We start from the raw sequence: 72,089 nt of genomic DNA on the forward strand, positions 1-72,089 counted from the left end.
ACATTTTAAAGTTAATGATTTATCAAGATGACATAAAGAGGCAATCAGGCTGAGCTGTGGAGAATAATTCATGTCACTGAATTTGCAACTCAATAACAGGATTAAAATTAGAACTGAATTGAATTAAATTTTCTGGTTATATATACCATACATATTGGATTATAAAGATGGAAGAATAATATTCCTTTTCTTGAAGGACTCAGAGTCAAGTGGGTTAAGAATGTGATCTATTAATAGGGAAAATTTAAACAAAAATAAAATCTGACTAAATACAGAGCAATTTAATTTAGGAATATTGTTAATTCCTAAAAATAAGTAGGACAGTTTATCATGGCAGTACATTTTAACAGTGAAGAAATTCTGGTTTTCCAATTTTTTAGCATTGACAAAAACATTTAGTTTGTGAACATCTTTTCAAACAAACAAACCAATATGTGTCACATGTCTAGCCAAATATGCTTTTCACATAGATTTTTTTTTAATTCACAACTTCATAATATGATTTATAAACTATACTGTTTCTTCATGATGGAAACAAAGAGTTTCAAAGAGTTCTTAAAGACAGAGGACATAATCATGATATTTTATGAATGGATAGGGTATAAAATTATAGATGCATTGTGATTTCAGATTTATAAATATAACATAAAATATGCTCCAGTTTACATGTTGAATTGTTACTAAGAATCTCTTGGTCATTTGTTTCTATTACTTACCATGTTTTTCACTACTTTATTATAATAGAGTAATTTTTATACCATAAAAATATAATGATGTTTATTTCATCTTAAAAAGACAAATAAACTGTTGGTTTTAAATTCATAAAATTTAAAATTTCTCAATTTTTAAGTGTCCAAAAATAACACTAAAATACTTTGCTATAATCAAAGGATGGAAATTTTAACTGTATTTTCAAATATTAGTTTAGTAAATTTTTTTAAATAACAAATATGTTTCTTGAGGAAACACTCCATTTTATTCACTACTGGTGTGAATACGATTTGAAATATACTTCCTGATATATAATTTTATAATACTTCCATAAGTCTCCTGAAATCTTGCCTTTATTCTAAAGAAAGAATAAACCTTAGTACTAAAATTTAAGGCACTTATTTTCATCTTAATATGTTTCTTTTTTATTAAAAACAAAATATTTAAACATTAAAAAATCATAAAAATGAATATATATCTGGTCATTAAAAAATGATGTTTTTAAAAGATTTTTGTAAGAATTTGTTACACTTAGCAAGACCTCAATAAACTGCTATTTATTAAAAATTAATATAGCAGCAATAATGTTTTTAAAGTAAATTTTAAAAATCATAAATTAGTGACGACCAGATCAATTGTCTTTTCAAGCATCCTAAAAATGAAACCTCTGACATTTTTTCATTAATGTTCTATTAATTTGAGATTTAACCCAGTACATTATAATTGACATTGAAGCTAAATACATTTCTAAAAGCTTTTTTGAGGATTTCATGAATGAGCTAAAAGCTACATACCATGAAAGGAAATACTCATTCATCTATGACTAAAATAAGGTTCAGAAAATAATATGGCAACAACTGAAATTAATTTCATAAATAATGTTAAAAGATATAGAAGCATCATTACTGAAGATAGAAGGAAACCAATCTTAGAACCAAGTGTTTAGTGTGAGTGCTTGCTACACAGCAGCATAAAACAAAAGAAGCTCCTCTATGTCTTGCCAGACTTCCTGTTTCCTTTCAGTTGTAAACTACATGAACTAAACTTTGTGAGTATAGAAAGATTGACACTATTTTCACTGGGAAATAACATATTTAATGAAAACCAGTTATAGTAAAACTGTGAAGAAGCAACTTCTAAATGACCATAAAACAACTGTTTCAAATTTAGCAGTTCAGTTGAATTCATTCACTGTGTTATTCCTAGGCAAATTTTGCAGCACAACAGTTAAAGCCAGAAATACAAAGTGGCTCAAAATGTCATAAATGTGAGTAATCTGATCAAAACAAGGTATTTTAAAAGCAGTTAACTTTTAAAATAAAAATGCCTGCTGTGCCACACAGATAAATGTTTGAGGTTATCCCAGAGCAAAGATCTTTAAAAAGTTCCTCAGATAAAAGATGAAATTTATATTCTTTTACTTTTAAAAACGTGTTTCAAATTTTCTTAACTTTTCTGCGATAACTTATGGTAATATACTAATATTAAAATATTTTTAAAAACAGTGAAACAAACTGATCTGCCCATTTAAGATTATAGCAATATTTTACTAATAGTAAGTACTTAATTTCTTTTTGAAAAAAAAAAATCACATTGCAAATAGAGATTTTTTAAAATAAACATTTTGAGATGTTTCTACCATTGTATGATCTGTTCTCTGAAATATTGTATTAGCCCTATGTACATATATTGTCAGTTTTAAAATTGGAAATCTGTTTTCTGAAAATTTGGTATTTAAAATAAATGATTTTAGTGAGTCATGAATGTATTAACTGCATATGTATGTAAAGAACAACACCTTCAGGATTGTTTAAAAAGCAAAGCTAATTAATATTTTTAAATGGAAATTTGTGGTTTTCCTGAATTATTTTGTAATTAGAAAACAGTTTTAAATAGTGAGTTTTAGGAATTGTAAATTATGCCAGTGATTCAAATCTTCTATCTGAATTGATATTTCTCAAACATCACTTTCTTATGGGCTTCCTGCAGAGATTCTGACCTTGTTACACTTTGGCTTGGCTTCCTAGACCTTCCTTTGAAATCTCATTAGAGACCTCCATGATACCTTAACTCCAGCATCCTCATTCCTGCAGAAACAACACCACTTGAATGATGCCAAGGTCTATTGCAAGCTTGAGCAATAACCAGAAGTCTAGAACCATAACTGTAGTGGTATTTGAGTAGGTTGGTAGCAGAGCATTATGGGACAAAACCTGGGAAAACATCTAGGTAGGCACCCCTGTTCAAGGGTATCCACCCAAGATCTATTATCAAATAAGCTTTTATTTTCACACCCTTTGACCTGCTATAGGCATGACCTTATTGATTGTCAAGAAACCCTCAAGATGTGTCTTCTCTTTTCTCTGTACAAAGTACTTAGCTCTTCTTTATTGGCAATAATCTCTTCAGCAACTACCAACCTTGGCTCCAATTTTACATGTATTTTCTGACCAAGCTGCAAGATTTTCAAATTTATTCTGGCAACTTTCTGCTCCTAATTCTCATCGTAAACCTGACTAAAAGCTGCCATCAATGCCCATGTCACTGCCTTAATGTTGTTCTGTTTTGAAATGTCTTCCACCAAATGTGTTAGTCAATCGCTTTTTTCATTCCCATTTGAAATCTCATGAGCACAGTCTTTTTGCCCACATTCCCTATAGCATTATGTTTGGTTTTTTTTTTTTTTTGAGCTCTCATTAAAATCACCCATTCTAACAACATTCTAATGTTCCTCTCAACTGCATCTTTCGACTTTTGCAAATCCTTTCCAAAACCATTTTCAAAGTTTCTGGACCACAACAAGTTTCAGTTGAGTCACAGCAATAACTCTACTTCTGTGTTAGTCAACTTTCTGTTGCTAAGATAAAAATATCTGACAAGAGCAACTTCAAGTATGAAGAGTTTATTTTGGGTTCATGATTTCAGAGGTTCAGTCCATCTTCACTATTCTGGGTGAATAATATCATGGCGGAAGGGTGGGATGTAGCAAATGTGCTTAGTTCATGGGAGCCAGGAAGCAGAAAGAGGAAAAGGACAATCCAGAGACAACATATAATCTCTAAAGGCAAACCTATAGTGACCCACTTTCTCTAGCCACACCCACATGCTCACAGTTACCACCCAGTAATCCACAGAAATTATAAATCTATCAAAAGGTTTCACCTACTGATTAGGTTACAGCTGTCATAATCTAATGATTTCACCACTGAACTTTCCTGCATTACCCCATGAGCTTTTCAGAAGGCATCTTATGCCAAACTATAATAGAGTTAATATAAAAAATAGGAGGAAATATATGACAATGGTAATTAATGTAGAATTAATGGCAACTTGGCTGTCAATTATTTCCATGGCCATATTTTTAAGTTCTCCATAATAATAAAAGAAACTAGATATTAGTAAATGGTTAACTCAATTGTTTCCAATTTTCATTGTCTTATAATAGCATATACATTACCAAGGTCTTTATGTAAAGGCAAGGAGTATGCAGAGTATCACACAGATAACATGGTGACTGAGTATTCACTGGGAAAAGGTACTCCCCATGTAAGAAAACATGTATTCTTTAATTCTTCCAAATATTCAGTGATACAAGTGGTTCAGACATTATGGAATAATGTTTGGATCACTGTACTGGACAATAAACTATAGCCAGCTGAGATATTTGCTGAGGGAAAAGGGAATATAAAATGGAATGGAAGAATGTGATTATTTAATCTAATGAAATTGTCTTATCAGCTTCAGGAAATAGTGCTACAATAATTCTGCTATTTCTTATTTATTTTGATAAGAATGTTTTAATATATATTAAACAAATATTTTCTTCCTTTTCTTAGTCTGTCACCATTTATCTCAGTATCTAATTTATAAGATATATAAGGAGAAGGATGATAACCTGAAGCCTTAATTTACTTTCCTGGAAATAGGTCAGTCTGTCTTTGAGCAGGGAGTAGTTAAAGAGTATTAGTGGAATTATGACTCTTATTGTCTTTATTTGTAGATTCAGTATGGTTTTAAGAGATTTGTATAGGGTGTCAAGTTGACAGTGGCACACTGTGATGGCTTTCCATGTGTCAAATTCGCTAGTCTATAATAAAATTCTCAGAATTCCCTTACTGGTATGTTCAAAGTTTGATTAAGATGCAAGGAATGATTTCTTGAAAGAGTCAGAAATTGAAACAATCTGTCATTTTGAAGCATGTATATACTTTTTCCTACTTATTCAATCAAACTATATTTACTTGTTGCTTTGCAAGGATTTTCAGATGAGATTTAGTCTAATGAATTATATTTAGTCTAATGAATTATATTTAGGTTAATCAAAAGGTTTATTCTAGGTGGGTCTGATTTAATCAGATGCAGGTTCTTTCCAAATAGTTTTAGGATTTCCTTAACTTGAGAGAATATTAACTGTAAGTAATAGATTTTTGTCTCATTTGTAGATTTCTCTACTGATTATGTACCCTAAAGATTCATTTATGCAGGGATATATATATATATATATATATATATATATATATATATATATATATATATATCCATCCTACTGATGATTCTGCTTTCTAGTTGAATCCTGACAGATATAATTGACATTAGGAAAAGATTTTTAATCAACAAGTATCTTTGTTCTAATTAAGATAACAAAGTCAATAGCACTAAGTGGCAACTTAAGGCCTATTAACTGGTTTGCATCTTTAAGTATCATAGTTTCAAATCCCATAAGTTCTAGATGAAATATGTCTAAGCTTCAACACAGCCTTTATCCACTGCTCATGTTACAAAATAATATTTGGCAAACTAATACTTATCATTAATCAGAAACATAATGATATGCAGTTATTATTTATATGCAGTTATTATTTACAGTCAATAGTGCAGTTTTGTGTTTTATTTTGTAATTTAGGAGGAAGTTTGTCAATTTGTATATGAGTATAGAAATCAAATCTTACATATTATAATAATAATTTGATTATACACTTATTCCACCATTTTCTGTAGGCAACACATAAACTATGGTTTCTAGGTCCTTGTGACATTATCAATGTATTAATCACATTATTAATAATAATATTCTAATAATATAATATCATTTCATTGTAGTTATTTTTTTGCATTCGTGTTGTTTGTATTTTGTATTTGTATTTGATGCAAATGGCTAAGATGGGAACTAGGGAAAAATAATAAGTTTAATACTAAGAGGGTAGATTAACCTTACTGTGTTTACATCAAGATTCTGGTTTTTTTTAGTTGTTTCATAATGTAAGGAACAAATAAAATATGGAGACAAGATGAAATTGTTGACCCACTCTGAAATAAGACCTTTTGTTTTAAGCACCTTTGGTAAAAGCAGTGTATGGCTTCTTTCATTAACACTTTATAAAGGAACATGCTTTAAAAAAAATAACATAAAATAATCTTTAAAACTAACATTTAATCTAAAAACTTAAAGATTTTTCTCAGGTTTTTTTTTTTTTTTTGAGGGTTGTATCAGGGATAGAACTCACCTCAGAGGCACTCAATCACTGAGCCACATCCTCAGTCCTATTTTGTATTTTTATTCAGAGCCAGGATCTCACTGAGTTTCTTAGTGCCTCACTTTTGCTGAGGCTGGCTTTGCACTTGCCATCCTCCTGTCTCAGCCTCCCGATTCAATGGGATTACAGACATGCAACCACTATGCCTGCCCAATTTTTCTCAAGTTTAACCAATCAAATATTTTCAGAATTGGAAGCAGTACCCAGGGACCAAATGGCTAACGTTCAGCACACTATTCAGCTTTGGGTTTCCATGTACTCGGAGACACAGCTGATGTGCCTCTAATCCCAAATGCAGTGCTTGATTATGAACTGCCTGGTCCATATCCTGCATAAGCATTACCTCTATTTGGCAGTCTAAGACCTATCTTTTAGAGTTGTGTGGCTGAGTACAATGAGTGAAGATCTCCACAGGATAGCTTGCAGCAGAGCTCTAAAATCTCAAGATACAAAGGACGTTTCCGCAACTACCCTCATTTCTTGGAACAGATAAGAGAGCCTCTGTAATTCTTTCTCTTTCCTCTCTCTGATATATGGCACTTTCATATGATCCCAAGATTCTTCTTGCCTTTTAATTGAACTTCAGTTCCACTATGGAGCCATACCAAAAGAAGACTCAGGCTTCCTTCTTCCTATTTATAGGGAAAATATAGGAAAAATTTATAGAAAAACAATGTAAAAACAATGCTTGAACTTTGGAAGCAGAGAGAAAAATCCAACTTTGTCAACTAAACTACTAAATAATTATAATATTTCCAAAAGGATAAAATTTCTGCTTCCCCAGCTGATTTTAAAAGTCCAATACTAATGTTTTATCATAAAAGTCCAATTATTTCTGTATATGGGTACTCACCACTATTAAGATTGACAAAGAACTTGAAAACCCAAATAAACAGCTATCTAGAGTAGAATTCTAAATTTTAAAAATCTTATATGTGCACAGAATAATATTAAAAGCAACCTTACAAATATTTTGAAATAAAATTATCAACATGTGAAGATATCCATGCTCGAAACAAAAACCTACATTCATTTTGTTCTCTATGTTATAGCATGCATATATATTCATAATCATAGCTATAAGGAAACGCATAGATAGTTGATTCTCATTATTCATGATATTCATGTTAAATAAAGTCACTGCAAACATGGAACTACCGAGTACCAAACAATTGTTCCCAGGGGAATATCCCACTCTCATCTCACATGGATCATAATCTTAAATCCTAAAAGTCACCCATTCATGAAGATTCTATATTCTTTATTTTACAGATGAGTTCAGACATGTGGAGCGACTTTTGTGAAGATTTTCCTTTAATATATTCCAGAGCTGGAATTCAAACCCTGCTGGAGATCCTTGTCCTTTACTATATTGTTCCCAAATTTCTTCAACTTTTTCTATATCTTCATATGAGAACTGGGACAATAGACTTTTTCCACCTCAGCTGAAAACACACATGATGGCTGACTTAAATGTTCTCATGTTCTACACATGTCTTCAACTGGCTACAGTAGAACTGCCAGTATTGATTTTGAGGTTCTAAGTAAATTTTAGTCAGATAATAAATTTATAGAAAATGGAATCCACAAATAATGAGGATTGGTAATATATGTGGTCTGTAAACCCAACTCAATAAAATGTGCTTTGAAATACACAAAAATAATTTTAAAATATTAGTTATGATTATGGATAAATAAAAATATATGATTATGGATAAATTTGTTAACTACCTTTCATTTTCTAAAATGAATATATGCTAATTGTAAAATCATGTTTTAATAGAATAGCTAGCTATTACTGTGTTCTTGCCTATAGGGAAAAATTGCAACATCATTAGAGGCATGTAGATTTTTTATATGCATTTTTTAAAAACTTAAATAAAAACTGATACTGAATTATCCATATTGGAGTATTCACATTAAATTATATACAGTGGATAATCAAAGCTTTTAACTTCATGTTATACGAAGTAATTCAAAAAGTAAAAAAAACAAAAGATATTGTAATTGTTTTAACAAAAACATTTTAATTTTCAAATGCATATATTCCTTTGTACAGTTCTGTCCCAATTTATTTTTGCATCCATGTGTGAGTTTGTGTGTGTGCATGAACGCATGTGTGCATGTGTGTGTGTCTGTGTGTTTCTCTCACTACCAAGAAAAGTCAGCATTTAGACAGGAAAGAGAAAATGAAGAAGAAATAAGGCAAAAATAAAAATTCACAAGTAGCATTCCAACAATTCATTTAATTTTTATTCTAATGTTCTAAGCAATATATGGAAATGACTGCATTTTGCAAAAGCAATTTCCTTTCTGGCCTGATGAAAGTAAAAAAATCCCTGTATGTTCAAATTCATTTCAAACTTCAAAGGACAGAACAGCCTTGGCATTGGCGTGGTTCTTGCAAGCAGTTGGGTAAATTGACTACATAATGAGTCCTTGGCTGTCCCTAACCAAAACTTTGTTGGACAGGTTCATTTACAATCCTCAAACAGAATGACCTTCCATCTGGCTTAATGGCCCCTGGATTGTTGCAAATGCGACCTGACATTTCCTTATGGGTGAGTTATTAAATTATATCACAGAACACAATAACATAATTTGGTTTCAGAGCCTAAGTGAAAGTGATAGTCCAGCAGATTAAGATGTAAAATTCCTTTGTAAAATTAAGTTATTTATAATCTGATGCATATCCCCTTGTTTTATCTGCCATATAATAGAATTACTTTCCACAGTACGGTAGCCGCATATACTGACAATGCTGACAGAACAGAAAGAGCATTTGAAGAGGGGAAAAGAACTTCAGAGAGCAAGTAACTGACTTTTATAGTTATCTTTCTGAAGTGAAGTCACTTGGAAATTTTTTTTTTTGCCTTTTCTTTCCCTAATAGAATTGATCCATTAAAACAAAGGAGCTTCTCTCTTATACCTAATAATATTAGACATGCTTAACACTATAAGTAACAATTCCTTGATTGAACCTGAAATATATGCCTTGAGATAACTAACAGTAATATATTTCACATTTTGGCATTTCATCTATTTAGCTTCTTGTAGCAGTTGTGATTTAGTGAAAGGTAAACCAATGTCTCCATTTGTTACTATACCAAACTTTACCTGTGCCTCTTTAATAGTCTGTACACATTTCAAGAACCAATAAAGCACAAAGAACCACACATTTTTACAACTATTTATGTATGTTGTGGGACTTCCCTTAGTCAGACTTTTAGCTATTAGAAAAATAAAGATTGAAAGTAGGATTTCTTGTGGAGACAAATAGAATTTCTGATAAAGAGATGCTTCTGGCACAATAAAGAAGAGCTTTGTTCTGCATTGTTTAGACTTTCTTCTATAATATCCTAGCTTTCCAAAGTGTTACCCTTTATTCTGTTTACTAATGAGTGATATTTATTTGCTCTAATTAAGGCATTAGTTGACCATTCAAGCTGCAATTTTAAACACCTACTAAAAATAGACTTGATAAAAATATAAATCTATTTATAAAATATAAATATTTACTTATAAAAATAAAGATTGCAATAGGAATAACTGTAATGTTAACTAATGTTTTATATAATAATAGAAGCTTCACTAGGTAGAGATCTATTTAAATTCATATCTGTGTCAATGCCTAAAACACACATGAAACATACTAGAATTAGAATATTGATAAATATTTGTGATTTTTAGCATGTTCTCTGTGCTCCATATATATATATATATATATATTTTTTTTTTTTTTTCAAACTGTTAAGATGTCCCTACTTGGTAGATACTATTATTTTCTCCTTCTTCCAACCATTTTAAATTACTTTTCCAAGGTCATGGGACTAATAAATGGTCAGTCACGTATTGAAGCCAGAGAGTCTCCTTCCAGAGCCTGCTGTTTTTTGAGCAACTGTCCTATTGCCTGCCTCTGCCCTTCGCAACTCATCCATATGTGCAAACTTAGCTGCAATGAAGACGTCCCAAATGAAGCTTTTGGATGGATAAATAAAGATTTTTTAGTGGATAATCTTTGCACACTTAGAAGGGCATTTTTGACACTATAAATTACACTGTTTCAACTTCTTTCAAGAAAATGAAAAAAACTTCAAGTCAATGAGAACTAGCAACTTTACTTCAATGAATATCATTCCCACATCACTAATTTTATCAGCATTTAATTCCTTTCACATTCTATCTTCCAAATTACATCACTTATAGCTTTAAGTCCAAGATTAAAGCTAATTCCCTACATTAAACCTTCCCTCATTTAATAATATTTATCAGCTCATGCATCTCTTAATTGGGCCATGTCGCTACAAATCCAGATAATGTTACTTCAGGAGGAAAACATCAAACTTGTGTGAAGTCCTGGAGACTCTACCAGATAAATATTTTTATTTTTGCTCCACCAGTTCTAAGTTGTTAAGTAGTGCCATTTCTACTGATTATCTATCCTTCCCCAAAATTCTCTCTCTCTCTCTCTCTCTCTCTCTCTCTCTCTCTCTCTCTCTCTTTTTCCTAGTTTCCTTAATATTGGTGTTTTGTTGTTTTATTTTAGTGGCGTTGGAGATCTAAACTGGCTGTAAACTTTTTGAGGTGATGACACATCTTAAATAAGTATGGGCACCAGGTCGTCTTGACACTGTTAACATTTTCACATGGTTCTTTCCTGAGAGTTAGAGGAACTCACAGAGTGCTCAATAAATGTCACATTTATTTTTACATCATAGCTTTTAAAGCTTGCAACTCATTTCCCAAATTAAAGCTCAGATGTTCTTTGTAATGCTTTAGAGTATTACAAAACAGGTAATATAATCAGTGTTTTATAGTGAGGAACAAAATCCCAAGTTCAAAAACTCATGACCAGCATTCGCCACATAGCAGAGTTATGGATTTCCATCTTTGCCTCATTTAAGATGAATGAGGTGGCCAAAACTATAAAAGGTCATCGCTTGTTACATAGATATTATTAGCTAAGTCTCTCCACCTACTTATCCAACTTCCCATAAACTCCCTCTATACCACCCATGTGCCTGCCAAACACGTTGTCATTGTAATGCTTCTTTTCCTGCCTCAGGGATTCTATTTGTTTGTTCTTCCTCTCATAGACCATGACTAGTCCCATATCCCCATCCTTTCTAAAATTCCATGGACCAAAATCATACTAGCTTTTAAGGGTCAAGTTCAAATATTAATGACACTCTAATAACTTATTTACCACCTAAAGGAGAATTTCCCCATGTGGTGCACACCCATGACTGACGCTTATCTATAAAGGAAGTTGCCTTATGTTGTAGTTTTCTTTTTTTCTCAATTTAGTTCACCTCCTAGGTTGTGAGTCCTCATGGGCACGGGAAATATGTATGTCCTGACTGCCTTCATCACACACTCTCACTAGCAGTTATGCTAGTAAACGGGCTCTCTAAAAAGGAAACATGGAGAAGCAATGATGTACTGTATTTGCCTATTCAGGTGGTATAAATACTTCTGCCTGACAAACTCAAAGCTGCCAACAATTTAAAAAAAAATCGTATTGTTTACCAATGGATTCTTGCTAGTTTTAAGAGGTGGCTCATATATATACATCCACACCCTAGCATAGTTTTATGCACACAATCAGCAATCAGTGTCAAGTAATGAATGAGGTCAGCATGAAGGAATGTGGAACAGATTGGTAAAAGGGAAGAAAACTAAGTAGGAAAAACTCTGCTTTTCAGATTTTCTCTAGTGCTGATAAAGCAAGACAGCATATTGTGACAGTCCTGTTTCCCATTATTCTTGATGAAGTTTCTCCTAGTCTGCTGCCCCCTGACATACACACACACACACACACACACACACACACACACACACACACACCATTCTTTGCCACTACTTTTACTCTTCCGTTGATGCTTCTCTTTCAAAAAAATAAAAAAAAAAAATTTAACTAAGCAGGAGGAGAAAACCCACAGTAGTAGAATTGGAAAAACAAGAGCATTATTATCCTCCACAATTCACAATGCCCCCTTCTAGAGTGCTTTTGTTCATCCAGGCTAGGTAGATAGGTCTTGTGAATTCAAGCATTTTACTTCTCCAGGAGTCTACCCCACCTTGTCACCCTCCCCTGGCAGACTCCCTGCCTTCCATATCTTTGTAGCTAATGGCTCCTCAGGGAATTCTTGAAATGGAATTGCTAAAATCTCAGTTTGGCTTTACTTAGATTTTTTTTTTTTTTTTTTTTTTGCCATTGGGCACAAAAAACTTACTAAGGAACATGATATTCAATTCTACCTGAACCAGCCTGATAGCTAGAAGGCAGCTGTAACATTTATTTAGTTATTCAGGAGCCTTATAAATTTGTACCCATCATGAAAATGCCCAGGGAATAAACCAAAGAATTAGCACATTAATTATAAGTAAAACATTAGAGAACAACAGTGATTAGGCTTAAATTAGTTTTTAGAGCTATCATTCACTCTAGGACACAAATAAAAAATATATAAGAATGGGAGAAGCCAATGCAACTACTAAATGCCAACTTATCTATATCATCCATCTACCTACCTGATTAGGAATATGTAGTTAGATTACCTGGCATTCTCTGTCCTTATTCTACCAATTTTTACCTCTGAAATCCCACAAAATTCAGTGAAACTCTCTAATTTTCATATTCTTGTCTAGAAGGATGTTGGTAGTGTTGCTAATGTCTGGCATCATATTATTTCCAATATTCTTTGAGTTTTCATTTCCTCTGACTTGTAAAAAAAATTGCATACCTTAGAGTTACATATTTCCATTGAGATGGAAAGAGCCTAAACAAGCAGCATAAGACATTTAAGGTAGGTAAAAAAGTGAATTTGATATTAGTGAAATTTTCAAAATGAAGTAAAGGTTATTTAGTTTTTGTAGATGATGCATTTTTTATTGCATACCAACTTTACAGCAAATTTCATTTCCTTTCTCCAAAACAATCGATAAAGTTATTTCCTCTGGGACTATGTCAAGTCAGCTCTTCAGAATGAACTACCCTGACCAGCCTCCTAGAATCAGCGTCAATGTTTTCATTATTTTACCTTTTAGCACTTAAAAGATATGTCATAAGTCTATTTTTTGTTTTGCTTTTCATCACTCTTGGTAGTTCTTGCCCACTAGCATACAGGTCCTTCATAGGAAATTTAAATGTGTAATGATCACCTTATATCTCTAGAACCTAATGTCATGCCTGATACAAAAAATATTTGTATACTGAAAGAACAAAGAGTAGAAAATAACAAATGATGAATCCACAATGAAAACAAAAATTTTACTTATTCTTATGGAAGCAGAGTACACACATCATTGTGCATACAGTTCGTAATAGGATACCCAAATCAATTAGAATACCAGATAAGACGAGTCCCAACCCTCCTGTGTCTCACATTTTTAAGTTTTCAAATAAATATCAGCTTTGAATCACTGTTTCAATTTCACTCCGCCACTTAATTTAGAAAAATTCATAGTTCCTGTTGAAATCCTAAAATTAATATTTCCTTGGTGGACAAAAGGATTTTCTAAAGCTCTAACATAATGTGCAACACCTACACACATCTTCAAACCTTGAATAACAGTAAAAATAACTTCTTTATAGTTAATTGCACACCAAATTTAGCAGAGGTTAATTTTATATGTTTGTAATTGTATGTGTATATTCCATATGCAATTATATATTTATATATAGGTGTATCAATATATACATATATATACATGTGTGTATGTGTATATGTATATTCATTTTTCTTCCCATATTTCACTAAAGTCAAGTATTATTTTTCATAGGATTAAATGGCCTCCTTAGATTGATGGTGGGGAAAGATACAACAACAAATGCTGACTTCCACTTTTGCATTTTCAAATGAGAAGGATATCTCAGTCACTTGTAACACATCTTAATGGCTTCATTATTTTTTTATGGAGCACCTGAATTGCTTGGAAGCAGCTTAATTAAAATGGTGCTTGTTTTATGGTTAACGGAAATGCAAAAAGCACATATTATGCAGCACAATCAATCATATTTTTTTTTTTTGCTGCAGACTCAAAGACAGTGGAGACTGAGCAGATTAATAAGCCATTGAAACATTTGAGCACCATCAGAATTAAGATGTCTGCATCTTCTTGGACCTGAGATTCTTGTAAACTTTAACATGATCTTTCCTTGAATCTACTACATTATTTAATGAATTGCTGACCATTATGTATTCTGTGGTTTGACTGTACATTTGCCAATTCTGTATATTAGGGAAGAAAAGGAATTTTCAGTAAAGCAGCAGTTGTCAGTAGGCACAATTTTACATTACATTTATAGTTGGCTTCACTATTATTTTCAATAGAAATCATTGGGAAGCAAAAAGGCATAGTTTTGAATCCTAATTAAGTAAAGCCATGCTGTGTGGCCTTAATTTACTTATCTATCTATGCTTATTTCCTTTTCTAAAGTAAATAAATTTTTTATTGGAAATAGGTGATATGATAAATTTTTGTGTGTTCATGACTACAGACTGTTGAGGATAGGACAAAGGTAGAGAATTTCAGAAGGGTTGTATGGACAAAACTATTCCTATAGTACCTGAGCATACCATCTGCAGAGAAGTTCCTAGAAGTTTCTCAAATAACTAAGTAGCTCACTATAGACTCTTGCAACATTGTTGGTTGACTCCTCACAGACATTATTCATTTTTCTGATCAAGATAACTTTAGAATGTTCAAGCTCTTAAATTTCTATGCCAGAACTGCTCCCCTTCTCCTTTGGGAGTAGAAAACTGTTTAAAAATACTGCTTAACTTGAACATTTTTATTATTTACCTAAACCTATAATAAAACATTCAGCCAATCATTTGCCATATAGTCAAGAAATGCTGAACATTTACAATGTTTCTGGCACAGTTGAGGTCAGATATTATCGCTTTTGTTATAAAGCCCCAATTATTAGGTAGAGATCTAAGATATAGGAGAGGTTATAGATAATGTGATCCTCAGAGGAAGAATGAGATTTTAAACTTTAAAATATGTGTATTTTTGTGGGTGCATTCATAAAGAAATTTTCTGACCACTGCATTGTTTTAAATTTTCTACTATGAATAAAAGAATTGCTCTGATTTATTAAAAATGTCAGCACACAAGGCAACTCCTGAAGTTTTATAAATGTCAGAGGCAAATAGTAAACATTTTCCTTTTCCTGGAACTAGTTTTGAATTATAAATTACAATGGTTATAGCTGATATTACTTACCCACCCTTCTTCAAGCATACATGCACACACGTGCACACACACACACACACATCATATTCTGGGTAAATTAAGTTACATAGAAAAGAAAGAAAAGAAGTAGAGTACTCTATGTTTAGAATCCAAAACCATATATTTCCTTTACTGGAGTAACATACCATAATGGAAAATCACCTCTAGTTGACAAAATAATAATTTGGGATGAAATATTTTCCCTAGTGTTTGGGCAAGTGAAGTCTGGTACAGTGCATTAAGTGGAAGCCAAGAAGATATGTCCATGCAGAGGAAAAGGCCGTGCCAAGATAGAGGAGTAAGAGATCAGAAATACAGTCACAAGTTAGGGAATGGCTGGAACCACCAGAAGCTGGAAAATTTAAAGAAGAATTTTATTTGAGGCTTTTGTAAGCAGTGTGGTATGGCTGGCATCTTCATTTCAGACTTCTGGCCTCCAGAATTATGAGAGAATAAATTTCTTTTATTGATAAGCTAGCAAGGTTGTGGTAATTTGTTACAGGAGTACTAGAAAACAAAGAATTGGCAAATATTTTAACTTTTCGTAGGACCCACTATACACTGGAATGAATCTGTATAAACAAATAATGTAAGTGATGGCAAATATGCTTAGCAATTCTTAGAAGTATACGAGAAACTCAGTATCACACAAATCAAGATCATTGGCTGCAACTTTTCTCCTTTTCCTTTTCTTTTATTATACACCCTTTTGATATTATCCAGCTAAAAGTATCATTGTCTTTTTGAAGTTATCACTTTTGCCCTGGATCTTAGAAGTCCCAAAAATTACTAGTTAACTGCATTTTCTCCTAATTTTTATAGATTCTCTTTTAAGTTTTCAAGTTCGGACTGCATACTACTCCTTATTCATAGAAGTTGCTTTATTACAGCTTTATTGTTGTCTATAGAAAGTCAAAGGAGGCTTTGAATTTCTTTATTACATATGATAGATTACTTGTCATATCAATCTATTTTATTATCACTTATTTTCTTTTTTTAAATTTATCTCAAAAAACTAAGAATAATGTCCAAAGTTTATTTCCATTTTCGGTAGTAAAGTTTTTCATTTAGATATGTTCTTCATCTGCCTCTTGCATTACTGTGATCATACTCTTATTTCAATAGTTTATTAATTCTCATTTTAATTTTTTTACTGTTAACTATCCTATCTTTAAATGAGGTAAAATAGTCTATTTATGTTTTCTCTTTTTCTCTAAATAGGCGGGGTGGATTTTGAAATGTGTTCTTGTATTTTGTTTCCAAAAGCAATAGTCAACTTTCTAAATACACTACATGTGTATTATTTAATCTTTTCAATAACTCTATACACTGGGCACTGCCATTGTTATCCTCCTTTTTTATTAAATGAGGAAACGGAGATACAGCACATCTCATAATTCATTTAATGACCAGAACATGGAAACCACATCAAAAGTGTGATTTGATCTCCAGCAATGGGCCTTCATCTGGGTACCTTGGTGTTTCACTGATATACTGGCATTTCCTTGGAAAACTTGGTAGTGAAGGGACACATGCCCAATTTCATTCTGTACAACCCTGAGCAGTTCCATGGCTCCCAAAACTGTGAGCAGTCCCAGAAGATACATGTGTCTCTTCCTGTTCCAAAATTTTCATCAATAAAATTCTTTCTGGAAACTACCTTTAGGATACCAAATTCCATCTCACGTCACCACCATCTAGCTATACCGTTCTTCAAAATGCTCTTGTTGTCTAAACTTCCTCTTTTTAGAACCAGACCTAGCATACTTTTTATAATCAAAAGGGCTCATCAAATGAGTTTTCTAGAAAGAGGAGAACTTTCCCGACCTCCATTGCCATAGGATTCTCTCTTGTCTGGCTCCAGAGAATTCACCACCACCTGCAGCCATCAGGGGTGGAAGAAAGGATTGCATTTGCTTTTACATTGGCCTTTTTCTTCCTCTTCGGTCTAGAGCTATCTCCGTGATCCCATAGTCGTTTCTGTGGAGTTTCCAGCAGGAATAGTGAGATGAGTATGTTTGAAAAGTCATCATATCCAGCATTCTACTTTTTTGAACTGCCTTCTCAATAGTTCTGGCAGCTTTTCTTTGAAATCTGACACTCCACAAGATATACATTGCTTTTTAAGTCCATGAATAAAACTTTCAATCACTTAAGTCTTTCATTCTCCAAAGCTAGGAAATCAGTTCTTTCATAGATGTCTATAAATTTGAATGAATATTTGCATAATGATTCATGTGTATATTTTTCGTCCTTTCCAGAGGATTCTTAGAGGGCAGTTTCTGTGTCTTGTTGATATTTGTATTCTTCTGTCCTGGATGATTGAAACTGAGTAGATAGATGAATGAATGAATATTACCTAAAGGCATCCTGCCACTTTTGCCCTGTTCAAGAGGTTTTGTGCTAGAAATGGTTTTGCTATCAATAATCACCTTGAATAACTGCCCATTTATAAAGTTAAGGCAAAAGATTTTCTTCCATATTAACAATTTCCTAACTGGGCATAAGAGCTACTAGTGTTTCTTGGAAAAAAATAAAAAATCCTCAAGTCCTCCTAGAGGCACCCAATCAGAACTTGGAAGAAAAGGCAGGGATGTTGTATTTTAATAAGAACTCTACATGAGTCTTGTGATCAGACACTTTTGGAAAAAGTTGAATACATTTATATAAACATTCTTTCCAATAGCATTTATTTTCTTCTGAATGCTTTTAATGCCCTACTCTAAGATTCATTTCTGTATACAAAATCTAACTCCAATGTCATACTTTTTTCCCTGGAGACTTAGAAACTTAATGCCATTTTTTTTTATTCACAAGAGTAAAGCACAGTGGTGTTTTGCAAATAATAAATATCTGAGATGAGTCATTGCATGTACTCTGCACAGTTGTATCCCCCCATGCAAATAGATGAAAAAAGTTGTGACTTGCTTAAAAGACAAGTTATAAATAAGTGTTGAATTTATTATTTCTATTTTTAAAATGTATAAAAGTAATGTTTAATACAAAATGGATTCCAATGACATTTTGTTATAAAAATCAAAAAGTCTGGTATATTTAGTAACAATGTTAAATAATTATTTACAGTAATTTTCTTGACTGCTATTAGTTTTCCATTAATAGTCAAGAGACAACCAATTATAAGTTTCTATTTTTCATAAGACATTAACTAAATAACTAATGCCTGTGAATAGATTTTAAAAGACAAAATGAAGGAATAATTGAAGAGATTGAAAAGCATGTGCAAATTGAGAAAAAAAATGGATTTTCTAAGGGACTGAATTTGACAGCTAGCAAATGAAACATACTGTTGACTAAATGCAAAACACAACACATCAGTCAAGATGGTCAGACAAGCAGAACTATATGAACCCACTAAAAATGCAAAGGAATGGTATTCTCAAACAAGAACTCTTTTCAAATTCTTTGACAATTTAGAGGAATCTATTTTGACAATACAGAAACAAAGGGCATCACAGTGTGCAACATAATCTCCTGTGATGATCAGATCAGACCAAACTGAAAATTTGGATAAGAGAAATTTATATCAATGAGCTTGTACTTGTTTAAAGATTAATTTTAGATTTTTTTAGAACTTCATTTTTATTACTTTGCTCTTTATACAAATTTTAAACAGAGAAGACCAGCGTGGCACATAATAGTTAAAAATCTAAATTCTGGGGGCCTTTAACAAATTGCTTACTCCAGATTTTCCTGTGGAAAAGGATAATGTTAATAATGCCTAATTTATAGGGCTATTGTTTGATATAAAAGGATTACATGGTATGATGGTTAATTTCAGATTTCAACTAGTCTAGACTAGATTATGAAATATTTAAAAGATTGGCAAAGCATTAATTTCGTGTACACATGAGACTGAGTCCAGATAGGATTAGTTTGTGACTCTGAATGGACCAGGTGGGGAAGGTCTGTCCTTAATGTGAGCAGGCACCATCAAATCAATCTACTGGGAGAGAAAGATCAGAAGGCAAATTGGAGTCTTCTCTGATACTTATGATAGACTCTATTTCTTCTGCCTTGGACATCAGAACTCCAGACTCCTGGCCTTTGGAGTCCAGGACTTACACTAGAAGACCCCTGGTTTTCGGGACTTCATTCAAAGACTGAGAGTTTCACCATCAGTTTCCTGATTTTGAAGTCTTTGTCCTTGAGCTGAGCCATTCTACCATCTTCCCAGTGTCTATATCTTACAGACAGCTTATCTTTGGACTTGTCCATCTCCATAATTATGTGAGCCATTTACTCTAGTAAATCCCTTCTCATGTGTCTGTATACCTTCCCTATTGGTTTGGTCTTTTTGGAAAACACAAACTGAAACAAATGAGTGAAAATGATTACTTCAACAAAGTAAGGAATCACTAGCTAGTAGCAATTAATAGTAACAGCTACAACCAACTAAGCAGTAAAGTGTCAAGATAACTCAAGAGCATATGGAAGAAAATTTTATCTCTCTGACAATAGGGAAATTTGAATCACTTCTACTAGAAAGCATAATGGCCTTCAAAGATGTCTGCCATGTAATCCTAAGAACTGTAGATATTCGATTTACATGACAAAGGAGAATTAAGGCTATTTATCAGCGTAATTTGAAATGGGGATATTATCTGGATTATCCACATAGGATACATATATTTATAAGCATTATTAAAAGGAAGGAAAGCACTAGTCAAGTAGAAGTAAAAATGGAAGTAGAGGTCAAAGTGATTATTATAAAAAATGTCATTTAAAATCTAGACTCTCCTCACCCCTTCTCCTTCCAAGGAGAGTAGTGACTCTTACTCATGTAGTAGACAAAAAGTAATAATTTTTTCTTACCCATCACCATATTTATGGCTGACATTCTATAATAAAAGAAAGACTAACAAGAGAAAAGCATAACCAATTTATTTAACAAAAGATTCACATGATAGGAGATTTCAGAAATGGATACACAAAGATCCAGGGAATATTGAACATTTTTTCATATACTTGTTGATTGATTGTACTTCTTCTTCTGTGAAGTCTCTGTTCAGTTCCTTAGCCCATTTATTAATTGGGTTATTTGTTTTTTGTTTTAATTTTTTTGAGTTCTTTATATATCCTGAAAATGAATCCTTTATCTGAGGTGCATGTGGTAAAGATTTTCTCCTATTCTGTAGGCTTTCTCTTCACATTATTGACTGTTTCCTTTGCTGGAAATAAGCTTTTTAGTTTGAATGAGTCCCATTTATTGATCTTTGATTTTACCTCTTGTGCTTTCGGAGTATTTTTAAGGAAATCATATCCTAAGCTGACATTTTGAAAATTTGGGCCTACTTTTACATCAGGTACAACCAGAAGAATGAGAAAGTATATTCCATGATATATGATGTATCAAAGTGCATTCTACTGTCATGTGTAACTAATTATAACAAATTGAAAATTGTTTAAAAAAAAAAAGAAAAAAAAAATATCCAGGGGAAACTGTATACCATGTTTGTATGCTTACTTAGGTTCACTTAAGACCAGATAGTCATAAAGGATTAGGATTAGACAAAAAGGGTATGAGCCAATGGTAATAAACTGGAGGGAGTTGTTGTTCAGATTCTTCTTTGTGTCCTCATTTCCTTCCTGTGGTATAGAGCATGTCACATGTTGGTCTCCAGGGGAGCAGGGAGAGAGAACTCTTTTTATAGCCTCAGGGAAGGAAGGCAGAAAAGATCTGAAAGTAAGCTATCTGCTATGCCAAGAGAATTTATTTTGAAGTAGAATTTTCTGAGTCCCTATAGATGTTTCAAGAAATTTTTTTTATTTGAGCACAAAGAAATTGTTATCTTTTTAAAAACTTTATAAGAAAAGTTGCTTTGCTTAGAAAGGGATGCATGGATGCCTAATGTGATAGAAAAGGGAGAGAAGAGAAAACTGATGAACGAGAGTCTTTGGAGAAGATTGGCTAAATTGAGTATTTTGCAGTAATATACAAAATGTACATTTTTTATATACTTCACTTATTTCTTCTGCTTACAACTGTCTCACACAAAACATAATCTTTCACAATTTTTAACATATTAGTTTGTTTATTTATTTTATTAGCCTCTTTTTGGCCTGAGAAAACTAGGTCTTTGGACCCATCAAACCAGTTATGTAGTTTAAGCATTAAATGTGATCACACCTGAACATCTAAAATGTATTTTGGAACCACAGGTCTGTCAACAAGCAATTTGAAGACAGAGATTCTTATTTTACTCATCAATGTATTCTCTTTAACATCTACCATGGCATTTTGAAGAAAAGGGTTTATGTGATATAGATCAGGAGTAGATGTTCCCAAAATCCTTTTATAGATAATGTGGCAATATTATTGACACGATTTCCAAGACTGCGTAAGTTTTAGCCACTCTGATATTGTTTTTATGTATTTATTTATTTATTTTGCAATTTTTGATCAATATTAAGTAGAAAGTAGAGAACATCTTACCATTTTCTGTAAAGTTTTGGCTTGGGCACATATGAGTTAAGATGTGGTAGACTTGGAATGATGAGGTCCGAGTTCAAAGACAATGTAGACTATTTACTAGCTTTCTGACTTTGAGCCACTAGTCTAACTTATCTCATCCTTTATTTTCCTATCTAATTACTGAGAAAAACAATGTCTAACTCAAATAATTGTTTTGAAGTTTCATGTATGTACTATGTATATTTAAGCTTCTTACTTCTTATATTCACCATATAGAAATTTTCTATATCCGTATCTCTTCTTGATTAGATACTTGAAAGTAATGGTAACATTCTAAATAAAAACTCTGTATATTACTAATCAGAAGAATTTCAGTTATTAGTTCCTTTATTTAAATTTTGAGCATTGTTTTATCCCAGAAATTTTTCCGTGATTAATGATATAAAGTAAATGTTTATCTCTTAATTCAGTAGATCATTCATTGCTTGATTAATCCACACAGTGTTGAATGGTTTGGTGGTTCTGTCCAGATAGAAGAAACAAGAAATTGGGGAGTCTTTCAAAGAAGTTTAGGTAGTGCAATGTCTAATTATATAGAATTTGAAATGTGAGTGTGTATTTACCCAGAACTTGAAATTTCAGGGAGATAAACTACCAGAGATCAATTCTGCTTCTTTGTCTTTAGAACACATTTCTGTCCTCCTTAGTTGGATGAGACTAACACAATTCACACTAATTTCCCCAAAGTTGAAATATAACAAAACTGTTTTTAAGTATTAGATGCTATTGTCTTTCTCTATCATTTCATTTACTGAGGGGGCCTTTGGGAAGCAAGCAGAGCAGTTGCAAGAAAACTGGGAGTATATCTCAGAAGGAATCAGATCTCTAGATTACCTTGATCTAGATCAGATTCTCTCTATAATCTCTAACATTACTGGAAAGATCTCAGCAGCCACCAAGTGCTCCTCTTACAGTATCTGTTTTCAAAGGAACAATATGTGACAGAGATGAAAGTAATCACAGCAGAAAGCATGGGTTCCTCTTTTGAACTATTCAAATGATTCTAGTTTTTCAACAAGGAGTATAATCCTAAGTATCCAAGATTTCTGGACAATTTTTTTATGGAAAATAAGACTATGAGAAATTTGGGGGACAATAAGATGTTTAAACAACTGACTCCAAATTAAGTAAGACTTAACTTACAGGCTAAGCAGATGAAATGTGTTATACTGGTTAGAAATGTATAGTCTTATGGATAAATCAGGTACGAAAGTAAAGAATCCTTTTTTTTAACATGTGAGGAAATGATGAATATGATAACCACTAGTGAAATAGGAACAATTAGAATCATAAAGTCTTGGGTTTGCAAAGCACTATTTGAAAGATTAAAATTCACAAACTTTCATAATTTAAGCTATGAAGTTATTATGAACAAGTACGATTGCATTGAATTAGCAAATGTATCTTACACAAGGTCACATGTTTCCAAACTTCTGCCAAATAAGCAATTCTGGTTTTAGACAGTAATGGGTCCTAGGGAAAATCACTTTGAAGTAATCCGAATTAAGAAGAAGAAAATTTTATTTCTAATTCACCACAAAAACAACAAGGAAAAATGTCTCCTACAAAATTTGGAAGGAACTAAAACTTTAAAGAGTAACCAAATAGAAGAAAATAATAAACCAGAAAAACATTATCTATAGATAAAATGCTTGGCTCTTTAATATTTTTACAGAACAAGTAAGCTCTTGTGAAAATATTCCAATGAGGTTTTTAATGCTTATTTCCTTTGAAACATTCCCTAGCTTGATCATGTCTAGTAAGCATTCTATGGACAATTAAAATATATAAAATTGTAATATAAAACACAAAAGATATAGTCTCTATAAACAATTATTTTGTTTTATGGTATATTACATACTTATATGTACTTAATCTTATATTCAAATTTTAAAATTTAATATCTGCATGTCATATATTATCCAACAATAGGTACAAATCAAACTATATCATATTCAAATTTTAAGCCCTTAATTACATTTGATCTCCTTAAGCTTTAATAGGTATATACTTCTGTTTAATTTTTTTCTCACAGATCTGCTTATTACTGAAATATATATATTTTACTCAGTACAAAATTTTTCACAATTGTTATACTTTGGAGGAAATTTCTAAATACAAACTGACCCTCTATTTTTTATTGTTTTGTATGAAATTTTATTTATCTCTTAGCCTTATTCTTTTTGCTTAGGTTTACCTCTGGGAATATCTGGCTTTCTTATTCATTTTGTTTTATATCCAAATATTGCAACTGGAGGCAGCTTGAACATCAAACTAATAAAATATCTATCTCAGGAATCTTCCAAAGCTGTGAGGCAGATTGTATTCATAATGATGTACTCATTTTCTTAAATAGAGTTACAAACTTTTATAAGCTTCAGATGCTATGAAACCTGGATTTTATCATTTGCTAGAAACATACAGGAAAGGAAAGGAATGAATACCTTATCTTGCAAAAGGAGACACAGAGAATGTGAACAGCCTTTCCAAGTGGGGTTGCTTACAATTAGATCACCCCATACTTTGTTCAATCATGCCTCCCCGACTGTCTACTCTTCAGCAAACTAGATGTCAAATAGGCAGATTTCTCTGTTTCTTTGGGTCTTCATTTCTAAAGTCATCTCTGTCACAGAAGATTATATTAAATGATTATATTTATAATATAAAAGATTATATTAAATAAGGTATATATTAAGTTCTGCTTTTCTCTTGTTAGTCTGTTTTATAGCCCCCCCAACCCACCCATGAAATTCCTCATGGAAAATAAAAATATTACTTCTTACCCTTTTGCTGTGGTCTGTACTTTACTGGATGCGTTTCATTTCAGGTTACTTTTTGTCTCACAAATTTTAATGAAATACATCTTCACACAAAATGATTTTAATTAAGGTTTGTCTTTCTTTACATAGGATTAATTTAGAAGATAGTAAACAATATTTCAGTTTTTAATACATTTACATTGTAAAGTGAGCAAATAAATAAAAATAAACTTGCCCTGTGTTGGGTGTGTGGGAGACTCCCCGCTGAAGTTAAGTTTCCATCTTGCAAGAACATCACGGAATCCCAACACTCCACCTCCTCTCCGAAGGGCGCCAAGCCAAAGAGCACCAAATTCAAAGTTTTCTTGACCAATCCCGCTGGCCTTCCTGAGTCACCCTGCCAATCAGCGCCCGCCCCATCACCATGCAACCTTTAAGCCAAAGCTTGGAAACTCAGGCTCTCTGCCTCCTCTTCTCTTCCCTCTTCTTCTTCTTTCTCTCTTCTCTGCTCTCTTTCTCTCTGCCCTCCTCCTCTCCTCTCTGCCTCTCCTTTTCTTCCCCTTTGGGCACCCCCCAATAAATCTCTTGGTTGACTTTCCACCTAGGGTGAGTCACTCGCCTTTCACCTTGTATATCTACATTCTGTGCATGTGTGTAACTAACATAAATTAATCTTTGCATTCCAGGCACACATGAAAAGTTCTGTTTATTGTGAATATTGATAGTTGCTGCGTCACTTAATCTATTTATTTATTCAAGTTATTTACCTTTCTGTTGCTTTTTTTTTCTGTCAGGAGTGTAAACTACATTCATCTTTAACATGGATTTTACTTTTATGTCTAATTATTGTCCTGGTGTTTGTAATCATTTCCCCTTAAGTATTTGGCTCTAATAATACTTGGAATGAAAATTCATGGCTATCATATATTTATTTTAAATCATGCCTCATTTATGATAAATCTCATTCTCTTAGCCTTGAATTTCACTTTGCTTAACATCATCACTTTATCTTTGTTAATATGTATTGAAGGAACAATGCTAATATTCTTCTTGTAATATCTCTGCTTCTTACATTCTTTGACATTCCTTTTGCTATATCAATGATGGTTAGTTGTTTTCACCAATCTCCCTATTTATAAGATAGGATTGCATGTATAGATTTTATCATTGTTTTTCTCAAGCAGATCTTTAAACCATCACATCAGTCAAGAATGGAAAAATCCCAAAATAAATACTATAAATTTTAGCATACTCTTACTGCCTCCTCATCTTCCCCTTAAAAAAATTTTAGTAATTATATACAATATGACATTTGGGATCTGCTTCCTGTATGTATCATCTAGAACCATTCTTAAAGGAAGAGAGATCTTTTTCTCATGTTTATTTATTTGATAATTTTATGCCAGGATGAATATTTGTTTCATAATTTGAGTTGATATTCAGTGCTAATTAACTTATGACAGCAGTCAACTTTTTACACTTTTGACTAATGTGAACTCTTTCAGTTTGGCTCCTATGTCCTTATAATTTACCCACATTATTTGTTTTCAAGTACTTGCATATTTTTTGGTTTATCTCATTTTAAAATCATCATGTGTTGTCTTATGTTGTAAAGAGTCTTTAAATAGAAGTTCTGTTTTAGATACATGTTTACCAATATTTTCATCTCATCTGTCTTGATTTTTAATTTTATTAATAGTAGTTTATGAAGCACAAATATTTTAAATGTAAATCAAACTTAACAATTCTTTTATGTTCATGCTTTTCTTTGTGTCTTATTTAAGAAATCTCTACCAAATATAAGGTCAAAAATATTTTCTCTTGTGTTTTTTTTTTTCCATAGGAGCCATTGTAGTCAGCTTTTTTATATCTGTGACCAAAACACTTGACAAGAAGAATTTTAGAGAAGGAGTTTATTTGGCTCATAGTTTCAGAGGTCTCAGGTCATGGACAGTCAACTCAATAGCTCTGGACCCAAAAGAGGCAGAACATCACATTGGAAGAGTGTAACAGAGGAACGTATCTCAGGACATGGCAATCAGGAAGGAGAGAGAAAGAGAGATAGAGAGACAGAGGTGGGGGAGGGAGGGCACACAGGCTCTGCTTATTAGGGACAAAATATAAATCCCAAAGGCATGCCCTACAGGGACTCACCTCTCTCAACCACACCCTACCTGCCTAGAGCTACCACCCAATTACCACCTATCAGTGATTTAATGCACTTATTACATTAAAGCCTTTATCACCCATCATTTCACCTCTAAACTTTCTTACATTGTCTCACAAATGAGCTTTTGGGATACCTCACATCTAAACCATAAGAGTAACTATAGTTTTAGCCCTTATACTCAAATTAATGATCCATTTCACATCAATTTTTATATACGTTGTAAGACAAGAGTTCATTTATTTTTTTCAGTCATTATTCTAGCAAGTAGAAAGAGCTCATGATACAGGCTTCAGGTAGATTCTTCAGAAGATGACACCTTCATAGTAGGACTAAAATACTGCTTCTGAAGTCTGTTCTAAGCCTGATCTTAAAAAATAAAAATGCCTTAAAACAAACCTCAAAATATCAAAGTGATTCCAAGTCACTGCCAGACAGGGACACAACTTCCAAATCCTCTCTGAACTGGGGGAATGTTCTGCCCTTCAACTTTCCACAATTTCTTTCCATGCCCTCAAGAAGTTCTGGATCATACATTAATTCATTTGTCTTAAACAAAGACTTGAAGAGACCCCCCTTTCAACCCTAGAATCTGAGGGTCATACTCCCTGTGAAATAAGCTTCATAGGACCTAACGACAAAGATAGGGCTCTTCCTCTGAATGTTCCTTTTTTTCAGGGATAAAACACCTTGTTCTGTTTGTTTTCCAATATCTAGAAATTAATATTCCTTACATATTACTTGCCTTTTCTTTTATAATGTGGAAAGTAAATTTTTTTTACAATTTTTGTCTGTTGTTCCATAGTGGCTGGAACTGAAATATATTTTAAGTAATGTACTAGGGTGACAACTTTTAGTAGTTAAACTTTTATATGTTTATACTATAAGAGTACCAGGGATTAAATTTCTCTTTTTTTAAAAAAAAAAAAGTCATACTTTTACATAGATCTCATTCCTTTTGGAATGTCTTACCATTCTCCCTGTTACCAAATTATTATTTAATTGGATTGATTAACTTTCAATTTAGGAAGTCTGAGATGCTTGACTCTAAAAGAGAAATTCACACTTGATGTCATTAAAAGTATAAGAATGTCACCTATCTGGCCTATAACCAATTGCTGAAAGAGTAAAGACATGTAGAAAATAAAAGTAATGAGGGGAAATTTAGGAAGAATAGTGGATAAGAGAATTGGAGGCTCGGTTTTATGATATTAAATGAAAAAAGTAGTTCATGAAGTTATCTTGTTGATTCTCAGTCTGGGCCACCCTTCCTTTATACCACACAGGTCTCTTAATGAAGTCTCATTCATGATCCATTTACATAAAATTTTTCTATAATGAATTGACCATGAATTTCCACCACCCTAACTAGAGTCAAATACTTAAACACAAACAAAGAAATCCATGTTAGGAATAAATATCAGAATAAAAAGACAAAAATTTTAAACTGTTATCTTGATTGTAACTTACATATTTAAGGGACTAATTTTTTTGTCAAGGGGTACTTAGAGAAATTTAGGAAGATTGCAATAAACATCATGTATAAAGAAAGCTATCAAATGAATCTATATCAAAGATCAGTAGTTAAGAATGCACACTAAATTTAAATGTCGGCACTATGGACATGTTTATCTGGTCAGTATGAGAGAGAATACTTATAAATAGCTACCTTTTTCAAAGCATACTCTGAGAATTCACATGGATGTTGAAAAAAATCTTTGAAATATAAGATTGAACTTCCTCCAAATATTTAAAATGGTTTATGAAGGCAGATAGTTAATATTACTATTTAAATAGATATTTTGTGTTATGGTTTCCATAGTAGGTATTCTCCAAAAGTTTATGTGTGAGAAAATTCAAGAAAGTTTAGAGGTGAAATGACTGGGTTATTAGTTGTCTTAATCTAATTAATGAAATTATCCCCAGATAGTGATTAACTGGATGGCAACTCTAGGCAAGTACAGTGTGGCTGGAGAAGGTGATTCCTGTGGGTCCTGCTTTTGGAGTATATATTTTGTCTTTGGTAAGGGGAGATGTCTCATCTGCTTTCTTCTGCCACACACTTTTGCCATGATGTTCTGCCATTCCTCAGATCCCAAGGAATGGAGTTAGCTGTCAATGACCTGAGACCTCGGAAACCATGAGCCTCCAAATAAACTTTTCCTCCTCTAAAATTATTCTTGTCAGGTCTTTTGGTCACAGCAATAAAAAAGCTGACTAAAATATTTTATACTCTAATTAATTGTGAGAAATTTAAGTATTTCAAATACTCATAGAAATATGATTGAAATTTACTAAAGAACATACTTCCAAATTGACAATATAGTTTCAAAATAAAATCACCCATTGTTCATGTAAATATCTGCTAGATTGTGGCCACAATGTGAAACATACTATAGGGTGGTTTTAATGCCCTTCCTTCTAAGAAACTCATGTGTTTGTTGTGTGTGTGTGCGTGTGTGTGTGTGTGTGTGTCTGTCTGTCTGTCTGTCTATTGTCTGTCTGTATAACATTTTATAGGACTACTGACAACAGATAAAGGAGAACTTGAGTAACATCCAAAAAAAACTGTATTTTTTGTGGAAATTTAAGAATTATGAAAAGGAAATAACTTGAGACCATGTCTCTAGTGGAATATGTTCCATTAAACTCTTCATATTTTCCCATTTAGTTCAGGTGCTCATTTGAGTTTGTGAGATACAAACCAGAGATATAGTAGAAGTCAGTTTTATGTAACTTTGTCTTCTTTGTATAATATCTTTAGTTCATAACAACTTCTTCCAACATTATGTATTTTGTTTATAAAATTTTGATAACTCATAAAGATGGATAGGTACAATATTATAAAAAAATATTATAAACAATTAGGAAGAAATAAACCTATAGAATGTGGACATAGGATAAAACCAGAGGGAAAAATAGCATTGACAACTACATATTACATGGTCACCGTACACTTTGGAGATTATCAGAGAAAGAAACAAAACTAATTTTGACTTAGTAAGATTTTTGGTGGTGGGGTGAGATGGGGTAGCAGGAATTGAACTCAGGGGTCCTTGACCACTGAGCCACATCCCCATCCCCATTTTGTATTTTATTTAGAGACAGGGTCTCACTGAATTGCTTAGCACCTCTCTTTTGCTTAGACTCCTGATCCTCCTGCCTCAGCCTCCCAAGCTACTGGGATTATAGTTGTGAGCCACTGCACACAGCAAGATTTTTATTCTTATTAATATTACTTTTTATTATTCAGATATAGAAGTCAGTTTTATGTAACTTTGTCTTCTTTGTATAAAATCATTTTGTTCATAACATCTTCCAACATTATGTATTCTGTTTATAAAATTTTGATAAACTAACAATTTTACTCATTAAAATAGTCCTCACATAGATAAAATTTCATAACATACTATATATATATACATATATATGTATGTATATATATATATATATATATATATATTGCTATATAACATCACTCTCTTTTTAATTGACATCTTTACTGTTTTCCCATGAACAGTATGGTCTGATGACCCAGAATATCTTTCCATTTCCCTCTGTGTCATGTTTTTGTATCTCTGCATCTCATAGCCTTCATGTGTAGAAAGCCAACTTCAATCTCTTTCTTTTGGCGAAAATTACATACAACCTTTAACATCAATGCAGTACTTTCTTTCTGAAGACTTTTGTGACCCCCAAACAAGCGAGGCACCCTAATTTCTGTGTGCCATTAGTATTTAACCAAGTCCTATTATAGCAAGTTTGCATCTCTACAAACTGTTGTTATAATTTTTCATGTGTCTATGAACTCCAATGCTTTAAAAGAATGGAGATTGTATCTTGTTCAATTCTTTATTCTCAGTTTCTACCCCATTATAAATATTCTGTGCTTATCAAATACACGTGAGCTTTGGCTTCTCTTATATTAGCTTAATGAAGAAGGTAACATTAGAAGTGGATAAAATTCAATGAAGAGAATATCAGGTAAAGTGGGAACTAAGATGAGGACTAAATATTTAAAGGCCTTAAAGGGAATCAATCCTATGGATTTAGGAGCAATTTTATAAAAATATTTATTAATTGATTTGAATTAACCTCATATAGATCTCAGGAATAAGGTCCAATCCTGCCCACTTCATACTTTACTTAGAACATACATATATTTCTTTGAGCTTTATTAATTGACCTAACAATGGCTTGCCATTTTGTTATAAACAAACAGGAAAAAAGAAAGAGACCTCAGTGTGACATGCTAGAGTCATGGAAGAGAGAAGATCATGTGATTTGTGGCTTAACAATATTTGCCCTCTTGAATTCTCTTCTTGTTTCATCTTTGGAATGGTTCAAGAGAGATTGTGGTACCAGTTCAGGACTCCAGAGTAAAAGTAATATAACATAGAGCTAGAAGGAAGTCATGAGCACTTTGAAAACATTTTTATATTCATGTTTACAATAAATATTGAACATTCAACATTTTTAGTTTTCACAAGGCATATATCATGGGACTTCTCAGTCTCCATAATCACATGAATCAATTCTCATTTATATATATATATATATATATATATATATAGAGAGAGAGAGAGAGAGAGAGAGAGAGATAAAGAAAGATATAGATATAGATATATCTCATATTGGTTTTTTTTAAGTCCCAAATATATTGTCATTTTCTGGGTTAGGGCACATTTTTTTCTAGTTTATGTGTCACTTGAAAGTAAAAACTAAATATGAGCCTTGTATGAATTTTATATCATACAGGCTCAAGACATTGTCAACTTTACAAGTAGATTTTAAAACCTGAAACACTTGTTTTCTTGCTATTAGAAAATATCAACAGTAAGCCTAGAACTAGTTCTTATTTATTACTCAGGTTTTATTTCTTTATTTTTGTTCCCAAAGAATTCTGTAAGAGTTTCTATATATGTGTGAATGTGTGTGTGTGCAACTGCTTTTATTTATTAAGGCACATATCTCTGCTCATCAACTTTCTTCACTGATTCATATGAAGAAATACTATTTTAGAGTTCCTAGTTCCTGGTCTTTTTGTTTCCTTGGCCCATCTCTCTTCTGAAGTGGTCGGACCTTTCCTCTTCATTAGATCTCATCTTCAATGCTAGTTTCTTTAGTAAAACTTCACCAACCATACCTCTTCATCATAGATTCAGGTCGATATTCATGCGTGCCAGTTATCAACTTACTGCTTCTCAGTTCACAATTTATTCTTGTTGCTTGCTGTATAAAAATAGATCTGAGTTCTCTAAATATTTTAATTTTTCTGGCACAACTTTAAACTTGGAACGTGCTGGAGAGATATGGCAGGTGAGAGGATTTTTACTTCTTGTTTTCTGTATGCTTTCTTCAGTCAAACCTTTCATTCTATTTTGTTTTTCCAGTGTCTGACACCTATCCAGTGCTTTTCTCCATGGGCACTTAGGTAGCAGAGAGTTTCTGATGAAAATTTTTCCTGTGAGTAGTTTTCCCCAAAACCCTAGAAGACATATTTCTGCAAATTTTTAGAGGATAGATTTTAAGCAAGTTCTTCTGATGCAGTTCCAAAGCAACTTCACCACCATCCATGGTTAACCTCTCTCAAACAAGATCTGGATTTCAGCCCTTGGGAGAGGAATGTGGATTCTTTCTTGGATGCCCTACCTCAGGTTAAGAGGTAGCAGGTCATCCTTGATTTGCTCTTCCAGTGTTCTTTAGTGCTCTCTTACTTCTCATTAACTAACTGCTCATTATAGTACAGTTCATTTTTTAAATTGAATCTTTCTCGTTCAAACTACTGTACATTCTCTGCTGATTGGAACTAGACTGATTCATCTTTGAATGCCTTCCCATAAGATATGTTTTTTTTCCCTATCAATTCATTTGTCACTACATTGTAAGTTCATATCAAGGTCTCTCCTCCACATATTACTCGAGCTGGTTGATAAGTGCTTAATAAATATGTATTGAACAAAAAGAAACTGATAAAACATTGTCCAACATTTGCCTACATTATGCATAATTGAAAAGTTTAGCCAACTTAAGTATCAAAGACGTTTGTAAAATATTCTTTTTCAAATATAAATATATGCTTTCCCATGTTTCAAATAACCTAAATTAACAAATTTTTATAAAAGACAAATATAATAGTAAAATGATTGAATATAGAGGTATAGGGGATTTTGGCACATATATGCTATCAATGGAGCTAATCACACATAACCAAGTTAGAATTTCAGAAGAACATCAAATAGATAAAAATTCAAACTTTAATGTTTTATAAATATCCTCTTGCTACCCACTGAAACAAACTTTTAATATTTAGGTCTTTCATAAAAATCCTTTGTTGATAATGTCATAGTACATTTAACTTTACGTAAATGGCTTCTGATCTCAACTCTCTGGCAAAGAAAATTGCCAATAGTAAAAAGAAAGGAAAGAAATTTAATAAGAGCATCTGCCGGAAAATAATATTTAGAATTCCTATATTTGTTTTTAGTTCCTTGTGCCAATTTTCGTCTTCCTGTCTTATTTGGACAGATAGGAAATTTACCACATTTCTCTCAAGAGGGAGATAGTAGAGAACACACAAAGAAAAATGCATTTTTAACTTCCTTTTCAAGCACAAAATAATAAATCTGGAAGAATGTGCAATTTTTCAGAATTAATGTTCCTCATTGACTTTACTCCAAACTTGTAAAAAGCTTTTCTATACTGATGGAGGGAAGAAAGAAACTTATACAGCATGTGGTTTATTTTGAGATAAAGAGACAAATAGCCTGATATCTTATTTGATACACCTGGAACTAGGGGTGGGTGTAAAGATTGAATTAGTCACTGTATGAAATTAAAAAACAAAAGCTGTTTTCCTTACTCTCACACACTGAGTGAAGTATGGCACACTTCTGACAGCACATGTGAGGGTTCTTCCCCACGTAACAAGTTCTCCAGTAGATACCAGCTGAACATCTTATACTGTAACTCAGTTCTGATGCTCTTACCTGGAGTTAACATCAGGTCCCACAGGTTAAGGGCTCAGTTCCACAAGACTGCTGCACTATAGATGCTGATCACATGTCCCAGTTTGTTTTGCCTGTGCTCCTGACAGATTAACTATTACCTAAGGATTTCCATGACTCCCTACTGGTTCAATTAGTTTTCTATAGTATCTCACAAATAAGTCATGTGAAGTGAGATAAATATTTTATTCATAACTTTTAAATTAATTAATTTAAATTCTAATTAATTATATACATTATTTTTAATGTATTTATATTTTATTAGTTCTAATAAGTTTTACATGACAACAGAAAGCTTTTCTATTCATTGTACACAAATGGAGAAGAATTTTTCACTTCTCTGGTTGTACTTCAAGTAGAGTCAGATCATTCCTGCAATCATTACCTAGGGTAATGATGTCCACTATATTCCACCATCTTTCTTACCCTCATTTCCCCCTTCCCTTTCCCCCATCCAAAACTCATCCACTCATCTCATGCCCCCCCCATTATGGATACACTTATCAGGGAAAACATTTGGCCTCTGGTTTGGGGGAATGGGTTTATTTCACTTAGTATGTTATTCTCCAATTCTATCCATTTACAGGCAAATGCCATAATTTTATTCTCTTTTAATGCTGAGTAATGATCCATTATGTATATATACCACAGTTTCTTTATTCATTCATCTATTGAAGGGCATCTAGGTTGGTTCCACAGTTTATCTATTGTGAATTGTGCAGCTATAAACATTGAAGTGGCTGTGTCACTGTAGTATGCTATTTTTAGGTCCTTTGAGTATAGACCAAGGAGTGGGATAGCTCTGTCAAATGGTGGATCCATTCCAAGTTTTCTAAGGAATATCCATACTGCTTTCCATATTGCCTGCAGCAATTTGCAGTCCCACCAGCAATATATGAGTGTGCCTTTTCCCCCCACATCCTCACCAACACTTACTGTTGTTTGTATTCTCCCTAACTGCCATTATGACTAGCATGAGATGAAATCTTAGTGTAGTTTTGAATGGTGCTGGGAAAACTGAAAATCCATATGCAGCAAAATGAAACTAAACTCCCATCTCTCACCATGCCCAAAACTCAGCTCAAAGTGGATTAAGGACTTAGGAATTGGACCAGGGACCCTGCACCTAATAGAGAAAACAGTAGGCCCAATTTTTCATCATGTCAGATTAGGCCCTGATTTCCTTAACAAGACTCCTAAAAGTAGAAGAAATAAAATTAAGAATCAATAAATGGGATGGATTCAAACTAAAAAGCTTCTCAGCAAAAGAAATAATCAATGAGGTAAAGAGAGAGCCTATATTTTAGAGGCAAATTTTCAGTACACATACGTCAGATAGAGCACTAATCTCCACGAAATATAAAAAACTAAACACCAAAACAAACAACACAATCAATAAATGGGCTAAGGAGTGAAACAGACACTTCTCAGAAGAAGAAGTACAATCTATCAACAGATATATGAAAAAATATTCATTTTATTCATTATTGAGCAGGCAAATTAAGAGATACATAAGACAAAGTATGAGAGAATGGGGACAGAACTTTCCTGCCATCTCTGGGCAAGGCACCTTCTAGACACCTCTGTGCATTCAGCAACCCAGAAATTCCTCCACTCCTGTCATTCAGGTTGTTAAGGAGTCTTCATTATGTAGGCATGGTTCATTAAATCTTGTGCCCTTGGTTATAACATTTGTTCACTCTCCCCTCCTTGGAGCTGAGGGGTAGGGGGTTTAGGATTCAATTCTCTAATCACATAGTTGGTTCTCCTTGCAACCTGCTTTCCAGGTTGAGACTATCCAGAGCTCCTCAGCCATCAGTCATTTTGTTAGCGTACAAAAGACAATAACTTTAGAAATTCCAAATTTTGGAAATCTTTGTGAGTCAGTAAACTAGGAAATGGGGATGTTACCCAAATATATATATTTAGTATAAATCACAGTATCACAATCACCCAGAGCCAAGGATTTAATCAATCATGTCTATGTGGTGAAACTTCTATGAAAACCACCAAACTACAGAGTTCAGATAGCTTCTAGGATGGTAAAGGCACACATATGCTTGGAAAGTGGTGCACCCCAACTCCTCAGAGATAGGAGTTCCTGCACCTAGACTCTCCCAGATTTTGCCCTACCTGCCTCTTCATGTTGTTCACCTTTACCCCTTACAACAAACTCATAATTGCCAGGAACCTGTTTCTCTGAGTTTCATGTGGCATTCTAGTAAATTATTGAAACTGAGTTTGGGGTAAACACTAATCAGTGCCTGGGGAGGCTTGTTCTTACTGGAAGTGAGATAAGAAGGACTCCAGGGAATGTCATAATAATGAAAAGGAAGAAGAGAAACTGGTGACTTCCCTGTCTCTGATATTTAGGTGGTGATCAAAACAGAATGTATTTACCATAAAATAACAGAATGTATTCATCAAGCATCTGAGGAAATCCTTTTGCCCAGCGGGCTTGCAACCTAACTTATATATTCCTTTCTTTTGCTTGTAGGCATGGTGCACCCCTCTGCTGCATCTGGCCTGCCGTTGAGAAGCATGAGAGTCAGAAAATATCCAAACCCTATCCATTCAGTCCTCTAAGTTTTTTATTTGACATCAGTAAACATTATGCTGGGGCTTTTGTAACCTTGGGGTTTGAACACTGAGGAAGTATACACAGGTACCCCAGTTTATAGCCAATTGGCTAGAGTTTAGGAGGCCAGAACTTGCACTTGGCATCGCAAGTGGGGTCAGCCCAGTAGAACCTAGCCTTTAACTTGTGGAGTCTGATGTTTACTCCAGGTAGTGTCTGAATTGAACTGCATTGTTGGACACCCGGTTTCATGTCTGGATTTTTAAGAGAATTGATATTTCCTGTGAAAAACAAAGACAACAGAAATCAGAACTGATGGCAGAAGTGCTGTTTTAGCAAAAATAATTCCTCATCTTTTATTCCTAATGTCTCTTAATCCATCAATCTTTATTGAGTTTTATCATACTTTTCAGATTATAAACTTCTATAAGAGATGATCACTGTTCACTAATATTTCTTATATTTTTCTGAGTAACACATGGCAGGGTATCCAGATCAATAAATGTCTGCTAAGTTTTCTCTGAGGTGCTTGAGCACTCAGGACAAAACTAAGACATCAAGTCCACAATCTCAGAGCTAATTGCTTCTTATTTAACACTTACAGGAAGAGTAAAGTATCAGAATGGAACTAATTTTCTAAAAAGATTGAGGGAAAGTAATCAAGCATAGTATTCTAGGAGGCAACAATAACATTTTGAAAGTAAATTGCAAATTGTTAAGATGAGATCCATGTAAGGAAAGTCAATAGACACTGGTAACATGCTGAGATTCTGTATAAATGACATTGAGTCTGAGAATTTTGTGAATAAAGCCTGCTGATTTAGGTCAATGTTGAGAAATTACTGAAAAAAAAAACAATACAGATGATAATCCTTAAAATCTTTATTCTTCCTCTATATGAACACTGATCATTCTAGTTGCTGATTGTTGGGGAAAGGAACTAAAAGATGAGCACTTGACTTTTTATCATCCCTTTATGACCTAGTGACAGGAAATGTGTCTTTTCAATTGTGGTAGAAACTGAGTTATATGCATAGGATTTTCCCAAATTAATATTTTCCCAAAATTAATAATTTATTTAGGAATTAGCCATATCCAAAGACATTAAAACACATATTTTTAACATATCTTTCAGTTCTATGAAACCATTAGCCCTTTCCCACCAGAGGGTATTGTTTTCTTTTTCTCTTCTTTTTATTTTCTTTTAAATAAGCCAAAATATGTATTCTATGCCTAGAATAAAGAAAAACTTTACAGAGAAAATGCTAAATTGATGAACTTAAGACTAAAGCTTAATCGTGCCTCCAATTCCTTTCCCAAGAGGAATATGTACATACTCTGCACATAGAAATACCTGACATTCTCTCTTATTGTGAAATTGAAGCATAGTCTTTTATACTAGTGAGTAAATAAATGTTGAATTAGTGGTTTATTTATTATTTTCTATGATTATTTTTATAGGGCTCAAATAGTAAAATTATGGCTACTCTTGGAAGTTCATATAATAGAAATATAGGAGGATTATGATAAATTATGAAGTATTTTTTAAAAGTACTGCCCCAAGAGCACAAATACCAATTAGCAATTCAGTGCCATAAACTTTGCACGGCAGACAAAAGTGGATTCTAACACTCTAGTTATGGTTCATTTCCAAGCCAACACTTTGTTTCACTGGAGGAATGTGGTATTTTTCAATGAAAACAATAACAACAAAAAGGTATGCCACTATTTCTTCTACAGAGTTCCATAACCACCCAGATGTTGAGATGTGCTTTCCAAGCAGGACACAGGTGAAAGTGAAACAAGTATTATGTTGGCATCTGAAGCATCAGGTGTTGCAGGGCAGAACTAGAAAAGACCTCTGTGAAGCCATGTTGTGCCATGCCTTGGGTTGTGGTGAAAATCAAACTCTCTGCCTGGGCCAATATTCAGACTTTATTTGACCAAATTTACTACATATTACTTTTAAAAATCTATTCCAAGTTAGAAAGAGGTTTGATAGAGGCTCTGTAAAGAAAAATGGAAAAGGTTAGGATGAGGAACTAACATTTATTCCATAATGGACACATGCCCAATTCAAATTGATTCTCCCAATAATCCAGAGACATAAGCGATTATATTCCACTTAGACAGAAATTAGATTCATAGAGGCAATGAAATTGCCTTTGTCACTGTGGCAGGATAGAGGTATAGTAGGACCTTATACCATTTTCCAAACTCTACCCCTGCTTCTGCTGTGAATTGGCTATATGAACTTTTTGGGAGTTGCATTACCAAAGTCTGTGCTTTGATTTCCTCTTGTGTTAAATTTAGATAATACCATCAGTCTAGGTGTCTTGAAGAGTTGTTTTGATAATTTGAGATTAAGCTCTAAATCCATTTTTATCACAGGAAAACACTATGCAATATAAGCTGCTTATAACTCATGGGTGACTTACTCAAAATAGAGGGCGAGACACTGTATTAACACACTTTGCACACAATCTAACTTTTCTACTAGAAGCAATAAAGCCAAAATGTGATTTTTACATGCCTAACTCCTTTGTCTTTCTCAATTGTTTCAAAACTTGAGAGGGAAGGTTTTGCTTGTTTGTGAGATCCATTATTGCCATAATGGTAAGCCCATTCTTTATTTTCAACCATCAATTGGAAGATATAAATCCCCTGAAAATATCATATCTTGAGCAATTAATGTGATTTTTTTTTTTTTTTTTTTTTTTTTGCGGGTGAGAGGGTGCCAGGAATTAAACTCAGGGACACCCAGCCACTAAGTCACATCCCTAGCCCCAATTTGTATTTTATTTAGGGTCTCACTGAGTTGCTTAGGGCCTCGCACTTGCTGGGACTGGCTTTAAACTTTCTACCCTCCTGTTTCAGCCTCCCAAGTCCCTGGGATTACAGGCATGCACTGCTGCGCCCAGCAATTGATGTGATTTTTAAACTTAGCAACATCTATTTAAAGTGATTTAGTCACTTAAATCTTGGGTCTTACAAACAAATTAGAAATTGCTTTGAAAAAAACAGGGAAAAAGGCTGGGTGCAGGGGGTACATGACTTTTAATCCTAGCAACTCAGGAGGCTAAGACATGAGGATCACAAGTTCAGGACCAACTTCAGCATGTTAGCAGCAAGACCTTATGTGAAAATAAAGATAAAAAGGACTGGGGATGTAGCTCAGTAGTAAAACATCTCTGTGTTCAATCCCCAGTACCACAAAACTAAACACATACACACACACAAAAAAAAAAAAAAAAAAAAAAAAAAAAACGGGGAAAATGTTGAAGAACATATTGTAAATAACTGCATATTTGCATCATTTTTTTCAGGCACTAAATTTTAATATTTGATAGCAAGAAAATATACTTACAATCTCTGTAAACAGATGGAAGATTAAGTATATGGTTATTAAAATACACATTTATTGTTCTCTAGAACAATATATTTTCCTAAACAGTTTGGGCTTCTTGTGGAGTTTAATGTGATGATTAAATAAACTGAATTATTAAAAAAAATAGAAGCTTAGTTGGTAACATCATGCTTACATGAAATATCAAGTAATGCCTAACTTGTGAGAATATATACAGAATCATAAATATAATTCTTAATAATGACAAAATAAAAAATGAGTATAATTGTTTTAATCTGTATTCACTGATATTATCACCAGGTATCTAATTATGTATCTGGAGAAATATTTCCTTTTTGGAATATTCAACAAAGATATTTCATATTTTTCCTCATTAATTTGAAGTAAAGAAAATGTGCTCTACATTGCATGCAGTTTTAGACATCTGTCAAGGATTTAACTATCTAGGCTGACATAACTGGGCTATGTACCCTCTTTGGACATTCTCTGATGTGGGCAGCATGTGTATAGTAAGTATAAGTCTCAGGAAACTTGTCATAATCCTTCTTAAGTCTCCTGTGACAATATAATTTCTGATATTGAGTGGGCTTGAAGGCCAAGTTTAGATGATACTTACTTAAATGCCTTTCTTGTTCAGATAATTATGGAATTTTAGATTTTTAAGGGACTATAAATATCATTTGGTCCCCTGATGTGTTGAAGTTTATTAATTGTGTACTTTCTTGGGGATTGTTCTCTTATCATCTGTTCCATTATGTACATGATGTTTTTGACAAAGTTTTAAATACAATATGAAAAAATAAATATAAAGGTACATATTTTAAATCTACTTTATGCCTCAGTTTTAATCAGATATTAATTCAAGATAAATTAATGCCAGAATAAATTACATATGAATAATTATATAAAATAAACAAATGATATTTAAAATAAATCCTATATGTGTTTTATACACATATACAAAGTCATGTCTCTGTATCCATGAGAGAGTGATTCCAGTATTCCCTGTGAATAAAATCTGTGAATGTTCCAGGCTTTTATTTAAAATAATATAGTAACCGCATATAAACAACATACATCTGCTCTTGTACTTTAAATCATTTTTTGATTACTTATAGCCCCTAATATAATGCTAATAGTTATTATCTGTATTGTTTAGGTAGAATCACAGTAATAAAAGATCCATACATGTTCAGTACAAGCAAAGTTTTTTTTTAATATTTTCAATCTATTATTGGCTGACTTCAGATGCAGAACCCATGGATATGGATCACTGACTGTATGCATAAAACACAAACTCCCTAAGTCATCTTGTTATATAGCATTGAGATATATACTGCAAATAATAATTTTCTTGAGAGACACTCATTGTGTTCATCTCACTGTCCTCCATAATAGGACATGTCTGAGAACACACATGAACAAATACCTGTAACCCTACAGCATTTTCTCTTTGAACATAGTTCTAAACATTGGGATTATACATCTGAGACTGGATAATTAAATGGAGTTTTCAAAATTACATGATTATTTAAGCAAACAAATTCTTGCATAGGTGAGAAATGAAAACACACACTCAAGAAGAAAGGGGACTTGTAAGAATGCTCTCTAGCCACAGGATTACAAAGATCAAGGTGACTAATGATGGAAGTGCTCACACATTGTCACAGGTTTTGGCAGGGGTAGCTAAATAGTTTGATACTGCTCTTAGTGAATGTCTTCTTAATATCTTGCACAGCTTTATGTAAAAAGACAATTTTTTTGGAGAAAGATACTCAAAAGACTATTCTCATAAACAGAACAATACTACTTCTCAAACATAACTTTCTATTATAAAATATTCCTCTTTTATGAAATTGCACACAGAAGAAGGGCACCTGACCCACGTTGTTCATCTCAGATGGATAGACCGAACCTTCACACTCTAACTATTGTCTTCCTACACTTACAATGAAGAAAGCTACTGAAGAGCTAGAGAACAAGCCTGAAGCAAGATGAGTGTCTAGGATGAGAGAAGCAATAGGTGCTCATCCTGGTGACTGGGACTTGACAACTCTCTCTCTGAGCATCTACCTGCGTGTTCACTATCCTTCAAAATCCATCCTCTAAGCCCCTTAAATGTGGATATACATAAATCCATTAAGTTGAATGCAGAAATGAAATGTATTTTCTAAATTTCATAAAAAAATCAATTTTCTTGGTATCTTTTCTCATAGAGAATCAGAGTATAAAGACATATAAGTTACCTAATGTCAGCACGAGATGCTTGGTAAAGAATTCATTTGTCACCACTTATCCTGAGTCTCATTCTGATCTATAGCTGTATTATTAAGCACGCGTGCAAAGGCACACAGGCACACGTGCACACAAGGCAGCATAAAGGCAATGAATGCCAGTGTATACGAATCACACAATTGTCACTGTTGCCTGGCAACTACTGACAGAATCTGTATATTGGAGAGCCATGGGGTACAAAGCAATGAATGGAAGCTTATCAAATGCATTGATTTCTGGTGGAAGAAAACTGTCTTCAAAGCAAAAACACCTCCTTTGGGTTATGAAAAAGAAACAGAGAAGAATGTTTATTTGCCCATTTTAAAAATTATGCTAAATCAACAGTTGTATTGTGACAGAACAGCAGAACAGTAACTCATTTTATGAAAAAGCAGCTATTGTTGGTAAAAGAGAGAGAGAGAGAGAGAGAGAGAGAGAGAGAGAGAGAAAGAGAGAGAGAGAGAGAGAGAGATATTCACCTAACAAATGAGTTCTCTGATGTACCCTCTCCTTCTGGCCCCTGAACTTCTGTGGCTGCTTTGCAGTATGTTTCTATTTTCCAAACTCTTATTCACGGATGGAAGAAATTTCATTAGATTTGAAACTTCAGCATGCAATTTTTTATGATGATCCAAACTCTCAACTGTTTGCCATTTTAAAATAGTTCATTCCCCTTTCTACAATGTTTACCATATAGTTGGCTAGTATTTTTGAACAACAAATAAATGGAATGATTGAAATGAGCATGGCCTCAGTCATTACTCTTGATAAACCATTTTAGTTTACTAGTTATTTTGATTTTGGGGGGGGGTGGTCACAATATATCATGTGTCTTACTGAAATTGCAATTTTTCTATTTAATGCATGGATATCTTTATTTATATTTTCATTTCTATAATACTTGTTTTCTTCCAAATATTTACCTTTGTTCTCTAGGTTAGGTAGTCAAACACAATCACTCAGACACATTTATAGGAAAAAAAAATTTCTTTTAAAAGAGGCTACATATTAAATATACATGGTATCATAGAAAAATTTACACACAATTATTTCAGAGTATACTTATATACCCAAAGATAAACTGTGTATAGAATTTAAAATTTTGGTTCCATTGCTGATACTTAAAAGTACAATCTTCCTATTCCTTCAGCTGTGGAAAATGATGCAAGCTGTATTTTTAAAAAAGAAAATTGAAGAAAGGATATACCAGGGTAGGCCCCAGACTTATTTTCATGATTCTAGGAGAAAAGTAACTGAAGTGGTGGGAGAAGCACAATTTATCTATTTATTTTCCAACTCCTGTTGGTGCTCCCACAACAGAACAAACTAGAATAAATTATTCAGGAAATTTTTTTCATTAAACAAACATCCATTAAGCATTTCTTACATTCTGGTTCCAGTTTTCCTTTATAGATAAGTAAACAGGGCCATAGAGATATGAAATAATTCGACTAGCAACAAACTACTAGCCAGTGACAAGACCACACCTGTCAATCTGAAGCCTAAAGTCTTTTTTTTTCTTTTTTCTTTTTTCTTTGTTTTTGTTTGATTTTGATACCCCAGATTGAACTAAGGGACATTTTACCACTCAGCCACATCTCCAGCCCTTTTTTTTTTTTTTTTTTTTTTTTGAGACAGGGTCTCTATAAATTGCTTAGCGCCTTGCTAAATTGCTGAGGCTAACCTTGAACTTTCAATCCTCCTGTCCTTGCCTTCTAAGTTGCTAGGATTACAGATATGCGCCATCACACCTGGCTTTGAAGCCTAAACCCTGAATCCCTGAATTTAATTTAATCTTGGGATCTCAACTCATCTGAGCATTCAATTAAGGGGTGATTCTTTTTTTCCCTCATAACCATATATAGGAAGTTGAAAATATCAATTCTTACATTTATGGGTCATTTCTAGGAATGCATTTAAGAACTTAAGTCTGTAAGTTCATGTTAAAGTGACAAACCATCACAATCTCCTTAAAATTTCCACTTTTACTGTCATTCCATGTTCAGTTGGGAGGATTTGTCTTTGCCTATCTGTATTGGACAACAGCCTAAAAAAAGAAATTGATCCCATAGTCATTCAATTTCTGTTCGATTTCCTTGAATACCTCCCAATCAAAATGTGAAGCTTAAAAACTTCAGGCCTTTTTTAGAAATGTTGAACTTCTTGGTAATTCACTTGTTTTCATTCCTTCGTAAAACAGACCAAATCTCACAACCTTATTGTGGATGAATAGCATGGATTGATTTAAGGCTGACTTTACATGTGTTCATTTATTGTTCTGGATATAGGCTGTTCAATGTCGCGTAAGGGAGATTAAAATTTCCAGTTCAAAGTTTTTCCATCACAAATTTATGTTTTCTAATTTAAAGAAAAGAAACCATTCTTAGAACTGTATGGCTATTTTATTCCAGTTGTTTAAATTACTAGTGACTTCATAAAAGTGTGTGGGGGGTGAGGATGGGCAAATAAATTGTTCCATTTAATGTTAGGTCTTTAGTATTTTTGACTTGTAACCATAAACTGAATTCTGAACAATTCCCTGAAAAACACTAGTTAAGAAAAAGTTCTTACCTTCCTTAAAAATTGTGAAACTACTTTAAATAAGAGTATAGAAATTAATAGAGGTAATTAATTGTGTCATATTTAAATCAGCAAGTAGTTGTGTTTCTTGATGTACAATATTAAAATCAATTAGAATCCATTTGAGTATAGATCACAGGAAATGATAATATATATTAATATCTTCAAGTAAATTCAGATTAAGAAATTTGTGGTTTTAATCTACAAAAACTCAGTCTAGTTTTTTTCTGAAAATGTGAGTTGTGTTTGGTAAAATAATTAGAATTAATATTAAGATATCTTGTTCTATCCACAATTATAACTAAAAATAAATATATCATATTCTAGTTGGGGTAACATTTTATATTGATTGTCAAATAAGTAAAATAAGAGCTATATGTAAATAAAAGTAAAAGATTTGGGCATAGGACAAAACATCATTCATGATCTAAGAAAAATGGAAAATTTCTCATTTATTACCATAAATAACACATAATTATTTGTTTTATATTATGACTCCTTTACTTGAGTGTCTTTTGACTATTTCACCTCAAACACTTAGTAATGGAATTTAGGATTGCATAAAGACTAATGCTCTCATGAAGTTTCTGTCTGTCACACAGGTCAAAAGCAGTATCTCCTTCATAATATACAGTGTGGACATGAGCAGTTACCTATACTTCACCTTATAATTCCCATGCAGAGTCTATCCACACAGAGGCCAACAATGCCCATTAGACCAAGAAATAAATGCTTGGAATTTTTGTTATTCATGAGCTACCCTTCCTTGTTATTTCCTTATTTGATGCATTAAAGCACTCTATGTGAATGGCAGCTTGATAACTGGGAATTCACCATTCATATACAGCCCACCCACAGGACCAGTGATGCAGCCTTAGGCTTAGGATTCCACAATTAGTTTCCTGCACTTGTACCCGAACCACCACAGTCTGTCAAAGACATCCAGGCTGTTTGGGCACAGGTCCTCCCCTACTTAGTAGATATGCATCATGTAAAAGACCCACCCCCATGTGCCATTTTCCTTCTTGTTAAAAACTTTTTCCTTCCTTGATAATTTATATTGTTGTGGATCAAGCAAGTTTATAACAAACAAGTTGCAAGTTATGGAATGTCTTTATTCATCCCTATAGTTAGCAATGTGTTACAATTTCCATTAATAACAATACTTATTATTGAGTGTGTTGAACACTTCATATACATACACACACACACACACACACACACACACACTTTCTCATTTAAACCTTATAAGAAACATTTGAGATCACTACAATCATTCCCTTTTATCAAATATGACACTAAGGCACAGAGAGTTCAGGGATGCTACTCAAGTTCTCATTGCAAAAAAAAATGGTAGAATCAGAATTCAAGTCTAAGCACCCTGCTATCTGATTCTAAGTACTGAATTATTACGTTTCACTTGGTTTTTCAATGTTACTTTTAGAAAGGTTGCAAACTTAGTAATTCAAAGAAGGTAGTATTTTAGTCTATGTAGATTTCTGTAAAGATTTTCATAAGATACTTTGAGATGCTTTTTAATTTCTTGTTAAGATAAAGAACTATGTATGAGTACTCAATTAATCACATAAATTTGTTCCTAGTTTCAAGAGTACAGGATCCATGCTAACCTGGAGAGAAGTGTGTTGTCAGGACAAAAGGCTGTTTTTGATTTTAACAGTTAAGCATATTTAATAATGTTTCTTATTTATACATGCAAGACATAGTCATCAGATTATAGATGAGATGAAATTGCAAGAGACAGTAATGCTTTGAATGCCTGAACCAAAAATAACTTAATAGACTGCAGGAAGAAGCGGAACCTCAAAAAATGATTAGGAAAACAAAGCCAAAAAATCAGGAGCATGAAATTTCCTTAGATCCCTACACTGTAGATGTGGACAAGCAGCAGTACTGTTGAAAACACTTTTTAGAGGTTACATAAGCAACCAGCTTCCTGTGAATCACCAGTTTGCTGTGGCCATCATTTAAGATGATCCCAACAGAGATAGCAGGGAGGAAATAGGACAGTAACTACAGTGAAGGATAGTACCACTCTGTTATATTTTTCTCAAACCACAGTTTTTAATATGGATCCTTAATTGCAATTAAACAGAAGTATGAACAACACATACTGTTGGAGGACTTCAAAATGTTTTGTGAAGAATACTGTATATCTTGAGCATGCTTTTGAAGAAAGGTACAGATGGTTAGCTTGAAAAAGAAACAGAAATATATTTGAAGCACCTACAGGTCTTTATTGAAAAGAGTAGACAGTCAAACAGTTCTTCCAAGAGTAAATGCAGGGGAAAAGGATAAGAACCACAGCAAGACAAGTTTTTGATTAGTAAATAAAACTAAATTTAAGTAACCATGCCCATTAACTAGGAAGCAGTGAGTTCTCACAAGATTAAAAGCTATCTTTCCCTGGAGTTGTAGAGAAAATTCAAGAACAAACTAGGATGATAGATCATATGTTAATGAAGTTCCATTTAGAGGTATAAAAATTTAGGATTCTGTCTCTTGCCACAACTTTGCTTGTCTGTTTCTGAAAATTGAGGTCAGATAAGGACATGCAAGACAGAAAGGATAAATGTTAATAAGTCTGTAGCATTTGGTCATAGTGAACACCATAGACCTGTAAGTCCATCTGGCTTCCTTGGGCAGCTTCAGCTTTGTCTTCTTAAGACCTATAGATCTACTTCTTCACCCTCTGTTCTCTGCCTTCCATACATGACAGCCTCAGATCAAATTTTAAAGATATGAAACAAATGCAGCTGTGGATCTCTTTCATCTCTATGAAGACTCTCTATGAAAACAATGAGGACTCCATTACTCCTCTGTACATCACCCTATTTCTTGATGGGTACTGTCCTGATGCTACAAATATACTTTAAAAATATAGTTGTAGAGGAAGGGGATAGGAAAGGCAGCAAAATACAACAGACACTAGTACGCAGTACGTATAAACGTGGATGTGTAACCAATGTGATTCTGCAATCTGTACATGTGGTAAAAATGGGAATTCATAACCCACTTGAATCAAATGTGTGAAATATGATATGTCAAGAGCATTGTAATGTTTTTAACAACCAATAAAAAATAAAAAAAATAGTTGCAGTATGGGGTAATTACTTCAATAACTGTTATAGAGTTCTTTAATATAATTACAAAGAGAATACTTTTAATGCAGATCTTCCCAGGATCTGGAGCAGAGTCCTGAAGGGTTCCTACTGATAACTCAGAATTGATCTATTCTGGCTTCTTCTGGCTTGATTCAATTACTAGAATCTTTTTATTTTTTCCTTTTTTTGTGGGCGGGGGTGGTAGGTACTGGGGATTGAACTCAAGGGCACTGGACTACTGTGCCATGTCCCCAGCCCTATTTTTTCTTTTGTTTAGAGACAATTCACTGAGTTGCATAGCACCTCCCAGTGGTTGAGGCTGGCTTTGAACTCGAGGTCATCCTGCCTCAGCCTCCAGAGCTGGTGGGATTACAGGCATGAGCCACCACTCCTGGCTGTTACTAGAATCTTACCTTCATTCTCTGAAAACTGGAAGAAACCCCCAAAACATGGATTTAGCATCAATCAAGTGCCTACCATGTGCTTGATGCCGAGTTGTTTCTCTTACATTGACAAATGCATTTATTCCTTATGCCAAATTTGGAAAGTAGATATGGCCACCTTAATTTCACAGATAAGAAAACTAACAGATAGGAAGGACAGCAGAATACAACAGACACTAGTATGGCAATATGTAAAAAAGTGGATGTGGAACCGATGTGAATCTGCAATATGTATATGGGGTAAAAATGGGAGTTCATAATCTGCTTGAATCAAATGTATGAAATATGATATGTCAAGAGCTTTGTAATGTTTTGAACAACTAATAATAAAAAAAAGAATCAAAAAAAAAAAACAAACAAAAAACTAACAGACACCTTAGGAGGAGGAACTTACTCCAAAGTAGAGTATTGGCAGGTGTTAGAGTTGAGGTCCATAATTACACACCCTTGTGTTCATCTCACTGAGGGAGGTGGAAAAGCAAGTGGCCAAGAAATGAGTGAGCTTTCAAAAACCTAGTTCTTAATTGCTGCAAATCTACTCCCTGTAAAGATCTGCCATTTAAAGGCACAAGAATACAAACAACCCCAAAATAATTAGCATGAGACCACAGGGACTCTGGAAAAGTGGAAACATAGGAGGAGAAAGCCAGCCTCCCGGCTTCTTTTCATGCTCCATGGTAAGAATTGTAATAATGCAAGTTATCAAAGCTTCTGAAATAATTACATAGATTTCAATTTTACCATAATTTAAATTTTTTCCTCCTTCCTCAGAAGAACAAATCCAGTGAAATCACAGAAAATACAGTCCAAGTTTTGAAACTTTGACCAATGAAACCTTGGTATGGATTTTTATTAATGATCTGATCTATTTTTTTGTGGACACAGGGATGGAATGGAATCAGATTCTGAGAGAATTTAATGTTTAACTCACTATGGTATGCTGAAATTCTAAAAGAAAAACTTCATTGTTTTAATGATGGTACATCTGCAAAAAAATGTTACAAAGCATTTTGAAGTGGCAATAATTTTTTTCCCTCACTCTGTAGCTCAAATTACTGTTCCTTTATGTTGATATAGATAATTAAAAACACCAACTTAAATGAAAACATTACTATGTAAAAATTTTACAGTATAAAATCCCATTTGAATTGATCCCATTTCTTTCTGATCCCATTTCTTTTATTTGCAGCACAAAGTTCCTTTTGAACAATCTCTAGGTTTATCAGAGAAGTAGGCAAACATCAGATATTGCTATTTTCTTTACAAGATGTAATTTCATAGCATATATAAATACAATAATTGCTTCCCATAATTGTAGAACTTCAGAGTAAGGCAGGATCAATCATCACCACACACTATGGCTACTTGTCCATGCCGGGCAATTAGCTAAGATCCACTGCTCTTGGGTAAAAGGAGGAGGCTGACCCATCTCTTCTGCAGGTTTGCATCAGGACTGTCTTTCTGGCTTATTTGGTATCAGGACCAACTTATTTCAGGAAATAAGACAAAAGGATACTTTCTAACATAACTATTTTCAAATTCATTTTTTTCTTTCCATTTTGTGAATTCAAATATCACACAATTTATTATTTGGGGAATTCTGTATTAGACAATAGTCCCTAAAACATTCCCTTCATATAAGAAGGGTTTTGTGAATATTTGTTAAATAAATGAGTAAGTCAATAAATGAATAATAGTTTTTTTTTTTGTACCTTGAAGTAATATTAACCTTTATCAAACTATTGTTTTCTGAGCTGTCAAGGACAAAATTACAATTTAGTTTAAAGATTTTAATTGACTTTTTTTTCCAATTCTAGAATTAGACAATACTTCATTCCATAAAAGAGAGTAAGAGATAAGAAGGGAAAGTGGTTTATTAACAGAGAAATCTGAAAAAAAAATCATAGAAATACAAACACAAATATCAAGGAGTTCAGAGAACTCAGACAATGTGTATATTTGAAAGATACTGAAATCTTCAAAAGATTAACATTCAACATAACTCTAAAAGAGGTGGTAGAGTTTTGACAGGACGATTAGAAAGGAGACTCCAATTTATTTTTTCTTTTTTAGACTAGCTGGAAAGGTGTTGGATACATTGGAAACTGAACAATAATAATGATTTAAGTGCCTTTTATGATGTTCAGAATTTACAAAGTCATTTAAAGAATTTCTATTATCAAGTTTTTACATCCATCCCACATTAGGCAGAATGTTTACCATGATCCCTGATTTTGGGATAATGAAACTAGACTCACGGATTCCCCAAATTACAGAGATAATTGAAAACCATTACAGAGAAAATCACCTCTCACCTTTGCAAAAATAAATTATTTTAATATTGCCATACTCCCAGATCATGTTAGTTGCAGAAAGCTGTCACACTGAGAGCAAAGCTAGATCTTTATGGTAGTAGTGTCAACTCTGCTATGTGCAATGCTATTTGTTATGGTTTGGATAGGAAGTGTTGAAGGCTGAGGCCCCAGTGCAGCAATGTTCAGAGGTAGAGCTTTTAGGAAGTGATTGGATCAGGGAAATTCTGACCATACCTGCAGACTAATCCATTGATAGCTAAATATGGTACAGGGAGGAAGTGGAAACTATAGAATGTGAGCTAGTTGAAGGAAGTAGATCATTGGAGGTATGTCCTGGTAAGGTCCATGGCCCCTTTGTGTCTCTTTCTCTGTCTCTGTCTGTTTTTCCAGCTCTCCCTCTGTCTCTCTGTGCTTCCTAGCTGCCATATACTGAGCAGCTTTCCTCCTCCATGCCTTCCACCATGATGTTCCGCCTCACTTAAGGCCCAAAACAATGAAACCAGCTGACCATGAACTGAAACCTCCCATACCATGAACTTAAATAAATCTTTTCTCTTTTCAGATGTTTTCCTCAGGCATTTGTCATAGCCACCCAGAGCTGGCACATTGTTTAACCAAGAATTTCTGAATCAGCAATAATTGCTATCAACCATACTATAATATTATCATGTGATGAATGAAAACAGCTCATACTTATGACTAGGAACTAGATCTTCTGGAGGAAAAGAATATAGGAAGGGAGAATACTAGAGTCTGTACTGATTTAATGACAATTTGCTAGAAAAATCACCTGGTGTATGTCACATAGCTATCTTGGAAAAAGGCTTCAAATTCTACAGGTAAATATCAACCAACTTAAAGGGCATCACAGGCATGGTGATGAATGATATAATGTATTATTAGATGTTGAGGGCAGGAAAGTATTAATTCCAACAGAGATCTGAAGTACTTCCTCCTGTAGAAAGTCTATATTTGTTGGTTTTAGGAATAGTTCCTGGATTCCTCCGCTGAAGTCTCCATGTCCTGAGAGGAGATTTCAATTTTAAAGTAAAATAGAGGGAGCATATTAAGGGAAGCATGCTTGAGAGGAAACCTGGGTCAGGCAGTATTTAAATGTCAAAACCATTTCCATCTTGTGCCCTTGGCTTTAAATGACTATTGCAAATGCTAATTTGTTTTAATCTTGGAAGAATAAATAAGAGGAAGAAAGAATATTTTTTTTTTTTTTTACCTTTGGTGTACTGGATCTTTAGGCAACTGTCAGCATACTTTTGAAATTATATTTATTGCATTTGAAATAATGCAAATGGGTGAATTTATAACACTTTTGTTAACCCTGATGCCAGTGGATTCTAAGCCAAACATCTCCAGAAAAACACTTAACCCCCATGCCCCAATCATAAATCCCCCCCTTTTTCTTTCTTTCTTTCTTTCTTTATTTTTTTTCCTGGTACTGGAGATTGAACCCAGAAATGCTTTACCACCTAGGTATATCTCCAGACTTATTTAGAGCCAGAGTCTCATTGGTTTTCCCAGACTGGCCTCAAATTTGTAATCTTCCTGCCTCAGCCTCCTGAGTCACTCGGATTATAGGTATGCGTCACCTTGATAGGCTGTTTTGTCTTATACAAATTATGTTTTTACATCCTCAAGCCATTTTTAAGCCTCTGTTTCTTTTCTGTCTGGAAAAAAAAAAAAAAAAAGAACAGACAATATGACCCTGCCCTGTCTTCCTGTTTTTCAATTGTTGATGTGATTCTACCCAATAAATAGCAACCAATGGTGACTATAGCAATTCAAATTATAAGGGGAAGGTGGAATGATGTGCAGACAAAGCTCAGATGCGAGTTTGTTGATATTTGTAGCAGGAGGTTAATTAGCATTAGCAGAGTATCAGCAGTTGCTTGGACTTACTCATAAGGTACTGGCTGCTCTCAGCAGTATAGTACAGAGGAAAACAAGTCAAAATAGTTTTTGTTCCTCTTACAGAAAAACCATTTACAAAAACAAACATAAAGTAATTGGATTCTTTTTTGTTTGCTTTCTGTTTCTCCTTTCCAGCAAAGTGTTTGATTTAGCTGCTGCTTTTGCTCCTTCTAAGCCTTACACGGTTTGAGCAGCAAGTTAGTTGTAATTTCTTTTTCCCTTTTTGATTCCCTATCCCCCACCCCTCTCTCACCCTTTAGTGGTTGTCATTTTCCCCTTAGGCAGAGGCTATTTCATTTTCAGTTAATGAGGACTATATATTTAGAGGTGGTTTATGTGTTTGGGTTCACATAGATCCAAGGCACACATTATCCCTCTGATCACTCCTCACCATTTAAATCTTATTGAAGCTTCTTCTTGTCACTGTAAGGGGTTTCAAGGAGGTCTCTCCAGAGGCAGATGAGACCTCTACTTGGATCTTCCAGGCTCTTGACACTGCAGAGAAAATAATTTTTTTGCGTCAAGTTTTAGAAAAGAGCTTTATTAGAAAATGAAAGGTGAAGCTATACATTCTCAGAGCACAGTGAGTTCTGTCTTGAGAGAAAGAAGAATTCTGGGGGCCTTAGGCTGTCCTTCTAAATGAATCTTTATGAGGGGTTGGTGTGGGAAGGTGCTGGGAACCACAGGGACCTTGGGAACTCATTTTTTTGATGATGGGTCACAGGCATTTAAAAGATCTTCAGATTGTCACTGTATTTTCTGTCTAGATACCCTTTGGAATGTGCATAGATTCTTATTATTATCTTCAATTGTTATCTTCGTTTGATTAAGCTTCAAAAAAAACAAAACAGGCAATTTTTAGGAATGAGTGAATATACAATAACGCTAAGATTTGTTGAATTCTCAGAAATTTGGGAGGAGTGACAGGCATGGAGGATGTTTCTGGGGAGTAAGTTTCATCTTGGGGCTTTAAATTTTACAGTTAACTCTCCTTTCTTTCCCTTTTTTCTCTTACCTAATTTCCTAACTGTAATCTTTGCAACATCCAGAATCACTCTTGTATCCAGTGTTTTTGTCACAAACATAGCTCAGAACAGAGTTATACTGGTTTGACTTTTTTGCTTTCTCTATTGGTGCCAATAGGAATTATTTCTTACAATAGCATTTCCTTCATTTCCTTTTATCTGTTTGCAAGAGAACTTAAAATAATTGACAAACCATTCCAAATATTATCAAAATAAATGTCCAATGTTTGGTATCTATAAAACTATTAAATCACTAGGTTTCTTATTATTTAATCATTTTTTGATGTTTTATCAAAAGTTTACTATCATAATCCATTGGGAAATATCAATTAATAATGACAGATCAATACATAATAACCATGTTATGAATTAAAATATCTCCTGCTGTGTAAGAAAAGTTATTAGATTTTTAATGAAGATTTCTTAATTTCTTCTTTTGTAGAAGAAACTGCAAATGGGTGTATGGAAAATTAAGAAAACATTTTTAAAAGATACTGATCACAAAGCAAGAAAGACTTAAAACTCTTGAGTAAAATTTACTTCATGGTGATAAGAGATGGGGTTGGATGTACCACCATTGTTTTTGCAGAAACATGAAGGGAAAATAATAATAGTATTTCCACTTATATTTTCTGAATCAGAACTTTTAGATGTTCCTTAACACATTTAGCTGCAGCTTATATATGAAAATGACACTTTAGAAGATTCATAGATATGACTATTTTTTATTAAATACCATGATTTATTGATTAAAAAGTTGGAAATCCTTCAAAAACTAATTTATCTAACCCTGTTATTCAGAAGATGAGTACCAAAACATTAGCAATTTAGGGCTAGGCTGGAGTTCACCTTTTATCCAGCAGGTTTTCTTAAACCTACAATGCCATATGGGTCTTATCTTAAAAATTATGGTTAAAAAAATCCTTGGACCTAATTTGATTTATATTTTCCTTTTCTCTGTAAAAATTTATAGAAAATATGATCTAACTGTATGGGCTGAAGAATTGAACACATGTTAAATGTGAAGAAATTTGTCAGACCCAGTGGTACACCCCTGTAATCCTAGCAACTCAGAAGGCTGAGGCAGGTGGATCTCAAGTTCAAGGCCGGTCTCAGCAACTTAGTGAGGCTCTGTCTCAAGAACAAAACAATAACAGGCTTGTGATGTAGCTCACTGTTAGAGAACTGTGTCATCAATCCCCAGTATGGGGGGTTGGGAGAGTGGAGGGGATTAAGAGATTTTAGGATTCAAATTAACTACTCAAAGTTATGTATGCTTAAATTTTATTTCACATTCAAAGTAATAGCCATATCTTGAATCTCCATTGTGGATAAAACCAAACAAAGGAAGAAGTCTTGTTTTTAACTATCCTCTGTTGTTGTACTAAGTAGAAAACTGTTGTGGTTTCCTCAGCTTGCCGATAAATAACTATCTGAATCATTTCAGGAATGGAGATTGAATATGAATGTATGGTAAGTGGACAAGAGACATAAAATAAACCCACATTTTCTTTGGGAAGTGGAACCTTTTTTTTTTTTCCTTTAATAGTCTGATTTAGGTATTGTGTCTCAGAAATGTGTATACATGCATACATACATACATACATACGTAAACACATTTTAAAATTTCCACAGTAGACTTTGGTAAATAAACATCAGAAATAGGTTTGGGCTGCTTTATACTTGAATGTTAAATTACCACATGAACTAAGAAAGAGAGTCCAGGCTTCAGAAGCAGGTAAAGTCAGTGTGGGTAGGGGGTCGGGGAGTAACTGACTGACTCAGACACCAGAAAAAAAAACGTATGTGAATACCAAACAAGAATGATTATAAAATCTGAGTAATAATTGTAAGAATTTACAAATTGATTTGATATAAATAAAAATTCAGGCTTTCATGTAAATAAATTCTTATAAATTTTTTTGTATGTGTGTTAGAACAGGATTCATTTTCATGTTTTCAGAACAAGAAAAATCAGCTATTATGGAATAATTTTCCTCAATTAGAATGTAGTTGGCAGAGGCTGGATTTGAACACATTAATGTCTAGTTCAACAACTGTAAATTCTTAATCATTATATTATACTGTCTCCAGGGATCAATTTCTTCCAACCTTTATTGGTACTCAAGACCACCAGCAGGTGTGTGATTCATAAATAATATGGATTGACAGAAAGGACCAAGGATTTGCCAACAAATAAGCAAGTAAAGAAAGAAAGCAACTGAAATTCTCCTATAGTTCTACCCATACAAAATATCCATAATGTAATGTAAGAAACCTTGGATTCTTTTAAAAGACAAGTATTTTCTTCAAATTCTCTCACATGCTTAGCAAGCTGATGTCAGGAAATATGCTACTTTCTCATTCTTTTGGTATATTCTTTCTCATCATAATTCTTTTCTTCAAACACTTAGCACATGGTAAATGAGGGAAAAATCCATATGAAAAAAATGTGGCAAGAATATTGAGGAAGTGATTAAGAACAGATGGATATTTTGTAAGCACCAAAGAGCTCTAAAACAAATGAGTGTTCACAAGAGGTTTACAGGAATTAGCTAATTCCTATTCAAATATGGAGACACATATGTGAAAGTCAAATCCAGGTCTAGCTTTATTATGATTCACTAACAATAATAATATCATGTAAGTATTTTTGTAGATGGCCATATCTAACTACTTCTTTCTGATCTTCATATCATAATATGTTGTAAATGCAATTTAACCCTCATTTCCCAACTCAACTATTTAATTTCTTAGTCAAATCAACTGCCATCTAATAAGTCTTACAAGACAGTAGAGAAAATAGGCCTTTACTACTAGAAGAGCAAGCACTTTACAAATCCTTAAAACACAAGACTTGCAGTAGCCTGTAATCTTAGACATGTGGTTACTGAATAACCTCCAACTCCCGTCTACTTCCTAGTCACCCCCAATCAAAATACAGGGGTTTACAGTGGAAAAATCTACCAGGTCCAGGTGAAACATCTGGAACAAATAGCGTAAAACAGTACAAGATTACCAACCATAGATGATTACAGGTGTGTTTATTGTAGGGAAGCAGGAAGTGTATGAGTGAATCCTACTTGTGGGTAACAATATTAGAAAAAAATTTGGACCCAGGTTTAATTTTTTAAATGTAATTGCCCAAACCAATTATAAATTAGTAAAATATGGATAGGTGAATGTAAAGACATCATCATCATTTTCCCCCAACCTGGCCTCAGTGAGAATTGATCAGCAACATCATCTCCTTTTAATGGGTAGAAACAGGAACACTGAGAAAGTTAGAGGAATGCTCTCCCTTAAAAAAAAAAAAAAAAAATCAGAAGCAGAAAAGTCAGTCCTCAATTTCATTGGCTCTTATATGTGAAGCAAAAATTTTATTGCTGGTTCTCAAAGACACATAGTTCTGGAAGGATACCAAAAATCTAGGATACCAATAATATCTAATTATTGAACAGTTATCTGGGGTTAGGTACTGTGTTGGGAGTTCTGTGTGTGCTATTTCAATTAATCTTAACAGCAATATACAAGAATTATTATACTGTATCGCAGATATAAAACCAGGCACATAGGTGTTAAATAATTTTCTCTTGTTCAAAACAAAAACTAGTGGACTTGGAATTGAGTCTAGACAGTCAGAATACAAAATCTAACAAAATTCTTTTATTAAATTTTACTGAAAAAAAGGATTATGACAACAGATTAAATTATATTTTGTAAATTTGATATGATATTTGGTATTTGGTGCTTTGGGTAAACAAAGTTTTCATTTGCTGAGTTCTTTTGACTTTCTTATTGGGAAAAAGAAAATAACATTTGGGACATATAATTGAATATAACTCCATGTACAACCTGGATATCTGATATCAAAATATAGTCCCTTCTGTCATGCAATCTTTGTAGGAGTTGCTAAATCCAAGGATAATGGGCTCTTTTCTCTCCCCTATTGCAATGAAGTCACCTTGTGCATGCATATTTGTAGTTAAGCATTGTCCATGGGACAATATTCATGCAGCATGAAATCATAGGTGAGGGCAGAATGACTCAGAACTTGCAGAATACTACAACCAGGCTTTCATTGTAATGGTCAGGGTGCCACTGTTCTTTATTGCTCTGGTAAGAATCAGGATGCTGACAGTTTGGAATATTCATTTTCCATGGAGAGGGGACACATAAATTCCAGAAAGAAGCAGTTAATGGGCAATATTTTCCTTTTCTGTTTTTTTTTTTTCTGAGAAGTCCATCAACCATTTTTGTCTACCCCATAAAATTTAATTTCAAACTAATATTACCTTCAAATTTCTTCCTTTGTTTAATTAGTATCCTTTGGTGGGCACGTTTTACAACATGGTGTTCACTTGCAAACTTTCTTTTATCCAAAGTTTAGATTGCAATTCTCCTAGAAGAAATTTCTTCAGCATAAGTTTTAGCAAGCAAAGAGTCAAAATATATCTGGATTTTAAGAACTTAGCATTGAAAAGAGGACAATACATTTATCAACAACTATTGGAATATCTTGTATATTCCCAATAGTGTCTTAGAAACTATCAGGTACAGAAGAGAAATTATGATTTATCTCCTCAGAACTGTCTGATGTTTTTTCACACACCCCCACCAATTGCCCAGAAAAGCAATGTTAAGAGCTTTTAATTTCTACGAAGGTTTCAAGGGCTTGACAACTGTCCATTCACACTTCTGCAAGTATGTATTGTGTTTTAAACATTAGTTATGGGTGAGGTCCAAGATGTTCACTCTTAAGTCAGACAAGATAGAAAGAGTGGGAAGTAATAAATTATTGATTTTCTAAAACATTAAACGAAAGTGATTTCCTGAGTGGATATGACCTAAATTTGAAGCATTGGCCTACCATGTATTCGCTGTGTGACCTTGAAAATGACATTATTTTCCTCTAAGCTTTAGCCCCACATTAGTACCATGACAATCCTTTCTAGAATTGTTAAGAGGGTTGAATGACAATATATGTCAAATACCTACCACTTAGCAGCTGCTAAATAAAAAGTATTATTCTCCCCATTTTTATATCAGTCATATAGAGATAGAGCCAAAAAAGCAAATTTAATAAGTATATATAAAATATGAAAATAGAAAATGATTTAAAATTGTGGAAAAAATAGCCCTCTAATGAAATAATCAAATGTGTGGGTCCAAGAGTGTCTTCTTGAACAGGTATGGCGTTCTCTCTTGCTCAGCCTTCACTCTTTATGTCATTGTATAGCCACATATCAGTGTACAAAAAAAAAAAAGAAAAGAAAATAGTCTATTGAATCCTTTAATGATTTTATTTTATTTTAACCCAGAGTACAACCCAAACCATCTCTTCTTCAGATTCTTTACTCTTTTATTGAATTAGTGTACTTTTCTTTTTCAAGATAGATTAAAAATTCATTTTTTTTAAAGAGAGAGAGAGAGAGAATTTTTTAATATTTATTTTTTAGTTTTTGGCGGACACAATATCTTTGTTTGTATGTGGTGCTGAGGATCCAACCCCGGCCGCATGCCTGCCAGGCAAGCGCGCTACCACTTGAGCCACATCCCCAGCCCCAAAATTCAATTTTTTTATGACACAACTTCACAGCAACACTCTGAATTAGTGCCACAACTTTATTTATTTTAAAAAAGTAGAAAACGAGAATCTTAGGGAAGACATAATTTGTCCAAAGTCACAAGTTTATCATGGAGGAGTGAATCTAGATTTTTCTGGTCATAATGGTTATATGTTGTAAAACTAACTGAAAGTAATAATAATTTTCTAACATTCTAAGCAAATTCACCAAGAAATAGAAAAGTGGGGCCCATGTGTCTTTACTTCAAAGGCTTTTGAAATGATGCTGCCTTGCTAATACTCTCCTAAATTGGCTTGTCCTATGGGAACAATTACACAATAATCTCTTACAAATGCCTGCAGTAAAATGCTGAAGTTGTACTCTTAAATCTACAACTCCTAAAGAAAATAATTACAAATAGGACCATGGCTAAAGCAGATTTTTATTTCTGTGCAATGCATTAAAATATATGGAATAAACAAAGGCTAATTTATTTGTGTAAGGATTTACATACACATTTAATTGAAAGTGGCTATTTGGAGCACCATTATACCTTTTTAATCCAGAAGGAAAGATAATGCTACCTACCTAAAAACAAAAAACTCAGATGACCATGATTAAATCAGCTGTATATTTACCAACTTTGCTAATTTCTAATACCAAAAAAGGGTTATTATATATATATATATTTAAAAAAAAACAGTTTCTCCACCTATGTACTAAGAATGCAGAACACTTCTGTATCCAGATATATGGGGGTGGGGTGTTTCTCTCATACTAAACAATCAACCAGTTCTGCCAAAGATTCTGCAGCAGATCTTGTGGATGCCAGCTAGGTATCCTCAAATTCAATCCAATTCTGACACCGTCAGATCTCATAGGTCAAGATTCAACTCTCCCTTTCTGATGTCAATCATAAAACCCCATTTGTATTACCTTTGCTTGTGACCAACTGTCTGTAAATAAAGATTCCCATGACTCTCTCCTTGGATGGGATTTATTTGTTAGAGCAGCTCTCAGAATTCAGGGAAACAATTACTTTTTACCAGCATGTTACCAAAAATATTTTACCTGCATATTTTAAAGACTATATACTACAAAGAATTCAGATGAACAGCCAGGTAGAAGAGATATCTAGAGTGAGGTATGGGAGAAGGAATACAGAGCTTCCAAGCTCTTCTCTGGGCACACTACACTGGAGGAGCCCCATAAACTCAACTATCCTAAAGCTCCCCTAAACTGTCCTTTTGGGAGTTTAGGGATGCATAATTATGTGAACATGACTGTTAATCATTAGCTATTGGTAATTAAACTATCCTTCATCCCCTTTCTCCTCCATGGCACTTGAGGAATGAACCTGAAAGTCCAGAATTTGTAACAAGGCCTTAGTATTTCCAGGGATCTCATTAACATACAACAGACATCACCCCAAGATTCCAAAGGATTAAGTGGGTGTCAAGAAGTGTGGTAGATCAAATATATACTTTAAAATATCACACTTATGTTTTATAAAACACTACCAGTAAATTTTATTTTTAATGAAATGAATGAAGTACTTCTTAATCACTTAAAGAGTACTTATTCGTTCTCTTTCCTGAAACTAAACTACATTTTCAATAATAAAGAATAAAATAAAGTAGGAGTATCAATCATGAAATCAGATACATAGAATTAATATGTTGAGGTAAGCTGATGTAAAGAATCATAAGTCATGACCTTCTACTCTTGTGCAGAAGGGATATTAGTCGAAAACAATAAATGTTACATCCAGTTTGAAAAGGTTTATGTTTTCCTGTTGTCTAAAATCAAGTAAAATACAAGTTGAAAAATAAACCATGGTAGAGTAACTGGTATCAGATGAGCACAGTTGTTTAAAATTTATTTTTTAGTTAGAAAACTGGACTACATACATGAAAAAAAAGCTCCTCATACATTGAATAAATGACTGTACAAGATTGTGATTCATAAGGGGAAAAATAATGAAGACATTCTTTGTGATTAAAATGGTATTTTGTCTGAAGGTATCTTCCAGATATTGGTGCATAGAAAGGGGAATCCAAGCAAAAAGGAGCAATTTCATTAAGTTGAAGAGGCAGACAGAGAGGCCAAGAAGTTCCTACCTGGGTACAGTATTATATATCAGAAATGAACCTCCAGTGATCTGCATGGGTGTTTATTTGAGTCTTAGTCTGAACTTAAATGAGCATATGGAAGATGAGACACCATAAGCCTTGGCATAGAACAACTTCCAAGGAAAAAGGAAAGGTAAAGCACCAGAAGTACTATAAACTATACAACTAATGGGACTCACATAGACTTTGGAAATGTTTGAACTCTATCCAGCCAAAGTTAAAAAGAACACTGGTGGGACTACATTTCAGAGAGGCCATACCTTAAGAGTTTGATTAAACTATGCCGAGAATTATGTCCACCCCCGATTTGCTTAAAACAAAGCCTAAAATAAGTTTCTATAGAATCACATTGATCTATATATTAGCTATGAAAATTAATCTAAAAAAAATACACCACTTGTCCAGACACTAAATAATTTATCAATATAATGTCAAGCATTCAGTCAAAAATCACTACATATGAATAAAGAGAGGAATATGTGTTTTAGTACAATACTAGCTCAATATGTTTGAGGAAAGGTAAAACAAAAAATAATGCATTTATAACAAAAATGTATCATTCTATTATTCTTAATATAGAAGAAATGCCATATTTTAATATTTTCTTAGCATTAATAACCCTATCATAATAATAGATGAAAATCTAATATAAATGACATTTTGGGTTGTCCTTTATTTCTTCAATGATTAAAAACAACTTAGTCTTCTTTGGATTAGAATTTTTTAAAAAAGTTGTAGTGATCTATAATCCACTGATTCACCTGTTCTTTCTGCTATTTAAACCATTGTGTAGCATGGATTTTCACCAGCCAATCAAAACAGACCACAGTGATGTCCCAACAGAGTGCTCTGAACTCATCATAGTTCTGACTTCAGAGATTTTCCCTGAGCTTCAACAGCTGAGGAGTTAGGAGCATAACTTCCAAAGACATATGCTCAGATATTCTACCATAGAAATCCTGGGATCCTTGGATGCTATTTATGGTCAAACTAAAGAGCTTCACCAAGGCACAGTTCTTCCAGTTTGGCAAATTCCATCACACTCTCTAACTTCAGCCAGTGTTCTTCTGTCACATGGGCCACCTACTTCTATCCTCATTTCTTCTTGAACAATTCAAATTTATCATCTCCATCTGTTCCCAAATGCCTTTTTCAAATCTTATTTGTGAGTACTGGAGGGTAAAATCTTAAAGGTAGGAAAGCCTCAATGTGTTCTTTAAAAGATTTTTTTCACAATCAAAAACATAAGAAGAGTAACAACAATAACAATAAAAATGACACAAGGTTCATGTTGTTAACATAAAATGATAAATAATTACTACTGAATCTATGTTGACTCTATCTTACTTTGTTCAAGGTATCCATCACTATCTGGAATTCTGTATTTCTTTTGGATTACTGATTTATATGTGCATATTGTCAACTTAGATTACAAACTCTTTTCAGAAAGTTATCAATATATTGTATTATGTTTTGAATATGGACACTGAGCCCCAAAAGATCCATATGTTAAAGGATTTATCCCTGGAGGATGATATTGGGAGGTGCTGTGACCTTCAGGAGGTGGCACCTTAGAAGAGGTCCTTAGGTGCATAAGCACTCAAAGGAGATTGTGGAAATCCAGTCTACTTATTTGTTTATCTCCTTCCTGGCTTAAGATGCAAGTGATTTTCTCTGCCACACACTATCTGCATGATATGCTGCAATTGCTAAATACCTAAAGCAATAATGGTGCTGCCTAATCTTGGGTTTGAGCCTATATAACCATGAGCTGGCTAAATCTTTTTTCTTCCCAAGTATATAACCAATATCTTTTAAATTATATATATGTCACAATCAATAACATAAGAAGAGTAACAACAATAACAATAAAAATGACACAAGGTTCATGTTGTTAACATAAAATGATAAATAATTACTACTGAAACTATGTTGACTCTATCTTACTTTGTTCAATGTATCCATCACTATCTGGAATTCTGCATTTTTTTGGATCACTAATTATATGTGTATATTGGCACCTTAGATTACAAACTCTATATGTATATGTATATATATATATATATATATATATATATATATATATATATAAATCCTGGGATCCTTGGAAAATATATATATATATATATAATTTAAAATATATTGGTTATATTCTACTCCTTTGAATGACTTTCATTCACTTTCAAAGCTGACTTCAAACATTTTCTCTTCACTTCTGACTCAATCAATATATGTAAGTCTCATTTCTTAGTGCACTGGGTAGAGGGAATATTTTTAGATAATCTGATTACTATTTCCTTGATCCATTCAGAGATTATTAAAATTGTATATATGTCACATATTTATAAATATATTTTTCTATATAATATTTACCATTAAATCAAACCATTTGTTCTTGAGAATATTTTGATTAACATCATTTAATTAAAGGACCAATCAACAAATGAACAATATTATTTTGTTTATTTACATTTATACTTATTCACACTCTGTTAAGTTCTCACATTTAATTTTTCATCACCCAATTGTATACTGAAAAACTTATTTTCATTTCCTCCTGAAGAATACAATTTGGTCCCTGTTTTAATTAGTATTGTTTTTCTTTATAAAAAAGATCAGAATATTTTAAGTAGGGGATTATGTTCGGGAAACATGTCATAGATATTATATTAAAGTTCTTTGGGTGTTGACTTTAAGTCAACATCAACTCACTAATGTGAAAAATGGAGGCACACTATGGGAATACAAGCACACATTTATCTGTAATAACCCAGTTCTGTAACATAGTCTAAACAAGGACCATAACAGGTCACAGGCAACAGGATTCTAGACTCAATGGTGACACGTTAGATCATTGGCAATATGATCAGGTTGATGTAGTTTTCAAAGATCCTTAAATAGCTAAATCAATTGAAAAAAAAAAACAAACTACAACAACAACAACAAAAACCCTTTAACAGACCCATTAATATCAGTAAGAAAAGTGATGATGATCTATCTTAATCTGAAAGAGGAAAGCTGAGGATGTGGAGGCCTCTAAAGAATGCCTAAATACTGATCTCTGTTTCCTTAATTCCCCTTTTCCAGTTTAAACAAACAAACAACCAAACAAAACCCCAAAACATGGCAACTCCTTAGAACCAGGGTACTAAATGATCTTTAAAATTTCTATCTTAATTATTTTGGGATAAACTGTATCGACTACATGAATCACAAAGCTTGAGATCTTATTGCTATTTTTATTATTAGTTGGTTTTTTTTTTAGTGTAAAGTACTTTAGAATTTCTCAGGAGAAGGGTAGGTATCCCTTTTGTCTGATCGATTATATGACCAGAAGGAAATATGTCAATTAATTGACTAGTGTCTATGGGAACATTTTGACTGGCAGGTAGAATCCTTTATCTATGAATTACACTAGAATAAAATGACCCCAAATTCCAAGTCTTTATTTGTGCATGTAAATATTTGAGAGGCAAATTCAAATGAAGAATTCATTCTGATCATTTCTTTCTCTGGTGTAGAGCAGAAAAAATAAAGGTGAATGTTCATTCCTTTAATTTAGTGGCAACAGATATAAAATTTAAGATCCCTTTGAAATGCAGAAAATGTTCTATCTCTAGACCATCTGCAGCAAATTTACAGAAAACACTCCTGCATCCCTTTTAATAGTTTTATGCCACAAACCAGGAATTTCTCCAAGTTACAATTACATGATGCAAAACAGGTAATTTTCACCCCAATCTCGTGTTTTCATTCCAGATCTTAGTTAATGCTGTCTTGATGGTTGCTGTTTGATGAATCAGCTTTCCTGTTAACTAGAGGTGCAGGGCCATCATCTAATGAAAACACTCTGTATTTTATGACTCCCCGGGCTGCAGTTCTGCATATTAAAATAGAATTTCAATCTCACTGTTAGAAATAAAATCAAACCTAGCATCTGTGGTTTGAACAGAACTGAGAAAAATGCTGCTCATTTAATCTTAACAATATTTTTCATGCTAGACAGTATAAAAAAGAGGCCATGGATATAATTTTAAAATGCCTATAAATTAGAAATAAATTGGTAGAAATCAGCATAATAGTTCAGTGCATGGGTTAGTTCATTATATGTACAAATTTGCTGAAAGTTTCCTGTTCTAGTTAGAAGTTTGCCAAAATATTCACAAATTAAGGTCTCCTGCTGTTTCTCAAATATTACTGGTAGCAGATCACTTCTATTCTTATTGCTACAAGAATTGAGCCTCTCTGATCTCTCTCTCAGATTTTCTTTTCTACCTAGAAATTATTGAACAATCACATTCCAGAAGAAAGAGAAATCATTTCATAGCTCACAGTAAAATAGCAATAGATTCATAAAACAACTGGGCTCTTTCAGTGAAAGGTTTCACCAGTTGTGTTCACAAAAAAACAAACCAAGATCACATGCAGACAATATAGCAAATTTCCCATTCATCAGTCAATTAAAAACCAATAAAGTATTATGGAAAATGCTCAATGTTTGCCTATCTTCTACTTTGTCCTGATTATTTCACACCTTCTCTCCTATACACACAAGGAATATATACTTTATGCAAGGATATTTAATGCTTTTGGTTCAGTAAAATTTTATTCCAGGAGAATATAATGTAACAAATATAAATATGATAATCACTATTTATTAAACACATACATTTCTCCAATATCATGCTAATTTTGTGCCTACTCTTCCTTCTGTTTAATTCCCCAATAACCCACAAAGTAGATGTTATTAATAACTTTCATTCAACAACAGTAATTAAAATTCAGACTACTTAAGTAATTTTTGCCAAGTAAAAAGACTGTATATTTGGAAATGAGAATTTGAACTGATGTTTTTGTCATTACAAAGTTCATACCCTTAAGTTGTAAGTCATATATAGCTAGTCAATTAGATATATATGGGGGTTTCACATAGCTGGCATGTAGATCTCTGTAGCATATGGTCTTTTATTTATTTATTTATTTTTACTTTTTCATTAGTTCCAATTTTTTTTTCTAGACATGTGTTTAGGAAAACTACCCCATTCACAATAGCCTCAAATTAAAAAAAAAAAAAAACCTGGGAATCAATCTAACAAAAGAGGTGAAAGACCTCTATAATGAAAACTACAGAACACTAAAGAAAGAAATTGAAGAAAACCTCAGAAGATGCAAAGATCTCTCATACTCCTGGATGAGCAGAATTAATATTGTCAAAATGGCCATTCTACCAAAAGCATTATACAGATTTAATGCAATTCCTATGAAAATCCCAATGATATTTTTCACAGAAAAAGCAACCATGAAATTCATAAGGAAAAATAAGATATCCAGAATAGCCAAAGCAAACCTTAGCAAGAAAATTGAAGCAGGAGGCATCACAATACCAGACCTTAAACTATACTACAGAGCTATAGTAACAAAAATGGCATTATAAAAAGGTACCAAAAACTTTCACTGGAGAAAAGATAGCCTATTTAACAAATGGTGCTGGAAAAACTGGAAATTCATATGTAGCAAAATGAAATTAAATCTCTTCCTCTCACCATGTACAAAAATCAACATAAAGTGGATCAAAGACTTAGGCACTACCACAGAGATCCTGTGCCCAATATAAGAAAAGGTAGGCCCAAATTGTCACCATGTTGGCCTAGGATCTGACGTCCTTAACAAGACCCCTAAAGCACAAGAAGTAAAATCAAGGATCAATAAATGGATGGATTCAAATGAAAAAGCTTCTTCTCAGCAAAGGAAATAATCAATAATGTGAAGAGAAAGCATACAGATTGGGAGAATCTTTACCACATGCACCTTCGATAAAGCATTAATCTCTAGGATATATAAAGAACTCAAAAAACAACACCAAAAGAACAAATAACCCAATCAATAAATGAGCTAAGGAACTAAAGAGACTTCACAGAATAAGAAATACAACTGATCAACAAATATATGAAGAAGCGTTCTGACAATTAGAGAAATGCAAATCAAAACTACTCTAAGATTTTATATCACTCCAGTAAAAATGGCAATCATCAAGAATACAAGCAACAATAAATATTGGTGAGGACGTGGGGTAAAAAGTACACTCATACATTGCTGGTGGGACTGCAAATTGGTGCAACCAATCTGGAAAGCAGTATGGAGCATATGGTCTTATAAAAGAAAAATATTCAGTGGAGTCCTCTCACCACTGACAGAACTGCTATTCTAGATAATTTTGACAAAGTGATTTATTAGAAGCACTTTACATACATTATCATATTTAGTCATCAAAAGTTCTAAGTAATAAGAACTACTATTATTCCATTTTATTGATGAGGAAAGGGAGTCTTATAGAAGGTAAATGATATTTCTTTTGTAAAACCACAAACATAGGATGATTGGAACACTTAAAATAGAATTAGTGAATCAAAGATAAATTGTCCTTTAAAACAAAAAAAGCCATAAGAAGTTTTATGACATTTCATCTCAATTCATCTCTCTTGCAAATCAAAGTGCACACCTGAGAGACTTCCAACCTCTTCAGCATCAAACACCTGTCTCAGAGCCAGAGCACACATCATTAGGTTCTGAAATTTCATCAGGAGATTTAGATAAATTTATCCCTCAAAAATTCAATTTAACCAGACACTTTTAGATGCAATATTCTAATATGAAGTGCCACCACCAACTGTTTGCCACCAGATGCTTTTGACTATCACCTTTCAGGAGACTTCTTGCCTTTTACTCCTAAAAAGTTATCAGAATACTACATTATTTTGAGCATATAAAACTCCACATTTGACCTTTAACTTCACTGGATTTCCCTTTTTCTTACCATGCAAAGTTATCATGCAAAGATATGAAAGGCCAATCTATGGAAAATCCTATAATGTTATCACATAGAAGATAAATATTATTTGAGAAAAAATTGCTATTACTCATGTGACGTCTCTTTAAAATTAAATGCCGTGTAAGTTCTTTACATTTTTACAATAAAATGTGGTACAAGAATAAATATACCATACATTGTTCTTTAAGGTAAATCCATAGGTTCATTGACAGCTGTTCTGGAACGGGATCAAGAGATTTGCCTTCCTACTTTAAACTAGATAAGTAGCTATCTTCTTTCAAGATACATACATAGCTTCAATGAGAAGCAAGTAACTTCTGCAGGGTTACAGGACAGGGATGGCAGGAAAGCAGCTGAGAACTGGAATTCTCTTTTTCAATAAACAGGAGAGGTCAGGAGGGAGACATGAATTTAATATGTATCTTACAAAAAAAAACTTTTGCCTATGGGAATTATTAACTATCTTTTCCACAGATGTAGAGACAAAAGCTTGGAATGGAAAGTTTGGTTGTCAATAGTCAAACAATGGATTATTCATTTTCAAAGCCAAGGATCTTTATATAAAGTGCAGTAGCCATTGCAAAATAATGTGTTCATTAATCACATCTCTACATGTGATAAAGAAAATGAGACAAGTTGTGCTAGCATATTATGAGGAAAGACATCAAAACTAATCATTTAATTAACTTTGATATCTTTATCAATATTCCATATAAACTAGATTCACATTGTTAAACACAGTCAATCCAATAATTTTATGGAGCACTTAGAAAAATGTTGACATAGTAATTTGAACTCTAATGTGACTCCAACCTTGTTATAGAGGGATACAAAATAATGATGAAATCCTGAGTTTCTATTACTGAGGATCTACTTGAGAAAAATGAATATGTATCAAATACTTACATATTCATCTAATGATAAAGTGTGTAAATTAGTTTTTATGTGTAGAAAAAAGAAATGAATTGGGCTGTGTCTCTGCATTGAATTCATGTGGGTGGGTCCAGGATGTGGCTTAAGCTATATATTGAAGGATGAAAGTATATATATATATGTGTGTGTGTGTGTGTGTGTGTGTGTGTGTGGGTGTGTGTGTGTGTGTGTCTGTGTGTATATATGTGTGTATGTGTGTGTGTGTGTATATATATATGTATATATATATATAAATATGTAAATAAAAATATGGTTACATTTTAGATAACATGATGACTTTGAGATAATGAAAATGGTATAGTACCCAAATTCCTAATATTCAGATCTGAAATTCACAAAGTTTTGAAAGTAGAAAGTTTTAATAACTCACTTATTGATAAAAAATAACTTAAATTGATATAAGAATTTTAATGGTATGCCAATTATTGTATTTGTGTACTTAGCTTCAAAAATATTAATGTTTATTCAGAGATGCAATGATCAGATCCAACTAGGCTTGTAACATAATATATAGATATGTGATTCCTTTTGTACTTTTCTAAGATCAGAAATTTCAGAATCCTGTTAAAGCTCAAATACCCAGGACTCTGGGTAAAGGACTGTGAGACTTTATCTGTGGGAATGAGAAAGAGGGAAAAAAGACTAAGACATCAAGGTAGTCAGAATGAATAATGCAAAATTAAGTGATTACACAGAAACTTTAAGATAGGCTAATGGTGGAAACTGATGCAGGAGGTGTTAGGTGGGTATCACTGATTCTTCAGGATGAGTGTAATATAGTAACAGTGACATTGAGGGAAGAACTGTACCACAATGAATTTGATATAATAGATAGGATAAAGAGAAAAGCTCAATTTAAAAATCAGAAAATTAATGTGCTACTTTACTTTCTAATGGTAAGAGCAAGCTAAAATTTCTGATGCTTTAAAGAGCTGCTGATGCATGTATAAAATCACATTTAACTATCATTGTTATTATTAACAGAGAAAGACACTATCTGAAACATGGAAGGAGAAAGAATTTAAGACACAATTTAAAGAAAATTATAGGATTAGGGACAGTGAACAACATAATTAATATAGCAGCAAATGTCGAAGTTGACCCTAAACCTGTGTTTTTGTGGTCTCGGGAAAAGAGGCTTATTATACTGGAAATGATAGAAAAACTTTGGTGGTTTCTTTGTTCACCTCAAGGCCTGAAGGTAATGGTCTTATTTTTAAAAGGGGACATAGAAGTATCATGGAAGTAATTGTAAATTAAATCAAACACAGGAACAATAATGAAGCATGTATCCATAGATTATTATAAATTTCTAAAATAGCTAGTGGATTTGTATTCGTGCATGATAAACTACTAGGATACAAAATAGGCAAATTTTAACTATGTGAAAAGGTTGTTTGTTTGCTTTGGTCTTTTTTTTCCCCAGCAAAAGGATAAAATAATTAGATGTCATGAACATATTCTTCTCAATTCTATGACTCAAACATGGTCAATTTGCTTTGGACATATCTAACAAAGCCATAGGAATGTCAAAAGACTACCTGGACTAACACACAATCAAGCTATAGAAGAGTTTGTAATAGTCCCTGGAGAGAGACTAGAGGTGGATTGAAAGCACAATTTATAATAGAGCCTCTGACTAATTTTGGAATCCGTTTTCTTTCAAACAGCCATGGTTTGACAGGTGACGTCCAGAATCACTAAATGAGCTAATTTTATTATTCTACTTAGTTGCATCATATTTAGTACATGGATTATTCTAGAAAAGAATATATTATCAAACCTTTTATGGAATGTGTCCAATAAATAAAAAATTTGATTATCTAAAAAAGTTATTTGGGGGTAAAATCACTTTGTTTACCAAGGAATTTACTAGATAAATATTTTAATATTTTACCAAATGAGTGTCTCTATTGTAAACTCTTGTCTTCAGTTTTCCACTAAAAATAAATCTCATATAGTTTTTAATTAAAGCTCCTAGCAAGCATGGAGCTGTTTGTTGCATGTACAAAGATAAATGATATAATTCCTGTGTCCTTAGATGTTGTAGTCAAGTATCCTAATACCAAATTCCAACAAAGCATGTCAGGTCACCAATCTGAAATAGATTACTAACCCAAATAATTAATTTATCCTACCTGATGATGCTGGAGTTTCCCTATCAATATGTTCAAGTGCATGGGTTATAAAGTTAGTCAAATTTTAGTTCAAAATTTTAGACAGTTGGTTAATACATTTATGAATCTTGGGCAACTTAATTTTCTGTGGCCTCATTTTTCTCATTTATACTACAGAGATACAAGTATCTTTCCTATAGCATTATTGTGATGATTAAACATACATAGAGTACAGTGTGGCATAGAGATGTTATTCAAAAAATATTCCTTTTCTAAAATCAGTGTCTCATTCTTGTTTTTCTATACTCCTTCAGTTCCTGTGGCTTCCTGGGTTTTCATGTTATCCCATCTTTTGAATACTGATTTATCCATTAGTGATAGAAGGAGTGAACACTTATGAATTGAGACCTCACTAGTTTTCTGCAACAGCAGTTATATTGCATGGGATCAACACAGATGAACATGTGCTTAAAATATCATAGCAAAAAATTAAATTTGTTACTATAAATTTATGGTGTTATTAATAACTTACAATTTACTAAATATTTATACATGTATTATTTTCATTTTGTATAATTATTTTTAAAGATGCTATAATTTTTCCTATTCTTTAGAAAAACATGGAGAATGTTAATGCAGGTGAAATAAGACATAGTACCTGATTCTAAAATAAATACACCTGATCCAAAATCCTTGCTCTGCTGGAGATGTGGTATAACTCTGACAATCCCCCAAAGGCTCACCAGCTTCAGAGAGTTTCTTGCAGGTTTTAAAGTGCATTATATTAGTTTCCTATTGCTTCTGTAACCGTTTACCTCTATTTTAGTGGATTAAAAGCAATAAAAATTTATTCATTGACAGTATTTACAGTTTTGGAAGATGGCAGTCCAAAATTATTTCAACTCAGCTAAAGTCAAGAGTGAGCAGGGCTGGTTTCTACTTGAGGCTGTGAGGTAAGACTGTATTT

The sequence above is a fragment of the Ictidomys tridecemlineatus genome, chromosome 4 (genome assembly GCF_052094955.1).
Source record: "Ictidomys tridecemlineatus isolate mIctTri1 chromosome 4, mIctTri1.hap1, whole genome shotgun sequence".
NCBI classification, from domain to species: Eukaryota; Metazoa; Chordata; class Mammalia; order Rodentia; family Sciuridae; genus Ictidomys; species Ictidomys tridecemlineatus.